This window comes from Uloborus diversus, chromosome 9 (assembly GCF_026930045.1).
Source record: "Uloborus diversus isolate 005 chromosome 9, Udiv.v.3.1, whole genome shotgun sequence".
Lineage (NCBI taxonomy): Eukaryota > Metazoa > Arthropoda > Arachnida > Araneae > Uloboridae > Uloborus > Uloborus diversus.
Window position 1 is genome coordinate 66,091,755 of NC_072739.1, and position 60,948 is coordinate 66,152,702.

The 60,948-nt window shown below is 35.8% G+C and overlaps 1 protein-coding gene across 1 annotated transcript; it reads left to right on the plus strand.

Moving 5' to 3' along the window:
- The first annotated feature begins 31,327 nt into the window (after positions 1–31,327).
- Positions 31,328–60,256, plus strand: LOC129230706 (lysozyme C, milk isozyme-like). The gene is made up of 6 exons (XM_054865125.1): positions 31,328–31,372; positions 34,913–35,030; positions 48,575–48,666; positions 50,548–50,617; positions 53,725–53,800; positions 59,947–60,256. Exons 1-6 carry the CDS (start codon positions 31,334–31,336, stop codon positions 60,254–60,256), a joined length of 705 nt encoding a protein of 234 aa, XP_054721100.1. The 5' UTR covers positions 31,328–31,333.
- Positions 60,257–60,948: the final 692 nt, after the last annotated feature.

The following is a 60,948-nucleotide window of genomic DNA, read 5'->3' on the forward strand; positions in this document are numbered from 1 at the left end:
ATTTTGAAATAAAAAGCCTAAACCTTCAAGTACTAGTATTAAAAAAGAAGTCTTAAAAACACAAACATTAAAAACATAAGAAAAAATGGATGAAACAATATCTTGAAAAATAAGGAAAGGACGAAATCACATAAAGGTGAGACAAACACTAAATTAAAAAGGAGAATATAATCTTCTGGAGGAAGGAGTACAAATTGCGATGGGGCGGGTCCCCCAGCAAGTCTTTCAAAGATGGATTAAAATGATTAAAATATTTAAAACGTATTTGATTAAAGTTTGGGCAGTTGCTTAAAATATGCAACGTTGCATTGATTTTATTTATGGGTGAACCTGGTATGACCAATGCGAAGACGAGTTAATAAATTTTGTTCCCTCCTGGTAAGTTGTAATGATTTGAAACCTTTAGACGACGGTTAGATGCTTTCGACTACAAAGAAAGTTTGCGGAAGAAACAAAAATTAATGTTGGAAAAGATTGAAAGCTGTAATGATAGGGATTTATTACTAGCAGCAAGAAAGCATGTAAATAATGCTAATAATATTTTAGATTTGTATTTGACCAAATCTAAACTTGCAATTGGTCAGCTTGATTCGAAATAACAAAGATGTTGAACAGCAATTCAGGTTCTTTTGTACAAAAAAAAAAGCAACGCAGAGATTTACAAAGCCTACTTATGAAGAAAGACTAAGATCGAAGATTCTTAAGCTATTGAAATCCTATAAATCGGGAGGATCATACTTATACAGTTTCATCTAACGATATTAATGTGCAATGTACTCCCAGACCAAATCACAGGAAGAAAATGTCCAAAACTTCCGCAAAATTCCTAGAAAACTTTGAACACCTGAAATTTTTTAAAGTGTGCAATACCAAGATGCGATAAAAGAATTGAAGTAGCGCCTGAAAAAATATATTCTGTTATTGACACAAATCCTGTAACATAAGAGGCAGCAAAAGAATTTGTAACATCTGATGATTGCCTCATTATACCAAGTGTCCTGGACTAATAAAAAAAATCTTGTGATACGTGGGCAAAGGGCACAGCTCCAACGAAAGACAATATGATTTGTTGTGATACGTGTAAAAAATGTTGCCATTGGAATTGTCAGCAATTAAAAACCCAGCCTGCCCAAAGGGACTGGTATTGTAGTGGATGCTCATACAAAGAATTAACATTTGTAAATTTCAATGTATGACAGTCAAGTATCTTTATACATAATAAGATGTCATCTCATTTAATGCTTATGGGACATTTTACAGAAAGCAGTATGATTTGAACTTTATATACTGTTTCATTAAAATATCACCAAAACTGAGGCTTTCCTGCGACACGTTTTAGCGTCTTATGCTGTTTTGTGGAAATCTGGCTGTCAATTCATTTTTACATTAATGTATTACATGCCATTGAATAATCTAAACTTATGAATGCAATCTTCTAGGTTAGTTGACCTCATTTTCGACATTCAGTAGTTTTTTTTGCAACAAACCATAGTATGTGAAGTTTTTTACTGTTTAAGTGTGATTATTACTGGGACTTCTCTTCCACATAAATTAACGTCCAATCCTAGGACATATGGTCCAATTCGTTTTATATTAACTGTTATTTTGTTTCATTAATACGTTGCAAGCCGTATTAGATGACTTCTCATTTCATGAAATTAATTTTTAATGCATTTTGTGTAATTTAAATTTGGAATGCAATCTTCTAGGCCAGTAACAAAATCTTCAAATTCGTGCAACAAGTAATGTTATCTGAAGTTTTTTCTTTCTTTCAAGTGTGATTATTATTAGAATTTCTCTGCAACACTAACATCCTGCTCGCTGTTTCGTGGATATGTGGAAGCGAATTTGTTTTATCTGATTTTTTTTTTCTTTTTTAATTGTTTCATTCAAATGTGATTATTACTGGGACTTCTCTGCTACATAAAATTCAATGGGGAATATGGTTGTGGGTTTTGCATGCAAATAGGAGAAAATGTGGAAAAAGGGACATGTTATTGTCCTGGTATGCGGCAGAACACCCTACTCTTCCACTTCGTTCCTTTTAGCTAACTGTAGACCTTGCTGAAGAAGCTACTGCTGATGGTACCCCCCAAATTATAATGTGAAAGGGCCCTCACAACTGATACGGCTTTACCCACAATTCAATTTAATTGAAAGTTTTGTGCCAGATTACATGCATGCTGTTCTTGGAGTGAGCAGACAAATTTTAGGCCTGTGGTTCAACATGTCAGGCCTAGAATATTCTATGAGTAAAACGTCTGTCTCATTGTGAAAGGAGAGAATATTGAAATTCCAACTGCCCCAGGAATGCAAAAGAGTGTTGCGCCTTCAAGATTTTTCACATTTGAAGGCTTCAGAGTTCAAAACATTTTTGCTGGTTTCATCTGTACTTTTACCCTAATTATTACATAGCAAAGTTTATTCCCATTGGCTTCTTTTTTCGTTCATGGTGTGGTTTTGTTGCTAGGCTATGATATCTCAAAGGATATGATAGCAGAAGCAGAAGTTTCATTGAAAAAAAATTGTTTTAATGGCGCTAGAAATATATGGGATCCAAGAGCACACATATAATGTTGATTTATTGCTGCATCTTCTACAAGCCGTCAGTTGCTAGGGTCAATTGTGGGCTCAATCCTGGGTGCAATATGAAGATGCTCTGGGGCACAAAAAAGATTTTTCATCGCGGTACCAAGGGTGGCAGCCAAATTTTGTCCTTTATCTACCATCCATATTGAAGTTATTTTTTTCTTCTGAAATAAACAGCTCAGATAATTATTCTTTCATTTTAAATTTACAAGAAGGTCATAAAATCAATCGAAATACCCTGAAAATATACAATTGTGCTTTAATTTAATTAGGAACTATAATCCATATAATCCTAAGGGTACACAAACTAACAATTTTATCACTCAAAGGTCTTAAAGAATCCAATGTGTCCTCAGTCATTTCGTACAAAAGAATGCCGCACTGTAGTAAGATTGTTGCCATCGCCGAAAATTTTTGCTTATGTATTACCCACATGGTGATTTTTCATGCTGAAATATATGTAATTAGAGAGATGTTGCACTGAGTTGTGTTAAGATGTGGGTTTCCTTTGCAGAAATATGTTAATTGATGAAAAAATAGGATCTGACAACATTGCAGCAGTCAGACCAAGAGATATAGTTTTAAAATACTTTTTTGCCTTCTCTAACATATAGATTACAGTTCAGAAATTGACTAAATATAACTTCAATGTTATATGATGTGCAAGATATGCCCCTGACTCCACAATTGAAAGTAAAATTTCAAATCTGAAAGAAATTTTTATAAGCTCTTTTATCAAAAATACGGTGGCTTTTCAGATTTGGGGGGGGGGGGAGGTCAGAGACATGGTATCTCACTCTGAAATTGAAGAACTTTGGTAAACCAACCACATCTCGCTGCAATTAAGCTAGCCGGTTTGCCTGTTTTTAAAAATGTCAGTTATACACTGGTGAACAATTGATGAGGACGAATCACAAAGAGCGTTAAAAGTAAGTGAAATTGGATACCAAGTGAAATAATCTAATGCAAGAATGCTGGAACACAACAATGACGATAATGTATCTGAAATGCGTTAGGACAAAACGGCCATTTCGTTCTGAATACATAGTATGAAAAAATGTAAATACCGTCCACAGGCATTCTTGTTGGTTGGTTTATTTTTAATGGCGCCAAAGCCCTGGGGCTATACGGCGCCAAACGAATTTTTAGCTTAAATTATTTACATAAATATAATATGTCAGGATATGATAAAAGTAAACGTGTTTTGAAGAGAAAGGTGTAAACACCAGAAATAAGTAATAAAAAACATGTAAACATCAAAAACATTTAAACAACGCACGGAACAATATGTTGACAAACAAAACCTTGAATAACGAGAAAAGGACAAAATCATATTTTGACGACACAAACACTAAATTAAAAAAAAGGATTCAATCACCTGGAGGAAGGAGTACAAATTGCGATGGGGTGGGTCCCCCAGTAACTCCTTCAAAGCTGGAATAAAATCATTTAATATTTAAAACGTATTTGATTAAGGTAGTTGTAATCATTTGAAACTTGTCGTCGAGGGCTGGATCGAATGCAATTTATTTTTCATTTCAAGATTCCAGGTCCACTGCGTGTTAAGACATTCAGATATTGCGTTTTTAGTGTCATCAACCAGGATATTTGCGGTTTTGGCAGCTAATCTGCGGCTTCATTGCCGGCAATGCCCACGTGACAATGGATTCAACAAAAGAATACATGAAAATTATTCTGTGCAATATTTTTGTATACAGTCGAGTCCCGACTTACGCGAGGGATGCGTTCCAAGACCCCTCGCGTAAGTCGAAATTTCGCGTTGTGGGAAAAGGTATGTATAAAAACTTTTATAAACTTATTCAATCATTTTAGACACAGGTAAACACCACCTCAAACAGTTAAAAACCATTTCTTAACTATACATTACTGTTTCTTACGTAAAAAACTGAATTTTTATTTGTATTAAAAAAAAACCGTTCTATTCAACATAAAATACTGCTATGATGCACATAATCAATGATCATTGGGAAAGAAAGACATAAAACAAACCAGTACAGTATGTACGTACAGTATGTAGTAGTAAAAAAAACTAATGCCCTGTAGATCCAGTAATGATATTTGTAACTTTAAAAATGTTAAAATGATGATTTATGCTGCGTGATCAAACCGTTATTCTAATATATTTTTAAATACAGTTGTTTCGCTAGTTCTTTTTATAACGTTTCCTTCTATGGCAATATCCCTCTTCCTGGTTTCTTTAATTTACAATAAAGCGCAGAATTTTTGGATTTTGCTTACATACTTACTCGGTGAACTTTTATGGGTTTTCGTGACTTTTAATTGTACGCATGGAAGATTCACTTATACCTAATTGTTGTGCTACCCTTCAACGCCTTTTTTTAGTTGAGCTTCATTTTTTTCTTTATTTGTCAGAAACTTTCTCTTTTTCTTTCTATCTTCACCAACTTTAGATGAAACAGCGCTCTTAATAGGTGTCATTATGTTTCGCTAACTTTCACATTTAGAATGAAAAAAATAAATGGAAAATATGAAGTAGTTATTTGTAGTATAAGAGATGTTCGGACTAGCACGGTGTGGGTACTTCCGCTCTCAGTGATGCTAAAGGGATGAAGGTCTATTCACGAAATCAATATTTAGTGTCACCGAAGCCCATTCTAATGCTCCGCCGCTCCTTCCCAAAAAAATTCATGTTGCAGGCGAACAATTTACGTCAGCAACAAAAAATTTATTACTCATGAAAAACTCGCGTTGTAGCCATTTCGCGTAAGTCGGATCGCGTTGTAGCGGGATCCGACTGTAAATGATATGACTGAATGACTATTGGTGTGGCTCAATCTTCGAGTCTGTGTATATCACCCACTTTTTGTGACGGATTGGGTTATTGATTGTAGAGATATAACAGGGGAAACTAGGGAGACTTGACCCAATTTTTGGTTTTTCGTTCCCCTCCCCCTTTTTTTTTTTTTTTTTTTTTTTGTAGAATAGTTAAAACGAAATACAAAATATACATAAATAGTTTGCTATTCTGCACGTTATTATGGCTGAAAGTAAAAGCATGATTCCAAGTAGAAATCGTACAAAAAAATTATATTCATCAAGTTTGCAAACGGGTCGTCTCTTAGAGCTAGGGAGATTTGACCCAACAGTTACGTTCATGATGGGGGTCATGTCTCCCTAAGAAGAATTAGAAATGCTTCAATGTTTCATTGAGCATCAATGCTTGCAAGGCATCTAATTTCCATTTTGGGTCATGTGCAAAGCGTGTGAAGGATGGTTTGTATTAATCCTTTACTTGTGTGTGTTAAATTGAAGAATCACCATCAAACCTATGAAGTTGAAAGTAAGCTTTATCCAGAGAAACGACAACTTACAATGAAATTAAATGTAAATTTTATCATTTCATTCGTGATAAGAATTTCTGTATTTCAGGTGTATTTAACTTAGGTGTTAATTCTTATTAATGAAATATGTAGTAACTAATATGAATAAGTACAAAAAGTAGACTAATTTGAACTCATATATATAAAATGGTCATGAATTACGGTATCAGTTCTTATTTAAAAAAAAAAAAAAATCAACACGTGAAATTTTGTCTGACCACTGTGAGGAAAAATATTTAATTTTTAATTTAAAACCTAAAATAAATTGTAATTCTAAAAAAGAAAACAAGGGAGTATAAGTGTCATATGCATTTCAAAATTATGCAATCAGAAGTTCAGATGGTTAGAGGAAAATAGTTATTTTTTTATTCTTAAAACTATTAATATAGTCGACGTTTGTTACAGTAACCCCTATCGTTCGAGTGGAGTTGTTTCTTGAGAAATAAGATGTTTATGTGAGAATCTAGTATGACCAATACGAAGCCGAGATATTATAACTTGTTCTCTTCTGGTGATCTTAGATGACTTGAAACCTTTCGTTTATGGCTAGATGGAGTACAATTTATTTTGCGTTTCTCCACTCCAGGTCCGCTGCCAAAAGGTGTCAAGACAGTTGTGAAGAGAATTTTTTAATTTCATCGAAAGGAACAGGATAATCGACATGGGCACTTGCAGCTGCCTCATTGTCCAGGGTTCCAGCAAAAGAGAATTCAAAATTATTTTACCTTAGACTATTGTGCAATGAATATGATTGAATGGGTGGCTATATTGTTGTTGCATTGAGTGATTGCTTCCACTGAACATATTGAGTCAGCAATATCACCCACTTCTTGTGATTTGATTGGGCTATTGCTTGTAAAGATATGGCTATGGCTTTTATTTCCGAAGTTAGAACTCTTTAGTCGTTCTGAGGTACTATGATCATTAATTATAGCAGCGAAGCCCACATGATCATTTGATTTTGATCAGTCGGTAAAAAGTTCTTGATATTGCGGATATTGTTTCTTAACTGCATTATATATTTGTCTATAAACAGCATCGGGTGAATTATCTTTTGGAAATTTATCAAACTCATGGAGAACAGAAAGATGATTTTCATTTCATGGTTTGATAAATTCTAGTGGGTTGTGTGTGTTGAAATCCGGAAGCTGAATTTCACAAAGCGCTTGTCGCATTCTGATCCCAAATGTTGGGATTATTGAAGGACGGCGCAGAAATAAATCAATATGTGATGGATGAAAAACATTTAGATGCAAAGGATGATTAGCATTTGGTTTTATTTTAAAATAAAAATTTAAAGAGAGTTTAATCTATCTATTGAGAAGTGTTGGTTTGTGAGTTAATATATAATGACTATTGATGGGAGAGGTACAAAAGGCAGATCTGCAGGGCCTGATTGTGAACTGGATCCAGGACTTTGAGAGCGCTTTTGATTGCGGAGTCATAAATTTGGCATCCATAATCAATTTTTGAGCGAATTAGAGCCTTGTATATTCAACAGAGACTCTGCATCCACACCCCAAGAAGTATTAGCTAAGACTTTAATATTCAATTTCAATAAACATTTCCTCTTTAGTTCTTGTATGTGAGGCAAAGGTTAAGTTTGTCTAGTATCAGACCAATGAATTTTCCTCGATCTTTAACAGTTGTGGTTTGATTATTGATGTGTAGAGAAGGGTCAGGATAAGGACCCTTTCTACGACAAAAGTGTATACAAAATGTTTTGTGAGGGGAGAAGGAAAAACCAGTTTCCTCCACCCATTGTGGAACTTCATTGATAGCTATCTGAAGTTGTCCTTCAATGATATTCGTGTTTGATGATGAGAAAGATATCTGAAAATCATCAACAAACATGGTACCTTTGACAGAAGGAGGAAGTTGTATTTAAAAATATATAAAATTTATGCTAATAATTCGAATGTAATTCAGTGGCTGCATTTGTATGTCATCCTTATTTTATGATATATTTTAAATGTCCAGATGATCTGCTCTTTTTTCTTCCTACATTTTTATATATTTGCAGATAAAATACAAAACGGAGTTGGCTTTTAAAAGATCCTGAATGATATTCGTGACTCAATGGAGGAGCTTGAAAGAACACATTTAGTCTCCTTTAAAGATTTGCATAACATTGCAAGAGATTTCAAAATTGAGCAGCCATATAAATTACGTCAAAGGGATCCAGTAAACATAGACTTCTGGGTTCAGTTGATGAACGCAAGTGGCATGTCTCCAGTGATTTTCTACAAGCGATAAGGAGAAGATGTTGTGCGTAATATTTTAGGGAAAGGTGATTTTATGTTTTGTTTGATAACAGAAAGCCAAAAACGCATAATGCAACAATTTGGATCTGGAAAAGTTTCCATTGACTGCACACATGGGATGAATCCTCACAACTTTCAGAACTGTATTAGTTGTTGACGACTATGGAGCAGGCTGTCCAGCTGCGTTTTGCTTTAGCAATTAACAGACACCAATGCATTAGCTCTTGTTTATACACTCCTTTAAAATAAAAAGTGGCATCACTAATGCAACTGTGTTCATGTCGGATGATGCACCTGCATTCAAGACAAGGGAAAGAAAAACGATCAAACAAAAGAAGTTATTTCTCCTCCTTTATTTAATCTATAATATCAAACAGTAAAGCCTAACATTGTCAGGAGACTAAAATTTTTGATCTGCTATGTGCAAAATATGGCATAACTAAAGACTAGTTATTTCAGTAGTTCGACAAAACTTCAGGAGGATTTAAGCGCCAAGATCAAAGAGTGAAAATTTAAAACTTAAGTTTTGAAACTTTAAAGATATATGATGTAAGAACTTAGAGATAGCAATTTAATTAGCGAAAATCATAAACAAATCTTGTACTGGGGTAGCTGCATTCGTTATGAAAAGAATGATGCAAAATGAAGAAATAGGCCAGAAAAATAGCAGAATATGAAGAGAAAATCAAGCGTTTTGCATCCACCTACAGTTTTATTCTTCAAAAGCGAAAGAGTATGTGCGGATCTCATTCGATTTAGCTCTACCACACCCATTTACGTTTCGGACATGATACAGCAGCATTCATGGAGCACCTGGTTTTTATACAGAAGCCTTTTAGTGCAATAGAAACAACTGCACAGGGAGGCAAAGATGCTAAAAACGTATGCTCATCCATGCTCGAAGAGACGAGGATTCGAAAGATGTTCAATTATGTAGATTTCAGCAAAATTTTGCAAAGTGATGATGATCTTCCTATTGCATCCGAAGATCTACTTTTTATGCTTGTGGCCCTAAACAGCTCATGGAGATTACCTACGGCTTTTTTCTAAGCATATAAATAGCTTTTCTGGAGAAGAAAGGGTTAATTTGGTGAAAGAAACTCTTATACGTGTGACAGAAACTGAAATAAAAATTGCCTCTCTGACATGTAACGGACCTAGTTGTCATTTAAGTCTGGGAGTTGAACTAACCGACCGGCTGCCATATTTTGTTCTTCCTGACACAAACATCAAAAGGAATGAAATTCTAGATGTGTGCAACATGATAAAGCTCCCGAGAAAAATTCGAAGTGTTGTCACGAACTTTATTCATGTGGACGGCAACATTATCTCATGAAAATACATTAAGAGCTTATTATGCATTCAAGAAAAGGAAGGATTAAGGGCCGCAAAGAAATTCAGACAGACTCATGCTTATTTCATAGCCATGAAAGTGAACTTGTCTACATTAGTTTTTAGCTCTAGTGTCAGCAATGCAATTGAAATTTGTGATAAAGCTTTAAAATTACAAAAAGTTTGAGGGTCTGATCCCACCGTCAAGTTTATCAAATATATCTACAGACTGATCTAATCTCACGTATCCCCTTGGGTAAGGGAATAAAGCTCCCATCAGAACGTAATGCTGATTTTCGGAAACTCTTCTCAGAAGAACGCTTATTCTTCTTGAACAATTTATAAGACCCCAGAGGAACTCTGATTTACAATACATACAGAAAAACAGCTGTCATAGAGTTTGTTGGTTTGAGTGTTTACTGGCAGAAGAGGCTTATACTGCGACAAACAATTGTTAAATAGTGGAAAGAAGACCGAAAAAAATTTCATTAAGCGAGCGATAAAAGCAAGATTTCAGAATTTCTAAAAAAAATTTTTTTTTAATGCCAAAACAAACACATAATGGGTTTAATATTGAAATAAAAATTTAGAGGAAGTTTAAGTAGCCTATTGTGAAGTGAGATAATATATGAAGGTGAAGGGTATTGAGAGGCGAGGTTTGAAAAGCACCTGAGCAGATGCGTAATGTCTGATTATACATTGGAATAAAAATGGAAGAGGTTACAGAGTATTACGATAGTTCTTTGTGTAGCTCTGTGAAGTACGTTTAAAAGCGATTGTATTCGAAGGTGGGAAGTTCTCTTCAAATCGATTTTAGATGCTTGCAGACCAAAATAAAAAACTTACAGGGTGTTTTCCGTTAGGTGGTTCCAAAGGGAACCTTTTCAAATCAGTTCTTAATGGTGTGTGTGTTAGAGATAACATTTAAAAACGCCAGGAGCGGGGGTGGATACTCTGGAATGAATTTCTGGTACTAAGTATGCCATTTTTACTAACTACATTTACTAAATACAATATTTTGATACTGCAAGAATGGTTGTGGTTCATGCTGTGGGTGCAGGAAATCAGGGTTGCAATGTTCTTCAGTTTGTGGCAGGGTTGGCAAGGTGCTGGACATTATGGTAAAAACCCTGGTTTTTACCGTCCTGTCCAAAACTCTTTTGTCCAAAACCATATTTTTGGAGAAATTCTATTTTGTGAGAAAACATCAGAAACAGAATAAAATGCATCAAAATGTTGTATGTTCGCATTGAATAAATGTTCAATATAACTTATTTATGCCGCTGATTTTAATCTAGTTATAAAAGCTGAATTCTTGATTTAAATTTGTATACAAGAGATTATTGTATTTATTTATTTATTTATTTTTTTTTCATAATGGTAACCAAATTTATTTATGCTTGTGCATGTGTGCAAATGAAAGCAGGGTTTGAAATAGAGCGCGGGACTGCGCGAAACGCGCACAAAATCGGTAAATCCCGTGCAATCCAAAGGTCCGTGCGGGATTTCCACCCCATAAATTCTTAAACTTGATAACGAACCCCTTACCAGGAAAGCGGAGAAAATAAAAAACATTTCAAAATCCATTTTCATTTTGGAAAGATTGAAAAAATTTAATAAAGCGTCCGTCAATTCAAAGAAATTCAAGTTACATCGACGAATTCCGATTCGCTGGCATCAACAATTCCGATTCGCTGGCATCAACAATTCCGATTCGCTGGCATCAACAATTCCGATCCGCCGACATCACACGATTCCGATCCGCCGGTCGAAATGCGATCCGAAAGCTGCTGGAAACGACAGTCAGTTTTCGAAAGGTATAGGCAATTTTTTACTTCAACTTTTTGATCGTCAGAAAAAAGTCTTTGTGCTGTAGAAATATTATTCTAAACAATGGGGACCGAACCAAATTCGGTAATTAGATCCAGAAAATGGTCTATTTAAAAAAATAATTGAGAGTATGTGTATGTTACTTAGTTGTAAAATATTTTATTAGAAATGAAATGAAATAATATTGCAATATTACTGAATAATTATTTAAAAATGTGTGTGTGTGGGGGGGGGGTTGATATTACACTAAAAAAATTATAATTTAAAAATGAATAAATAGAAAAATGAAATAAAAATGAATTATAAAAAAAATCTAAACAAATATTCAGGACTTATAAAAATTATCCCTCAAATTTAAAAAATCCCCCCCTGGAATCTGAAGTAAAGGGGGACATTCCCCCCTAGAAATTGAACCCTATTTCACACCCTGTGAAAGCAGGGTTGGCAGGGTTTTTACCATCCAGTTCAAAACCCTTGTGTCCAAAACTATTTTTTGAAAAACCATTCTGTGAGAAAATATCAGAAACAGAACAAAATGTGTCAAAATTTTGTTTTTTTTTCTGACTATTTATTATATTTATTTAATGTGAACATTCAAGCATAAATATATATATAGCTTATATATACAGCAGATTTTAATCTAGCTACGTAGAAATTAAATCATTACATACTTCAATTTGTATGAATGAGTTTCTCTTTTTTGTTTCCATAAACCAAATTTTTAGACATTTATGCATGTGTCGAAAGAAAGTGTTCAAAATATAGTGCAATAATGGACTTAAATGCAACAAATGACAATTTTCTGTAAATACACAATGTATTATATTGAAAATGTGAACTGAAAAAAGAATAGCACAAGTTTTAAAATATAAGTTGTGTTTAATCATTTATTTCTTGTTCTTTAATCCATGATTTAAAAAATAATTATCATTAAAACATCACGCAAAATTTATTTGCAAAAACCATTAAAAAAATGAAGCTTTTAAAAAAAATATTGTATATCTAATAATATTCCTTTGAGTTATAAATGTAACTGAAATTAGTTGTCTTGGTAGCAATGTGAATTTCCTTTCATGACTCTACCAACTGTTACAAAAGCAAGTTTTCATGGATCGAGTTATTGGTATTTTATTATAAGTAAAATGTTTTTTAAATGAACATTTTGGAGAAAAGTATTAACAAATACTCATTAAACCTCATTAATATTTATGCGTTACAAATATTGTAGTAAATACAAATTGATTAGATTACACCCCTTTAGCTTTAGCATAGTTTTAGACACTCCAAAACCCAACCCTGATTTGCGGTCAATGCAATGGGCAAGAATGCTTCACCAGATCAGAGTGATCTCAATGAAACATTTGATACCGAAATTTTCTTGAAGATCTGAAGACAAATTTTCTTCATGAAAAAGAAGAAAATTAAAGACTCATATTCGTCTCATTATTTTTGTGCGCCCTCTCCTACTTTTATTTAAAGTGTAATAAAACTTTTAAACAGTATCTCTTAACAAAAAATATGATATAAATTTCCTTAATTTTTTTTCCAACTTGAAGTGATGGTGCGCAACAGCCTCAGAAGGTTATACAGTGCTAAACGATTGTCAAAGAATAGAAAAAGATGTCAAAAAATGGAGTTTTGGTAAGGAGCAAAAGACGTAAAAATCTTAGAATTTTGAAAAAATTGTGGAAATAACCACACAGACTATGTCTTAAATTTTGATGGCAAGATCTGATTCACGTTGCTTTGAGCACAAAATTAAAACATTACTGTAGGTCTGGCAGTGAAGGGTAAACAAGAAAAACATCAAATCTTGTGATGTAGCAGCAAGGAACTGTGGTATCAATCTAATGGACAGATATATCTCGTTATTGAATTTGAACGCAATCAAAAAATTAGTCAATGCTTGTTTTTGCATATTTTCTAGACATTGCAACGTGTAATGCATGGATCCATTACACATGTCACTGTAAACAAAACCATGTTAGAAGAGAAGACTTTGCAATTGCTACCATTTAAGCTTGCAATTGCAGAAAGTTAACTGAACAAAGAAATCTCAAAGGCAGAGAATCTGCAGTTCAGAGAAAAGTTGTGCAAAAATTGTTCTTTTCCCTGGAAATGATGCAAGATGGCAAAGTCTGGCATCTCCCAGAGCATGTCAAATTGCAAGTTAAGATACATCAAATGCAACTTAGTTTTATAATTGCAGAACAGAAATTAATTCCTTGAACTTCATGAGAAATAAGTATTTTCATGTGTGTATAAATCCGAGGTACCCATCTGCGTACCACTTAATGAGCGTAGTTAAAATTTTTGAATTTAATTTTTTTTTGTTCATCTTTATTTTAGCTTTTTTTTTTTTTTTTTGATGTCATTTATGCAAGGCTAATTTAAAAATTAGGAAACAAAGCAGTATTTTAGATATAGATTTTAAAAGGTTAAAAAATGAATGAATGTGATTTAGTACATGTTTTCTTTTGTCTGGAACACTACACAAGAATTTAGTTGAATAAGATTGAGCCAAATGATGAGTAAAAAATATTGAAACTTTTTAAATGTATGTTAGTAATAAAAATGAATCTCTGAATGATACGTTTGCCACAATGGAATGACCCACATCTGTTTATTTTCTCACAAATATTGATTTTTTACTCTTATTTGAAAGCACCTAATTTAAGTAATATTGCTCATATCTGTAGAAAGATGTTCAAAATAAAAGTCATTTTATTTTCAGAATTCTTGTTTCACAAAATTTGAATAAGAAAAGAATGAAATGAAAATAAAAAGATTGGAAAATAATGCTAAGGTGAGAAAAGTAAAGTTTTGAACCCAGACATTAATAAATTTATAACAAGAATGCAGCAGATAACATGAACTGTGGCATCGATTTGATGAATTTCTAAAATGTCTGTAATGGTGGGTGGTTAGTGAGACAAAATTTCATACCAGAAGCAAAATATACAATATGTATTTTTAAAAAAATACTTCCGAACACTAACCAACCTTACATAACAGAAAAGTAAAGAAACAAAATGAATAAGTAGGAGACATTTCCGAATGCTGAAATCTGATAAATGCTAGCACAAAATTTATTTCAATGTTTTCGCACAATCAGAAAGCAACTGATTAAAGAGAAAACTTCAAATGCAACGCATAAGGCTATGTGGATAATTATAATTAGCATTCATACATAGTCATGAGAGACAAATAAATAGAAAGAAAAATCTTATAAAAACCGTAGTCGGTAAAAATCTTTTGTAAACAAAAGTGTAATGTTAGTTTGATGTTGCTAGAATAGACCAGTACTACCAGGACATTTTAAAAAAATATGTCGTCCAATTTTTTGGTGCTGCAAGCATTTTCCTTTGCTTTTACAGTCTTTAAGTCTCTAAATTTTAACAACGAAAATGAATGTAAACTAAAAAAACTCTTGGTAGTTACAAAATTGTATGATTTCACAAATTACAAAGATACCCAAGATAAAATCTCAAGACTTTTTCAACATTTACTTGATTTTCAGTAAAAATAAGTTAATTATGTAAAATTCGCAATTTCACTGAAAATTTGAACTCAGTGCTTCTTCAAAAACATTTATCACTGCAGGAGTGCTTTAAGGAATTCAATTATTTTAAAGTATATACTATACAGGAGCTGTAAGATAGGTACAACTTAAGTTTTTGAATTACCTCCGTTGCTAGAAATTGAAGATGTTATCCTATAAAATGAAAATGGAGCTTACTGAACCGACACGGAAAAATTTCTGACACAGCTATAACACATTTCGCTACAAAATACTTACGTCGCATTTGCTTGCCAATTTTACAAACATAATACTTAGCAAATTCCGCTGGTGGGTGGCTACCAACGAAAACACCCGTTGGTGGATCGAGCGCGAGCTTAAGAAGCACCAACATTCCCTGCAGAAGTCACGGAGTTGTTGAAAAAACTGGCTGGTAAAGTGGGAGGAGCCACATTTTTTCTTCCTTTTATTACCAGCATTTTTTCAATTTCCTAAATGGCGCTTTTGATCAGTACACTCCCGAAAATCCTCACATATTGACATTAATGATGCTATCTATATCTTTCATTTTTTGAGACCGCTGTTCAAAGCATATTTTTTCTTATCAAGAAATTAGAGTAATGAGTGATAAATACAAGTAACTATTCGCAACTCCAGCGCTCGAATACGCTACCTTGCGGAGATTTACAAAACTGCCGACAAAACTAAAACATTGCGTTCCATGTAATCATTTTGGGCAAAACAAATAGTTTGTTACGTGTATTTTTTTTTTATTTGCGTAATTCATCATTTGGAATCGTCATCCGCAACAGCGTAACATCAAAAATATCTGATATAAACTGTGAGTACACATTTTATTTATCTTGTTCTGAGTGAATTTGAATAAATATCAGTTTTTCAATTCGATGAAAAAAAAAACGAACTTAACAACATTGACTGGACACTTTTCCTTAACCTAATTCCACATAAATGATTTAAATAACCTTTGTTACTACAGTATCCTACTGAAATAGACAGTATGCAAATAAATTTTCTTGAAAATATTTATCGCAGAGCAGATTGAAAAATCCAGAAAGAACGTTAAGAATTTGAACAATAAAAAAAAATGTTCGCCAAAAATCTGTTTATAGGGTTATGGTTTTAAAATTGTGTGAAAGAATACTGTATCTTGACAAGATTTCGCATATCAGGTAAATCATTTCCATGACGAATGAATTAAATGTATGATTTCTTTTGATATCCAATCATATAGTCATAGAAAAAATTATCTAGCGTTAAACGTTACTCTTGACAGTCTGTCACGTATGTGCACTATGTGACAAAAATGTCAACAAATGCCGGAAATGTCACGAAACTGGACATAATATGTACTAATGTATAGAAAAAATGGTACAAAATGAAAATGCCGTTCGAAGCGAACCAAAAATTTATGAATTCCGAATTTAACATCGTGAAAATGGCTGCTTCAGAACAACTTACTGTGTGTTCTGCATAATTTTTTACTTTCGTAGTACTTTTTGATTTCTAATCTCTTTCTACATGGGTCAGAATAACCAAAAGACTTTGAAAAATCTTTTCAAATGAATAAAGAACAAAAAATCATACATGCGAACAAAAATATCTATCACTTCCTAAGTTTAGAAGCAATTTATATGTTACAGCGTGCGTTTGTTTTAGTTTTTTCATCGGCCATTAGACAGTGGCTGCAGCGCCCCCTATAGTTTGTTGGAGTTGCGAATTAGGTATCCCATCCAAAAGAAATTAGCGTAATATTTATACAGAAATATTCATTTTGTCGAATTCGTACTCATGTAAAGTTTTTGCGGCGTACGATGTCTTCTTTAGGGTAAATAGGGTTCTTTTATTCTTCTCGGTTTTAAAGAATGAACATACCACGTTCCTGTGTTCTCAAAAATTAGTAAAGCATTTTATGTTTGCTCGAACAAGGCAGATGTCCATTGGAGAAGTCATTTCTTCGGTCTAGGAAGATTGGGCGGCGAGCACTTTGGACGCCGGGAACTTTGGGCGCCGAGCACTTTGGACGCCGGGAACTTTGGGCGCCGAGCACTTTGGACGCCGGGAACTTTGGGCGCTGAGCACTTCAGGCGCCTGGAACTTTGGGCGCCGAGCATTTTGGGCGCCTAGCTAATTGTGCTCAATGTTCTGAGCACCCAATGTTCCCGGCGCCCAAAGTTCCCGGTGCCCAATCTGCGTCACCAAATCGACAGCGCCCAATCTGCGGCGCCAAATCTTCCCATTTCGGAGTTTAAGGGATGGCTTTACTCCCCCTGGTTTTGGGGGAGGGGGAAGGAATTTAATATAATAAGTTTTTGTTTGAAAATTTTAAATACATTTTAAATAAATTTAAAATAATATTTTAGGAAAATAAAAAAGAAATAATAAGCAAAGGACAAATTGCAATCAGTGGCAGACTGGTCCTGCGCGCCATTGGTCCGCGGGCCGGTGCATGGGTTGACCCGCCCCTGTTCGTCCTGATCACCCTCCCTCCTGTGCGCTCTCGAACATGTGCCCCTTCAAACCTGTGCCTCTTTGTTTTTTACTTTCTTCTATATCTAATATTATAGTGCATAGAAGGACTAGTATTCCAATCGGTCAATGATCGTATGTTACAAATATCGCCCTCCAAAAGAGGAAACCGCGAGAGGGCGCTCAAGTTCCCGCCGGTGTTGACATTTTGAATTTGGTATGCGAAAGTATGCCGTAACACTTGTTTTTATAGAGAATTGCTTGTAAATTGCTAGAAATAGTAAAAAGAAAAAGTGCGACTGGACATGCTTTGTTCCCGGATGTACGAGTAGCTATAGTGGTTAAAATATTTTCAGTTTCAATTATAGATGACTCTATCATTTGTTTCAAATGTCATGGCTACAATGAACTTCAAAAAGAAAATCACAGTTATTTAACTTTCATTTCTCAAATTCATTTTCATTATAAAAAAGGCGTATGGCTTCCAATCATAGGCGGCAATTAAAGCTCCTAGGGGGGGGGGAGCCAAAAAATTGAAAGAAAAAAAAATTCAGCAAAAAAAAATATAAAAAGTACAAAATTTTGTTTGGGTTTGTTTTGAGAGCAGATAAGTGGAAATTGATGAAAATCTAACAACTTAAACTCACCTTTTTCTCAAGGGTTTGATGATGTACACAATAACTTCTCTCAAAGAAACTTATACATGAATTACACTTACATTATTTATCCCGAAGTATTTTGAGATGTCACGAACACTTGAACAAACTTTTTGAAAATGACGTCCTAAAAACGCGATTTTAAGCGTAATTCAGACATCATCCGCACATTACGTTCGTTACGTAAAGCGGATAGACGTACGTTTTCTGAAAAGGAAGAAGCATTCATACACTGCGAATGCGAGTAAAGCACATGTTAGTACTCTCTCCGAATAGAGAGAGCGCGCTCATCTCGTGGAGATCAATGAAATGCGACTCCCAACTCTATGGACGTCAGATATCTAGCTTCTCGTCACGTTGACGGGTCCGTATAATACGGCTTGCTGTCATAGCAACGCCGACCAAAAACTGGTTTTAGGGAGAAAAAAGTGGAGCTCACGTGCCGTACGGACGACGTCTGAATGTTGCTTTAACCGTTGCTTGACGGACAACGTTATGAGAGAGAGTTCGAAAAGGATTTTCCCACCCCAAATCTTTTTCGAAACTGTTGCTCATTCTAAGCTCTTCATCACTGAAAAAAAAAAGGTTTTGAGGGTTTCTCTCAAAAATTTCTAAAAACGAAATTTGGAGGCACCTGTGATGACATTAGGTGATTTCGTGGATATAAGGTGTCCCTTCCTTAGAATATTTCTGAAATTGAAATTTCAAAAGCCCAACTTTAAGCTATTTTTAGCGACATTGGATGAGATGAGGGTTTAAAAGTTCGAAGTTGATGTCCTAAATACACATTTTAGACTATATTTAATCACGTTACAGGAAGGGTTAGGGTTTGACTACCCTCAGGAATTTGTTGGTATTGAAGTTTTAGAACCTCAATATTAGACTCAAAGATGAGATGTGGGGATGGAGTGGGCGTTATCCCTTGGAAATGTTTCGAGCCTACATTTTTGGGCTGATCGGTGACATTAAGGGATAGGAAGGTTCGGTTGCTCTTTTCGAAAATATCGCTTACAGCTGTCTTCGGTGGGTCTGAATTCTCCGGTCTAAAAACACATTTTAAAGCTATGTTTGGCAACGTTAGACAGCGAAAGGGGAGGAGGCTTGAAAATGTACCCCTTCCCACACAAAAAAAACCCCCGCTGTTTTTAAGCTATGTTAGGCCAGGTTAAGGGAGAAAGGAATGGTAAGTGGCTTTCCTAAAGAAAGTTTTCAAAATTAAAGCCTTGAAAATGCATTTTTTGCTTCGGAAGGAAGAAGCGTAAAGGTCGGGGAAATTTTTCTAATCAAAAGTTTTAGAAAATTAAATTTAGGGTCTCTTTGGTTTCTCCAAGGGAGTTATAACACCCTTTTTAGATTCGTGCTTGAGCAAATCAACTAATAGTGACAAACTCAGAAGTTGCTGCCCAAGATTACCCTTTCCCTCCCTTTGATACGGTACTGCTATATCACCAAATTTGTATGATTCTCTTTTTCACTGATCGAGGACCATAAGATAAAGATGCCCTTTAAATTCGATTAACCATACTGTAATTCATGAGAAGAAAAATATGTGCATCAAAAATCATTATTTTTTATGTTAATGTGAAAGGCTTTACTTAGAGATCATTTTACTGCTTAAAAAGCTTTTATTAAAATGAATGACTAAATGTGAAACTCATTGTTTGAAGGAACTTGTTAATATAAAACAGTAATACAAACAATTATTTTTTGAGTTATGAATAAATAATTTTATAAAATGAACATACAATTCATTCTGTCTCGCTAAAAATTTTGTAATCAATGACCAATCAAAGTAGTTGTTGAAACAGATTACGCTATCCGGAAAATGAACAAGAAATCACCCATCATTTGAGACCTCTTTCCACTTACTCTTGTTGTCACTGTCTTTTTAAAACACTGTTTTTTTTATTATTATTATTTAAATTAGGTGGTTTCCAAGGAATCTTCTTAAAATCAAGTGGTAGCTTCATCATGTAAAGAAAGGTTATGAATTTTATTTTTTCCTCAGCAATAGTTTACCAGGAGAACAGAAAAATAAAAATATAATATAAAAGCTTGGCCTTTTGACTTTACGCTACAACCTCCCTATCAGTCTGTAGCTTCAGATGAAGGAAGAGAAAAAGCAAACAATACTTTTCACAAGAAAAAGTCAAACCAGAACAATTGAGAATTGGTTGTACCAAAACCTTTCAATTCAAAGGTCTTTTTTTCTTCTCTTTTGCCTCCAGTAATAGATTAAAAGTATAATTTCTGTATTGAGAAAAAAGCGTTGAATTTTTTCGTATCAAAAGTGAAATTCCCCCCCGTGTCCGTTTACCTTGTCGTGGTGGGGGGGCTTGCGGTGTGGTGAGTTCGGGGCGAGCTCTTGGGAGGAGTAGTGAACCCCCAGTTGCTCAAACAGAATATCGGCGGGAGGGGATTTTTTTCCCTTCCTTCCCTCATCACACTTACCAAATGCGGACGAAAACCCCTAAGCCAAGGTGTGTCAACCGTGCCTATGGCTGCGTGGTACCGGGGGTAGTCGGTGCCTCAAACGGGAGGCTTCAGGGATAGCAGGCGAACCCTGTCGTACGCAGCCTTACCTCTGTGTAGGGGGGCTACACAGGGGCTAGACCCCACTTTTCCCCCTAGTTCTCTGGTTTTTTTATGGATATAAACACAAAGAACACTTCTCCCCCTTGTGGGGAGCGTCAGACTGAATCGCTTACATCTGCAAAATTCTTTATTATCAAAAGGAACGAAAATCTAACATTCACCGCTGTATCCCCATTCTTAATTAACAAGGCATTAATAAATCTTATCGGCGAGTTCCAATCAGTAAAAAAGCTACGCACTGGCGAACTATTAGTTGAAATCAAACATCCTAAACAAGTTCAACCTATTCTAGCTATCAAACAACTAGGCTCATATCTATGTACAGTTACAGCTCACTCAACTCTAAACTTTTCTCGGGGAGTTACTTCAGAGCCAGACCTTCTATTTACATCAGAGAAGGAAATTCTAGAAGAAATGAAAGACCAACACGTAAGTGGAGTGAAGAGGATCACTATTAAACGCAATGGCGAAATGCAGAATACTAAACATATTATTCTGACTTTTAGTACGCCTATCCTCCCTTCACGTGTCAAAGCTGGTTATCTCTCCTGCCCTGTTAGACCATATATTCCTAACCCGCTACGGTGCTTTAAGTGCCAGCGCTTTGGGCATTCCAGACTGTCATGCCGTAGTGCAGAAACTTGTGCCAGGTGCGCTGATCCCGGCCACGACAGCAATGAATGCAAAAAGGAATATAAATGTGTCAACTGCAAAGGAGATCACCCGTCCTACTCTAGAAAATGTCCAAACTGGCTCTCCGAAAAGGAAATACAAGTAATCAAAACCACTCAGAACATATCATATCCAGATGCCAGAAAAATTGTTCAGTCTCGTACGCCTTCAGCCGGACTTTCATATGCTGCAGCAGTTAGAAAAGCATTCAATTCTACCAGCACACAAACAGATCCTCAAATTATTAATACAATAACCAGCACTAAATCAACTAACTCTCCTAAATCAAAAAATAAACAACTCAATACCCCTAAGCCTCCACAAAAAAATAGTAACGAAACTAAAATATTAAGTACACAAATCCCGAGTTCAAGTTACCCATCTACAATAATTTTAAAAAAACCAACTGATCAAAAACAAAACAAAACTGTGGAAAAAAAGAAAATTATTCAAACGCGCGCAAAAATTGGGGTAGTCTCTAAACAGAGGCCCCCCAAATTTTATAATTTTAAAAAAGAGGACTTTTTACTTTCTAGCAAGAAAGTAAAATTAACAAAGTCCCAAATTGAAAAACTTCAACAACCTTCTCCCCAAGAGGAGGACGAGGATGTCGAATTCGAAGACCTTCCGCCATCCGACGATGAAGGATGGACGGACCATCCTCCTTCATGAGCTGCCCCCTCTTCTTTCGGCCGTTTCTCCTTCCTCTTTTCTCTATGGCCCTGAGCATTCTTTCTTGGAATTGTCAGAGTTACTCGCATAATGTCATGGACATCAAGGATCTTGTCGAATATTACCAACCGGCCATATTTTGTCTGCAAGAAACATTTCTGTCCCCTGCTGATAGACCGAGGTTGAAAGGTTTTGACATGTACCGCAAGGACTGCTTGTCAGGAGACCGTCGTTGTGGAGGAGTGGCATTGCTAATCAACAATGATTATGCATCTAGCCAGCTCAATACCAACACATCCCTGCAAGCAGTAGCTGCGCGCGTTCACCTTCACTCGCTGTTCACAGTTTGTTCTGTATATATCCCACCTTCCTATGACTTAAGAAGCGTGGAGTTGCAGACACTGGTTGATCAACTTCCTCCTCCATTTGTCATCTTGGGGGATTTCAATGGCCATAATTCTCTCTGGGGGAGTCCAGACTTCAACAGTAGAGGTTTAACAATAGAAAATTTTATTGAAGACAATGATCTCTGCATCCTTAATAACGGTGAAAATACTTATTTTCATCTTTCTACCCAATCTTACCATGCCATCGATCTCGTAATATGCTCACCTTCTTTTCTGCCACGTTGGGATTTTCAGGTGGAGGGTGGACTCTACTCCAGTGGCCACTTTCCAATCAGGATAACTTCTACTGGACGCTGCGGCCATCAGCAGCATCAGCAAGCTCGACTTCGCATTGATCGAGCTGATTGGGCAGCATTTACCCAGTTGGCAGAAATTAAATCAGAAGACGTGACTGATATTGATATCGATGTAGCGGTAAAGCGAGTAACCGACATCATCTTAAACGCAGCTAACGCTGCTATACCAAAAACCACTAAAGGCAGGATCAAGTATCCTAAGCCTTGGTGGAACCTTGATTGTCAGGAGGCTCATAAGAAACAAAAAAAGGCATGGAACACGTTTCGTCGTTATCCAACCACACAAAATCTCGTGGCACTTAAACGAGCTCGTGCTGAAGCTCGAAGGATTCGACGGAAGAGCCAGCGGGACTCGTGGCAGGCCTACGTCAGCACAATCACGACGTCCACCCCATCCAAGACTGTATGGGGTAAAATAAAAAAAATCGTTGGCAACTACAATACATCTTGTGCACCCATTCTGGAGAATAATGGTCGTATTTTATCCGATTACAAAGAGGTGGCTGACTGCATGGGGACTTATTTGACAGAAGTCTCCAGTGCAAATAACTATTGCTCAAAATTTTTAACCATCAAATCACGCAAAGAACAAAAAGTTCTAGATTTTAATTCCAACATTTTTAACCAATACAACACAAAATTCACCCTTCATGAACTAAATACTGCCTTAAAAAAATCAAAAAACACATCACCAGGTCCAGATCAAATTCAAAATAGCATGTTAAAAAATCTAAGCAGGTCTTCATTAGAAAATATTCTGCAGCTTTTTAACAGAATTTATTCTGAACATAGATTCCCAAAATCCTGGAGTGAAGCAATAGTTATCCCTATCCTTAAACCAAATAAACAATCTGATAAACCTGAGAGCTATAGACCTATAGCTCTCACTAGTTGCCTATGTAAAGTCATGGAACGGATGGTAAACGCCAGACTGATGCACATTCTGGAGTCACACCATCTCATATCCTCATATCAAAGTGGGTTTAGGCGTGGCAGATGCACAATAGACAATCTAATGCTTCTCGAAACATCAGTAAGAGAAGCATTTCTCAAACGAAAACATCTTGTCAGCGTATTTTTCGATATTGAAAAAGCATACGACCGTACCTGGAGGTATGGGATCCTCAAAACCCTTCATGAGTATGGGTTGCGAGGTAATTTACCCATCTTTCTCTCCAATTTTCTGAAACATCGTTCTTTTCGTGTACGCGTCAAGTCTGTTCTATCGGATACCTTCATTCAAGAAGAAGGAGTACCCCAGGGAAGTGTACTAAGCGTAACTCTATTCATTATAGCAATCAATAGCTTAATTGACCAATTGCCTCCCGCTGTAAAAGGTACCATATTTGTGGATGATTTTCAAATTTCTTTCTCATCAACAAACATGAGTATCATTGAAAGACAACTTCAAATTGCAATCAATAAAGTAACCCAATGGGCGGAAGAAAATGGCTTCACTTTCTCTGCTCAAAAAACATTCTGTATCCACTTCTGCCGTAAAAGAGGACTTCACCCTGATCCAAATCTTCTCCTCAATAATCAACCAATAGCTGTAAAAGATCAAGGAAAATTCCTTGGTCTCACATTTGATAATAAACTAAAATTTATACCGCATATACAAGATTTAAAAAAGAAATGTTCATTAAAATTAAATATCCTTAAAGTCTTAGCGAACACTTCTTGGGGTGCTAATACAGAGTCTCTGTTAAGAATATACAGGGCTCTGATACGCTCAAAACTTGATTATGGATGTCAAATTTATGGCTCTGCTGCAAAAACCTATCTGAAAAGTCTGGATCCAATACATAATCAGGCACTGCGCATCTGCACAGGAGCATTTCGAACTTCGCCTATCAACAGTCTTTATATCCTTGCACACGAACAATCTCTAAACAATAGACGCCTCAAACTTTCTTTAAATTTTTACTTTAAAACAAAACCCTGCACCAATCACCCACTACATCTCCACATTTTTAATCCATCTAATGTTGCTTTATTTCTACACCGGCCTTCGATGACCCCAACATTTGGGATCCGAATGCGTCTGGTACTCTCAGACCTGCAGCTATCAGATTTCAAAACCGTTAACACAATAAAACTAATTGAACCATGGTGCGAAGTCATACCTTCTATAATCAATGATTTCTCAAAATTCCCAAAACAAACTACCGCTAATACAGTTTATCAACAAGTCTTTCATGAGATCAAAAGCAAATATTCTGGATATAAACACATTTTCACTGACGGATCAAAAGCAAACGAACACGTCGGCTTTTCCACAATAATTAATGATCAAGTTACGGCAGAAAAATTAAACACATCTTGCTCGGTATTTACTGCAGAAATAAAAGCAATATTTTCATCTCTAGAATCAATAGCCCAATCTGTTCATAGAAAGTGGGTGATATTCACTGACTCAAAGAGTTCAGTGGAAGCCATCACTCATTGCGATAATAATAGCCATCCTATAGTCATCCAGTCATATCTTTTATACAAAAACCTTATGCAAAATAATTTTCGTGTTCTTTTTTGTTGGATCCCTGGTCATGTGGGCATTGCATGCAATGAAGCAGCCGATTCAGCTGCCAGAGCTGCAAGTATCCTGATTGATAATAGTGTCCCTTTCAATGATATTAAAAACGCCATCGTTGTAAGCCTCAACACGTATTGGCAGGGGACTTGGAATTCAGAAATCCAAAATAAACTGCATTCGATCCAGCCCTCCACTAGAGGTTTCGGATTATTAAATATCACCAGGAGAGAGCAAGTCTTATTAGCTCGACTTCGCATTGGACATACTAGATTCACACACAAATATCTCTTATGTCATGAACCAGCTCCAACATGCATTACATGTGATGTAAATCAGACAGTGTTGCACATTTTATGCAACTGCCCAAATTTTAATCTAATTCGTTATAAATATTTTAATAATTTTAACCCATCTTTGAAGGAGTTGCTGGGAGAGCCACCCCATCGAAATTTGTACTCCTTCCTCCAGGAGATTGGATTCTCCTTTTTAATTTAGTGTTTGTCTGGTCATTATGTGATTTCGTCCTTCCTTTGTTTCTCAAGATATTTTTTCGTCCATTTGGTCTTTATCTTTAAATTGTTTAAATGTTTTTATCGGCTGCACTTTTTTAATATTGACACTTGAAGTTCTATGCTTTCTCCTTCAAAATATGCTTCTATTTACTATATTCTTTAATAAAAAAATAAATAGCATATAATAAAATATCGTTTGGCGCAGTATAGCCCTCAAGGGCTCTTGCGCCATAAAAACCAACTCAACCAACCAACCAAAAGTGAAATTGCCGCCCAGAAAAAAGTGCCATCTGGGGCGGACACATCCGATCACAGGAAGTGGGTGAAAATTGAGTGGCAATAGTCCACCCGAACAGACAACAACGAAACCAAGTTAATCAAAACACGTTAATCGTCATATAAATAATAGCCGATGAACGAGTAACCCGCGTGTTTAAATAATGAAACTCGCAGGGAAAGGTTTTTATTGTGACAAGGCTGAACTCGATCCGGTAACTTAACTGTTTTACTGGTAAGACTGTCATTTCAGGAGAATGAAGAAACGAAAAAGGGGTCAACTATGAACGCTATCTACTGGAGTTTAGAGTAGGTCGACTGGAGTGAGGGTTAAAATTTCAACTATCAAAATATCATCAAACAGGCAGTTGCTTCGCTAAAATGTTGAAGAAGAGAAGTAATTTTCACCCGTCATACCTTGACGGCAGACTTTTTAGTAATAAATAATCAGGCAGATAGCCTTTTAAGTGATATTTCAATGCACGAAACTAAACACAGAAAAAGAAAATGAAAAAAATTTTTCATTTTTTTATTCAAAATACTGAAGTGAGTATAGTTTAAAAGGATTTTCTTAAAAACATATGCTATTACCCGCACGGAGATGCCCGAGCAAGGAATTTAAAGGAAGGTTCTTAAACAAATAAAAATCTGCCCCCTTCCCCCTCCTCCTGATGTAAAATTATCATTTTTCTTTACAAAAAATTCGTACACACCTTTAACGAAAAAAACTATAAAAATGTCTTTGAAATTTTAAACGATTCGCCAAAATATTAAAATATCCGTATTGCAAACACAGCAAAACGAAAAAGAAAATCAATTCACACACTTACAATTAGTTTTATCTATACTAATATTATAAAGAGAGAGAGGGCGGCTTTTTGTGTGTTTATATGTTCGAGGTAATCTCGGAAACCACTGCACCTATTTGAAAAATTCCTTCACTATATGAAAGGTGTTTTCTTACTGAGTGACATAGGCTATAATTCGAAAAAAATCCGATAAATAGTTCTTTTTGTATTCCAAATTAGGCCCAAATTTCACATAAATTTCCGAATATGGGAGTGAAAAACTACTTGCACATATTTAATATTATATATCGTTGAAAAGGATAGAATTTTCTGCGTTCTAAACAATTTGTTTCAATGCTCTAACTTAATTACGGCGGGAGTAATTTGCGTTTTTACCTGAACTTTTTTACGCTTAGCTGAAATTTAGGCACTACTTTCTTCATTAAATCTATCAATAAAAAGTGAAGGAATTGTCCCACAGTTTTCTTTTTAACACCATTGGAAATAGAAACATTTTTTACTCCAGATATATCTAGATCTATTGTCGAAAATCTTACCTTCTATCTTCAAAGGAAAAAAAGTTACAACCTTTTTTTAAATCAAATTCGAAAAACGTCATTTTGATTCAGGGTGTCAACCATTTTATTTTCGCGTTTCCACAGTTACGCTTTTTGAATCCATTGTTTCTTTCCCTTATTTTGCATTTAATTTCTTAAACTTATTTTATTTCGTGTTTCCATGGTTACGCTTTTAAAATCCACCTTTCACATTTTAATTTCTTAAAAGTATTTTAATATCTGTCGTCATTGTTTGGAAGGGTAGTTTTGCATGGTGTTTTTTTTTTCTTTCTTTATTTCTTTAAGCCTGATTGTTGAATATATGTCACTTGACTCAATTTTTATTCTCAAGGTAGACAGGGCAAAGCCGGGCAACGCAGCTCTTAATATATAAAGATTTTAAAACTTCTGTTAATGTGATTTTATACTTTTTTGTTTGTTTGGCGAAACATTTATTATTGCCAAAGAAAAAATATACGCTTCACTTGCAAAAGGGCTTGGTTCCGGTAGCGTGGTCGCTTGGCGCGTTAGGCGCTGAGCAGTTCAGTCTAGGATTATTGTTTTAAAGCAACCGTAAATGTAATTCATTGCTTTGGCGATTGGTTTGGAAAGAAAAGAAACTTTTGATTTGTTTTTATCCGAGTGAAATGTACGACATTTTCTTCTTTTTTTCTGACGATTTTTGTATGTTCCACGGGTTGTTGTTTTTTTTTTTTTTCTTTCTTTCTTTTTTTCGTTAGATGGATGGATTATGATAGCGGGGTTGATTGGCGAGTTTGACGATAAACAATAGAGTTGCGGTATTATTTTTACACTTGAAAGATATTATTTGATGTCTTTTTTTTTTTTTTTGTTTATTTGGCGAAATATTTTAAATTGCAGTAAAAATCGCTTCACTCGCTAAATAGACTTTTAAAGCAACTGTAAATGTAATTTAATGATTTGACGAAAAGTTTTTTATTCCGAAGAAACTTTAATTTTTTTTTTTTTTTTTTTTTTTGAAAAGGCGCGGACGCATTTTATACAAAGAAGAATGATCATTTCACATCAGAGGGGGAGGGGGCGTCAATTTTTTTTATTCAACGGACTTCCATTACATTTTTAACACGAGCATCGCTGTGCGGGTACTGCTTGTCTAAAATAAAAACAGTGAAACATCCATAAACTTTTTTAAAGAAAGTGTGTGAGTAGGCGTGTTTGTGTGTGTGAGAGAGAGCATGTGTATGTAGGACTAGAGGCACGGCCCCACCTAGTTGGGGTTAAAAAAACTATCTTAAATCTATACTAATATTATAAAGAAAGAGAGTGGAATTTTGTGTTTATATGTTCGAGGTAATCCCCGGAACCACTGCACCTATTTGAAAAATTTCTTCACTGTGTGAAAGGTGCATTCTTACTGAGTAACATAGGCTATAAATTATGCATATATGTCTTTATACTAATTTTTGTAAACTAATAAGTTCTCTTCGCTACCAGTTTGTTTCGTATTGTTTGATAAACGTGAAAATGAACCCCGATTGCAGAGCACTCGAAACGTCAGAATGGCTACAGGTTCTCCTTTAAACTGACGGATGGCCAAATGTGAAAGATAAAAATATTACGATGCCAGCAGAAGAACCCCCAAAACTTTTTCTTGTATTTGAGGCTGCTGAATATCGGGTTTGTAGCATTTCATTAGCCTAGAACATTGAAAATCGTTTAGAGTGACATAATGTTTACGCACCAAAATTTGATTAAATGAAATATAACTGCGATTCGCTTCGGGAAAATTAGTTTTTGAATTCAACTAGTGTAGATAGATAATAATAATCCGTGTTTCTGAAAGTTGTAGTTTTGCATGCATTCAATTAAGTACATTTAGTTTAGAAAATTATTAACTGAAAGAGCAATTGCACACAGTTGCCGTATTAGCAAAGTTAAGAGTTAAAACAACAACGAACAAAAAACAGTGGATAGGAAATAATTTGACAAAGAGGAAAAAATAAATAAAAATTATTTGCAGAACTATTCTTCATTATGACCGTATTTAAGCAGCATTTAAAAGCGATATAATAAACTAATATAGCACATAAATATCCTATCAAAAGGAAATTGCAATATATATATATATATATATATATATATATATATATATATATATATATATATATATATATATATATATATATATATATATATATATTATAATAATGGAGGCATATGAAAAAAGCAAGTTTCCCGATGAAAACGAGAACAACAGGTTAAAAGGCATCCCGAGCTTGACAAAGACTCACTTCTTAGTAGAATATGCAATGTTCATTCTATTAGCTTATCTGAATTCGGTCACATAAGAATTCATTTGGAATATTTTCGCGGTCCTACTTATTTACAACGTCGATTAATAGTTAAAGGTCCAGCCAACCTATCAAGCAGCATATAAAGTACTTGGTCATATATACGGCGATATACCTTGGAAACGAACCTTAGTTTATACATGTAACTTTCTGACTCCGCTCTTAAACTCAGATAACTGTTTACAACTATTTTAACTTTTATGTCACCTTTTAAACCCTATTCCTACATGGCAAACATTTAAAAAAGATCTCTTTTATGACATATTGCGAGGAGAGCGTCATCAGAAATATTATGTCGCTCAATGTCAAGCGAAATTAAAATTAAAGGCAAAATTTGTGACTTTTTTTCCCCCGGCATTGCAGGAACTTTTATTAGAGGTATAACAGCTGACCATTTCATATTTAAACAACTCTGAATATCTCCTTCAGAAAGACTCCGTATTTTTAACAAGAAAAACGGGCAATTGGGTGAATTTTTTTCATAGGGTTCTCCTCTCTGGAGTTCTCTTCATGCTTCTAAAATTAAAGGCGATAACCGAATAATTTTATTGCGCAAATTTAATTTGTCTAATCTGTTCAAAGGAATTCAACCCCAATGAAATTCAATATGGAAAAATATAATTTCGAGTATTGTTCTTACAGCACCAGCAGCATATCTGTCTGCATCCCCATGGTCTCCGTATATATATATATATATATATATATATATATATATATATATATATATATATATATATATATATATATATATATATATATATATATATATTCCAATTTAAGTGATTACAATATCCAATGAAAATTTCTTATGGCATTACCATCATCAAACGAACAATTATACGATATGTAGTGCAACGTTACATACGGGAAAATTGTATTAGGATTAGAATTATATGTTGGTCTGTTTTGATCTGGAAATGAGTTAAATCAAATTGTTTCAAACCTCGTAAAAGTGAAAAAAAAATATTTTTTACTATAAATTTTCAAATTAAATAGTACCTTTATAATATTTATTTAAGATAAATAGTTTTTTTTTAACCCAAACGAGGTCAGGCCGGCCCTCTAGTAGTAAATATGATGAATATGAATTTGATTTACCTTGTTAGCTCGATTTTGGCATTTTTAGAAGAAGACCTATATGTTCATCTATACTGTGAACTACAGTATTATAACTAACTTCATTGATGGACGAGGCAGGGGGCAGAAAATATTCATCCCGAGAATCGCCATCTCTTATTAAAGGAGTCTTCCCCCCCCCCCTAAGAGTAAGGGCGCACCCCCCTAAATATCGCAAAGACCCCCTTTCCAAAAAAAAACGTAAACAATACCCTTAAACAACCCCCTAAACATGTCAATGGCGGAATCTGCGCCCCCCCCCCCCTTAACAGAACACCCCTATCTTATTATGGCCCTCTAACTTCAGAACCGGTATGCACCGCTTCTGTCACATAGCGTAATATCCTAACTCCAGAACATAATAAGACTTTTGTTTTTCGTTTGTAGCTGTCATTTTCGGATGGCTCGATGGACTAAAACAGCCAACTCCGAAAACCTTGACCTTGGCCATGAAGTAGGTTAGCGGAACAAGATGTGTTCCACTTCTGAACACTAGTGCAGTAGGCATTAGGTAATAAGCAGGTAAGAAAGGAAAAATGCAACCGTGGAGGTGCAGCTCTCTCTCCTTGTTACTGGTAAGTGAACGCATTTTTTCTTATATTTTAGTCATTTACTTATTTTTTGATTTTGCGCACAGAAACTATTCAATTATTGTATTAAAAAGCAGTCCGTAAAACCCGGATTTTAAGTTTAAAAAATGTGGGTGTTATTATTTTTGCATAACAAATAATATACGAGAGCAAGTGACGAATGTTTCCTGTTAAAACATCGATGTTTTGACATCGCACGTAGTTTTCTAAATAGTGAATAGAATTTTGTTCTCTTCCGCACTTATTAGGTGCTTCTCCCATGTCCAAGTCAAATTGAAAAGATTAAAGAGTTGCGCTAGTGATACAACAATTTAATTTATTTTTTTAAGAGAGAGAGGAAAAAAAGAAAGAAAACAAACAAAAGGAGATTTAAAATATATGTTTTTTATATACAGTGGCCGCCGCATACATGAATCACGTTTGTTCTAATCAGTTTTGATTCCATGAAGGCTAATTTAAAAAAAAAAAAAAGGATTTCGTTCCGTTTTTGACAGTTTGATTCATTAAAGCGGTTGATTCAATTAACCAATGGTTCAATTAACCGGCTTCCACTGTAAATGCTACTGCAAGACTGGAATACGGTGAAAATCGGGTGTTTTTCGCCGCCTTATAAAATTTTCGCGATTCAAAGCCGACTTCAGTTTTGCATGGTACCTATGCCATGTAATCTTGCCTGCAACACTTTTTTTTTTTTTTGAAAAAATAACATTTACATAATGACTGTCGTTTGCTTAGCACCAGAAGGCTCAAAACATTTTTCGCACAGAAAAAAACAGTTCCATGCAATGGGGTCGTTTCCAAAATTTTAAAACTATTTTTTTTTTCTGAAAGAGCATGCTTAAAAACATGGAATCTGATCATTTTTTAAATAATTTCTTTAAGTTTAATATTTTTAAAAAATTACTTAAATCGGTGCTCTTCCATCGTTTAACGCTTCTGCCGATGACATCACAAATGATGAAATGCCATTCAGTGTTGCCATTCACGGTCCAAAATGTTTAATTCGCATCTTTACTCACGTGTATTGGCAGCGATAGGGTTGATAGCAAGCGTAGAGCGCAATTTTAATTCGCTGCTTGATTATCATAATGTGGAAACGTAGTAGAAAGATGCGACAAAGTTCATCATTTGTGACGTCATCAAAACCACGCCTTGTTTGAAAAATCGGACATTTTAAAAAATTAATTAAAAAAAAAAAAAACTGTTGGGGAAAATGAAAGTATTTCCTGGGTCCATGTTTTTTTTTTTTTTTTTTGCTCATTCTATCCATTTTGATGACTAAAAGTAGTACTTTTGACTGAAGGAAACCACCCCATTTCAAAACACGCGTTTTTTTTTCTTTTCTTACTTTCTTTTTTCCTTTTCAACTATGTGTTTAATAACGGTGTTTTGTTTAAAAGACTATTAAATCGCCCGTCAAGGTAAGATGGGTGAAAATTGCTTCAACATTTGAACGAAGCAATTGCCTGTTAGGTGATATTTTTTGACAGTTGAAATTTTAGCCCTTTTATTATTGTTGACCACTTTTTCGTTTCTTCATTCTCTTTAAATGACAGTTTTAACAGTAAAACAATAGTTACCGGATCCAGTCCAGTTTTGTTAAAATAAAGCATTTCCCTGCATATCAAACATTGCCAAAAAATATTAACAAATTCTCATGCTGTGGCGCGAGTTTCATTGTTGGTGACGTCACAGAACGTTACTCGATCAGTGAATTTGCTATTATATATATGAGCATAATTGGTTGACGTGAGAACATCCCTTGACAACACTTTCAAAGGCAGATGATAAGTCTTGCCCAACTTAAGATCAGTCTTTGAAGCTGTTCCATCTGGCCGGTTACTGTGATTAATATTAAGAACTGTAAAATATGTTCTGGACCCTTCCAAAAGAACCTATCATCGACCAACTTCGTTCTGTATCAAGAAAGACTGTTGCAAATTTCGAGTCAAACAGTCAAAAATTGGTTTCTAAAAAACAGATGGAAACTTCGCATTGATAAAATAACTAAGTAGATTCCGTGACCACATAGATAGCAAGAATTCTTAATTTGTAATTTTTCTTCCTTTTCCCTATTCACTCCTGAGTCCCCCGTATTACCTCACTATTTGTGGTTAAACTAGTTCAATGGAACCCTGAAGACAGCTCTGATTTTTTGATCCAGATCAGAAATCGAGCAATCCCCGGTCCTGCACTCCGAGAGGTATCGTTTCATTTAGACGACTTTGACCATGAGCATATTTAACGTCTTCCGGTCACCATTGATGAAGACGGTGGATCTACAACCGGCTAGGATCGAACCCGGAGCCCTTCCGTCACAAGTCCGATGCCTTATCGATCAGGCTACCGCGGTCCTCTTCCTTTTCCCTGCTGTCCAATGTGTTATATAGAAAAAATGTGATATGAGGTTGGGCCCTTGGAAAAAAAGAAAAAAAGGTTTGGGTACCACTACTTCAACTTGAGCATTATAAAATAAAAAGTTTTTTTCTACTGCGCAGTCGCATTCCATTTTAAGGAAGAGCAAGGGACCAGCAAAATCCCTTTGATATTTGCTGTAACAAAATTTTTACGAATGTTGTCGTTTTTCCGAAGTAAATTGAGTTGGGGATCTCCAAAGTGTTCGCTGTAACGGAGTTTTTAAGAAGGGATTTTGTTGGATTATTTCAAAACGAATAAAATACAAACAAAACGACCTAAAAATCAGAGAACCAGTATGCAGAGGATGCAAAAGATGTATTTACCGTCTTCGAGACGGAAGTCCTCAGAAAAGAAAACAAACAACAAACAAACAAAGCATCCAGCATCCAGCACACAACCTTTACCTACCAAACACTGGCAGTCATTTGAATTTTGATGACTTGAATTCAAATTGTGGTTTTCGCAACCAGGGCAGGATTTAGGGGAGGGCAGGCGAGGCCCGGGGCCTCCACAACAAAGGGGCCCCTACAGTAAAATTTTTGCAAAATATCATAATTTTCACGGGTCAGCAAAATTTTATGTTTTTTCTCCCCTAATTATAAGAATGATAATATAAAAAATAAATAGCAGTAACTTCGGGATGTATTTACTATTGAGGTGCTGATCGAAAATATCGGATATATACATATACAATATCAAAATATTCGGATATATATCAAAGTATCGGATATTTTCGAAAATATGATGATCTTTTCAAACCCTGATTAGGAGCCTCCCTCCTTCGTTGCCCCGGGGCCTCCACACTTCCAAATCCGGTCCTGTTCGCAACCACGGATTCCGATAGGACCTGACTCGTTGATGTTCTTATTTCTACAAAGGGCTCTGGAAAGCATCCAGCTCAATCAGGTCGAAAACTGCTGATAAAAAAAAAAAAAAAAAAAAAAAATCGCGGAAAAACAGCTTTTTTTTTGGTCTTTCGTATCAAATTTTAAAAAGTCGTTTCAGCTGGTTTTGATTCTGATCGCCTCAAATATATTGTGCTCAAGGAGGACACACAAACAGATATTTTGATTCATTTTATTTTAACAATTTTATCATTTATTTCAGGAGTTGGTCACAATACTTTTGCTAGTACTTTCGATTGATGCTAAAATTTATGACCGATGTGAATTAGGAAGAGAACTTTATGAGAAATACCATATTCCACTGGCAGACATTTCAAAGTGTAAGTTCTATTATATTTCATATTTATTGTTTCAATAGTTGATGTTCCTTTAATTTTATTTTTCCTACGCTTAAAATGCTAACTCCTCTGTTACACGAATCTCCGTGAGCATATCCCTCCTTCTGGGACGTGTCATCCATGTCCCCTAAAATCGACTTTATTTACGTCCAGCCTTCTCGACTCAACACAATCCTCTTTAACCAATGAAGAGGATCCAGTCCCTGGTCATTCATTTAAATTTTGACGTCTTGAATTCAAAATATATTTTTCGCAATTATGATTGCGATTAAGAGTCAATTGTAGAAACGAGAGACCCGACGAGTAGGGTTTTATCACAATTCGTGAATGCGGAAAACATAATTTGAATTCAAGACGTCAAAATTCAAATGAATGACAGTCCCTGGATGCTGGATGTTGTGTGCAGGATTTTTTTTTTTTTTTTGAGCAATCACGATTTCTAATTGTTTTCATTTGACCGTCCTTGATGTTTGGTTCCTTTTTCAACCCCACCGTTCTCTGCAGGCGCGACTCCTCTCGGTAGCAGCTGCTCCTGGTCGGTGGCGTCCACACACACATCCACACACGCGCCGTTACACACATACAAACACGCCAACGTACATACACACAGGTCTACGCACACACACAAGTCTATGCATACCTAACCACCCAAGAGGAGGGACAGGAACCGTTTCTAAAAACAAGCGAGTGGGGTAGTAACCAATGAGTAGGGTCCTGTCGCAACTCGTGATTGCGAAAAACATAATTTGAATTAAAAATTTCAAATTGCAAATGAATTTTTGAAATTCAAAAGTTTATTTATTTATTTATTTACTTTTTTTGTGCAATCGGAAAAACTTAATTTCCGAAATTTTTCCGTTTAAGCAACAGTTTCAAGGGCTTTTTTTTTTACGCTCCATTTCTACAGTATAAGCATATTCTTACACATAAAATGATTAAAATGTGCTTTTCAAGGCTTGACTAACTAAAATTGAGGCCCTAGGCCCACAATAATTTGGAGGCCCCCTGAAGACTCGGTAGCGGAATGCAGTGGCTGATTTACAAGTTTGAGGCTCGTCGAAATGCATTGTTTGGGAGCCTCTTTGTCTTTCACAGAGCTACGTAAATCATTTATCATGTGCATTTATGAATCCCCTTCAGGCCCCTCATAATTTTAACATGGTAAATTCACAACTGACAGAATGAATATAAGTTCTCTTTTTAAGGAAGTTTTTTTTTTCTATTAACAAGTCATTACTTTCTCATTATTATTTTACATTTTTGTATATTTTGAATGCAATGCATAATACTTCAAGCAATTTGGGGCCCATTAGGATGATGGGGTCCCAGGCCTAGTTGGCCTGTGCAGTAATCAGACCCTAGTTCTTTTTATTGATTTTAATTCTATTGATTTTTACTTCTTGTTGTAAACTTTTCGAAATTATAACATGCGCATGCATATTATTTTTTAAACCAAAGCATAAATGCACCAAATCGTTGCTTTCAAATCCCAGACTAGTTTTTAATGCGTCTGCTATTTGCCCGAGCTTGACAAGAAAACTACTCGCCAAGCAAAGGAAATACATAATACTTCAGAGCCGTAAAAATAATTTCTAGTAAGTAAAAAGTGTACTTGTCAAAGTAAAGTCATTCCCCCTCATGATAAATAATATTTCATAACACTGGTGGATGAAATAAGAAAAAAATTAAGAAAAGAACGGCAGCTGTGTTATACGTACGCGTTGAATGCATCGTTCTGATACTGTTACCCATTCTGTAAATAGTAATTATTTTTATGATTAATTTGTTGTAATTTGGCTATATTGGGCGATTATTCCATTATCTTCCATCTAAAATTGTCATAGTAACGTAACCTGTTAATAGTTTCTCGTAATGAATACACAGTCCCCTTACATTCGAATGAAGTATATGGTCCCTCCATTTCTGAACGATAAGATTTGAGAGTGGAGTAAAAATAAAATATGAGAAATTGGTAGAACAAGGTATTATTTTCTGGATAATTGTTTTAGACCGGGATCTGAAGGGGGTTGAGCATGCATGGAAAGGCTGACGCAATATTATTTCTGATTATTGTTACAGGCACGATGGTGATTATGAAACCACATGTCGTCGCCCCCCCCCCTGGGTAGTCGACAGCCCCGGGGGAGGGGGGAAGCCGTTTACTAAAACACTCATAACTCGCGAACTATTTGAGATAAAATACTGAAAAAGGTGGCAATCAACGCAACAAAACAAGGGCTTCATAAAAGCTATATATGATTATGGACCTATCTTAGTTGGTTTCTGAGTAAAATTCCATTTTTCGCAAACAAGCAAAATTTTTGAATAAAATGCGCAAAACAAACTTTTTTGACCAAAATAAAATTCCAAATCAAAAATGTTTGATTTTCTTTCAAATAAAGTCCTAAATATCATTATTCAGTTTGTTAAAACTATTTAAGTACTGTTAACGCGTTGAAAAACAAAATGACAGTAGCAAGCTCGAACATGATTTGCAGTATAGTTCAGGATCTGAAGGGGGGTTTTGAGCATGCAAGGAAGACCTGACGCAAAATTATTTCTGATTAATGTCACAGGCACTATAGTGATTATGAAACTACATGTCGTCGCCCCTCTGGGTGGTCTACAACCCCGGGGAAGGTGGGAAAGCAGTGGGGGAGCCGTTTGCTAAAACACTCATAACTCGCGAATTATTTGAAATAAAACACTAAAAAAAGTGGCAATCGACGCAACAGAACAAGGGCTTCATAAAAGCTAAATATGACTATGATCATATCTTTGTTAATTTCTGAGTAAAATTCTATTTTTCGTAAACAAGCAAAACTTTTGAATAAAATACGCATTTTTTTTTTTTTTTTTTCAAATTATCTAAAGTTTTTAACAGTTTAGGGAACCAATAAAATCTGGAATATCATTATCCAGTTTGTTTAATATTACTTAATTATTATCAAAGCGTTGAAAAGTGAAATAAAAGCAAGCTCAAAAAGCATTTGAGGTAATTCACAAAAAAAAAAAAAAAAAAAGTTTGCGGAATGTACCTTGAAGACTCGACATAAACCAAAGTAAATTTTGTGGCTCTCCTGTTTTGGCGGTTTTATTTCGTAATATTATCAAAACAATGTCCCAGTTAAGTAATTATTTAATTATTTAACCTTTAACGCATTATAGCTGTTTAGTATGGGTCACAATGGCACTTTTTAAAAAATTAAAGCATGCAAGTTTGCAAGTACGAAGTAATTACGGAAAGGATAAACTATCAGGATAACCCTTTTGCAGACTATACACCTGAGTTATGAAACATAGTGAGCGAGGCTATTGCCACATAAGCAGCATCAAAATTTCAGTGGAACGTTAAAGAAAATGTAAATAGTCTCTTATCTAGAGAAGTCCTGCAATGGTAATGCCTTCAATAGCAACTGCAAAACAGCAAAAGAAAACCAAAAAAAACATTTAACCTGGGAAACGTTAGCTCAAAAGTGATGTAAGTAAATCTAAAAATCATTCCCACACAATAAGCCCAATGCTAGGTTAGGTTCATCAGAATGGTTCACTGAAGCAAAGCAAGAGATCCTATTTCGTGAATGTAATTGAAAATGATACTTCTTGCAGCAAAACTCTAGAAGAAGCACCCTGTTTTAAGACCAAAGTTCAAGTTATCGATGGAATGACTCTGGTCCATAATGTCCCAAACACTACTTTCAAATGTAGCAAAGATTTTGCAGGTCTCCAAATAAAAAATAATAAAATTTCCTCTCTGTAGCGAGTGCAGGGCTTAGCTTGCCCCTTTCCGCTTTGGTTCGTTGAAGATTTGATAAACTCATCTGATTAATTTTAAGATCCTTTATTTACACATTTATTCTCTAATCTACTGTACAATATCTACACAATAATCAGCATAAATCATAACGCACAACATGAAACATCAACTACAGGTCAGAGCCAGCGCTCAACACCGCTGCTCTCTCTCAGACCTCAGTCACCTCTCTGAAACATCCCTTCTTCGCTCCTCCGCACCCGAGCACCAGGCTGAGGTAATCGTGCGACCAGGAGAGAGGGGTCGAAAAATGTCTCTGTTGGGGTGCCGGACACTACACTCTCCAATAGTCAAACTACACGAGTGGACCTTAAACACAATCGGTACTTCTCACTGTCGTTTTCATAACTTAAAAACCAGAAGTTCAGGAAAGTCTCCTTCTCTTATAAAAAAATCACTAGGTACCAAACCAGTGGTTACGTGTCATATCCATTCCTGAAAATAAAAAGAACCTTTAAAAGTACATTTCAGAGTATGTAATATGTAACATATCCGTTCCTGCATCCAATCAGCTTCTGGTGTCTGGTAACTCTGAAAACGAAAATGAATATTATTTTAAATCCGAGAGTCAAGTAATAAATTTCTCTGAAATGCCCGAGTCCAAGACGAAGCACACAACAGAATCTACACTGCTTGACAATTGCTAAGGAACAATTACGTTTTTTGGAATAGTTAAGAATATATAATGATTAGAGAAACAGAACGAAATATATAGTTAGTAGGGAGGATGTGCCCTTATTATAAGTACAAAATAATACAGATATTACTGCATCAATGAAGTAAAAACTTAAAATAAAAAAATAATCCTACTTAGATGATTTTCATACAACCATAAGAAAATGATCTAGGTTAGAATGATGGAGACATGAGTACCTTAAAATGATGTATGATTACCAGGGACACTAAAGCGCAATTTACATCTGTTTTCCATACTCCCCATTAATCATTGAGGAGTGCTTGGGGGATTTTTTCCTACTCCTCTCTCAATGCAGATTTGAGTTCTTGTACTGTTCTGGGAGGGACGGTTCTTCGCGCAACACGTCTGCAAGGAGCCTCCCAGGCAAGTTTAATTGGATTTAAGTCGGGAAAGTAAGCATGCCACTGCATACAGAGAATGTTTTCACTTTGTAGTGTTTCCGACACTTCAATGCTCCAGTGTGGCCGTGTATCGTCGTCCGTAAAGAGAAAGTCTGGATCTACAGCCCCCCTAAAAAGACGAACATGGTCCAGCATAACATCTCTGAAATACATTTGCGACTTATCGCTTTCTTATTCAAAAATGTGAAGCGGTGTTCTGCCATTGTGCTTGATGCCTACCCACACCATGACGTCTGGGCCGTACCGATTACGTTCGCAAACAAATTTTTGTGCATAACGTGTTCCACGCTCTCTCCACAGTAGTTGGTGACCAGAATCACTTGTCACACTGAAACGAGATTCGTCAGAGAACATCACTCTAGACCAATTTTGGCGATCCCGCCAACATGTTCCTTATACAAGCGTAATCTCACTCGACGATGGCGTGGTTAAACTTGGATGCAACGTAGGGGCTTTCGTGCACACAAACCGACATTATTTACTCGCCGTGAGATGGTTCTTGCAGAAACATGCGTACCGGTAGTGGTTGTTAGATTTGCAGCTATCTGTCCAGGAGTGAAATTTCTGTTCCTTTTTGCCACGTGGGCTACATAGCGATCCTCTGAAGGTGTGGTGCTCCTACCACGACCCCCGACATGCTTTTGCAAAACATTTCCACCTTCAGCGGCCTTCTTTAATCAGGAGATGGCACTTTGATGAACCCATTGCAGCAGCCACAGTGGTGACACTTTGACCTGCTTCTAGTCGTCCAATCGCTCGTTCACGATCGTAGATACTCAAATGATGTCTTGCTGACATTTTACTCTTAAGTATTTGAAGAACCAAACAGAATTTCAGAGAAAAACCTTTTTTAACATTCAGCACTATTTTTGTTAAAAACCAAACAGCGTGAATTTTCGTACGAATCCTGAGCGTGTATGCACTGTCTTTTATAGAGATAACGAGTCTTGGTGTACCACGCCATCTGAACTTGAATTCATTTCCATTGGCCAGGTAGTCGAGGTACAAATTTGCATAAATCACTTGTTCCTTAGCAATTGTCAAGCAGTGTATCTTCCTGCATATGATTCAGTGCAAAATAGGGGAAAAAGTAACTAATAGTTAATAGATCAGAAACTAATGAATTCTTATTGGCAATCTTTGTTGAAGGACAGAGGTTGCCATTTCATGTACTGGTGTTGTGAAAGGAAAAGAGCTTTAGGATGGCATCTATCTTCAGGAGCACTTACGGAAAAAACATCTAAAATTTTACAAGCTTTTGATGCATTTTCCGACTGCGATTCAACAAGTAAAACAGGAACAAAAAAGTATGCTTTCATTTTACCAAAAAAAGTCGGAAACTTTTTTGTACACTAGAGTTATGATTAAAACAATATCTGAGTGCTTCAGAATTTCAACTGTTAGAAGCTGTATTATAAAAAAAAAAAATTGTCAAGAAAATAGGTATTTCTTGCGAATGCAACCATTACACAATAATTTCTTATCATTTCCATCAGAAATAAATATAATATCAGCTCTCTACCATGCTCCTGCAATTCTTTCCAACATGTGCTAAGAAGTATTGCTTAACTGTACTATTGAACAGATTTCCCTCCACCTTAGCAGTGCCTTTAGATGTAACCAAGTTTGGGTTTCGCTTGGATCTTGGATGAAAATAAAACAATAAAGCCCCATACCTTATAGACCAAGAGCTGACCCCCCAAAACGCAATTTATCTCTTTTATGGCTTGTGGCTGGTTAAAATAATAAAAAAATGCAATTAAAAACTTTGGCTCTAATCCCCCCCACTAATTTTGGGTGGGTGGATGAAAGGTCAAAAAAAAAAAAAAAAAGAAAAATATTAAAGTGATGAGTTAAATGGCTAACAATTATGTAATAACATTAAATTAATAAGAAAAAACACGTAGTGAAATTCTCCCCCAGCTATGTTAGGGCGAACGTGGTGGCCCCCAGGGGTAAAGTATCGATTATTAAACTTAAAAAAAAATGGTCACTTTCGTAGGGGGGGGGGGAATTTTACAGGGTATTAGAATCATTATTTTGATTGCCAAAAAAAATCCCCCCCCCCAGTAACTATGGGTCAATTAGTCAAAAAAAAAATTTTTTTTGTTCCTCTTTATTTGGTCCAAGTCGAGTATTATTCGAACTTACGCATGCATGACTGTTTAAGTTGCAAAAAAAACCCCAAAGTTTGAACGTTTATTCGTTAAAAAAAACTCGTAGCAATTCCCCCCCCCCCCCCCACCTATGGTGGGGGTTGCTACGCGGTTTGCGGTTTTACAACGTGGTGCCCCCCCCCCCCCAGGGGTGAATTATCGATTGATTAAATAAAAAATGATCACTTTCGTGGAGGGAATTTTACAGAGTATACATTTAACTGTTTTAATTGTAAAACAAAATCTCCCCTCCTCAGCAATTATGAGTCTACTTATGAGTCTGCATTGCTCGGCGTTGCACGGTCAACCTTAAAAGTGTACGTGTATCCGGCGTTCCAAGCATTTTATACAATTATATAAATTTTCCCGTTTTCATTGCCTTTCTTATTGCTGCTCCACTCCTATTAGTCAAAGCGCAATGTTATATAGCCTTCTCAATAAATGGACTATTCAACACAAAATTAATTTTTCAGTTCAAACCCGTCGTCCCTGTAGACCAAGAGCTGAGCCCCCAAAACACGGTTTATCTGTTTTATGGCGGGTGGCCGGTTAAAATAATAAAAAAATGTAATTAAAAATTTTGGCTATAATCCCCCCTCCCCCTCCGCCCACTATTTTTGGGTCACACGCTGCATGGGTGGATGAAAGGTCAAAATAAAAGAAAAATATTAATATGATAAGTGAAATGGCTAAAAATTATATAATAACATTAAATTAATAAAAAAACTACGTAGCAAATCCCCCCTTCAGCTATGTTGGAGCGAATGTGGGAGCCCCCCCCCCCTCCCAGAAGTGAATATCGATTGTTAAAATTAAAAAAAGATCACTTTTGTGGGGTTGGGGAGGGGGAACTTTATAGGATATTTGTTTTATTATTCTGATTCCCAAAAAATCTCTCTCCCCCCCCCCAGTAACTATGGGTCAATTTGTCAAAAAATTTTTTTTTGTTTCTCTTGATTTGGTCCGGGTCGAGTACTATTCGAACTTTCCCATGACCTCTTAAATTGTAAAAAAAAAATGCAATTGTTTATTCGGTAAAAAAAAAACACGTAGAAAATTCCCCCCCCCCTGCTATGTTAGGGCAAACTTGTTGCCCCCCAGGAGTGAATTATCGATTGATTAAATTAAAAAAAAAGATTACTTTCGTAGAGAGAGGGGATTTTCTCAGAGTTTACATTTGATTGTAGCAGGAAAAATAATCCCTCCCCCCACAAAAAAAAAAAAAAGTTTTTAATTTAAATTAGAAATTTGGAAATATTTTTCAAAATGAAAGGAAGCAATTCAGCGTCCTTACATCTGCTTCTACCATTGTGTGCTCAGTATGAAAAGAAGGATACACGCCTGTGATGATTTTTTCTTGCTGTTTCGAGGGCAGTTTCGTCAGTGATCAACTGTAGCCAACAGAGTGAAGTCGTTATAGCTGTTGGTTTTTCTTTTCGGAGCACACTGTACCGCATCCTTAAACTGAAAACGTAAAAAAATCCTTTTTTCAAAAATATGTTTTGATGTTTTTATATTATGAGTGTTTTAAGGGGTAATTTTAAGTGTAGCCAGCCACCAGATAAAAGATTGAATGTTTTGACAGAAACTTTATTTGAAGGAATAAAAGTTTCAAAGATTCGAAAACACTGAAAACTGAAATTCCGTGATTTAGATTTTTCCGAGTTCTTAACAGAAGCAGATTTATATCATCGAGATTGCAGGAACATTTTTATCAAACTAGATAGACACTATCACAACCAATATGCTGAAGGTAAATAAATCTATCTGAATTACCAAATTATTATTTTAAAAATTCATTTAACGCATCGGATTAACGCATTAAAATTTACAAGTAAAAAAATCGTTATTGCAATTTTATCATAAAATCACTTTTGTTTGTGAAATAAACTCATAATTACTGGGGTAGGGGGAGATTTTTTTTTTTTTTTTCAATTAAAACAATTAAATGTATACTGTGTAAAATTCCCTCACGACAGTTATTCGTTTTTTTATTTAATCAATCGATAGTTCACCCCAGGGAGGCACCACATTGTAAAACCGCGCATCGTGTGGCAACCCCCCTCCCCCCACAAATAGATGGGGGAAATTTGCTATGAGTTTTTTTAACGAATAAACATTTCAACTTTGTGTTTTTTGCAATTTAAGCGATCAGGCTAAAGTTCGAATAGTACTCGACTCGGACCAAATAAAGAGGAACAAAAAAAAAGAAAATTTTTTTTTGACAAATTGATCCATAGTTACTGGAGAGGGGAGGGCGGGGGGTATTTTTTTTGCAATTAAAACAATTAAATGTATGCTTTGTAAAATTCTCTCCACGAAAGTGATCATTTACTTTTAATTAAATCAATCGATAATTCACCCCTAGGGGGGCTCCGCGTAGCAACCCCTCCATAGGTGTGGGGGGAGGGGGAATTGCTACGAGTTTTTTTTAATGAATAAACTTTCAAACTTTTTTTTTTTTTTTTTTTTTTTTTTTTTTTTTTTTTTTTTTGCAACTTAAACAGTCATGCGTAAATTCGAATAATACTCGACTTGGACCAAATAAAGAGGAACAAAAAATTTTTTTTTGACAAATTGACCCATAGTTACTGGGGGGGGGGGGATTTTTTTTTGGCAATCAAAATAATGAAACTAATACCCTGTAAAATTCCCCCCCCCACGAAAGTGATCATTTTTTTTTTAGTTTAATAATCGATACTTTACCTCTGGGGGGCACCACGTTCGCCCCAACATAGCTGGGGGAGAAATTCGCTACGTGTTTTTTCTTATTAATTTATTGTTATTATATAATTTTTAGCCATTTAACTCATCACTTTACTATTTTTCTTTTTTTTTTTGACCTTTCATCCACCCACGCAACCGTGTGACCCAAAATTAGTGGGGGGGGGGGGGATCACAGCCAAAGTTCTTCAATTACATTTTTTTATTATTTTAACCGGCCACCCGCCATAAAAGAGATAAATCGTGTTTTGGGGGGTCAGCTCTTGGTCTATTATGATGCAGCCAGTGTTACCAGAGGGTTTAATTCAACTCTGCGCAGGAAAGAACTGTAAATAATCTTGTAAATGTTTTATTAATAATTCATCTTGCTGTAAATACTGTGCTATTAAGACTAAAGCAAAAACCCATAAACTACAAAATACTCGGAAGAGAACGATTCAACAGAACAATTACAAGTCAACAAAAAAGAGTATGATCCAGCTTTCAGAATTTTTGATATATTAATGCTTTATGTATGCATATTCTGCAATTATTTTTCAATACGCAGAATTTTACTAATCTTATTTAATTAGTTTTTTTAGAACTCTAGTGTATAATTTTATATTTATATTCGTTTTCATAAAAGCTCAAAGATGCTTCTCATTTTTTATATTTATTTAGAATATATTATTTCTTGTATCATTGCTCTTTGTTGGGTAGATTATAAAAAACAATATCCGAAAAACAATACCCGCAATATTCTTTTATGCATATGAAAATATAAATTAATAGAAATAAATTAAAATTATATTTGAATTGAAACTACTGTGGGCCTGGTTCCCTAGTTCCTCTCAAATTTAAAGCAGTATATGACAAAATTAAAGCCATAATTGAATACTTTGCAATTAGAATAAGTTTTTAAACTGAAGAATGAATAGTTCGTCATAAAATTAATAAGGCTATTTTTTTCTCCTTAGCATACTGCCGTTTTATTCAATGCGCTAAGGCAGTGCATGCATTTTCTATTTCGCTTTTTAACGCTCACGTTGGTAATATTTAAGTAGTTTTAAACAAACTGAACGATGAAGTTTCAGATATTATTGATTCCCTAAACGGTTAAATAATTTTAAAAAAGAACTTATCTTTGGAAAAAAAGCTTTTCGTATTTTATTCAAAATTTTTGCATGGCTGCTAAAAAAGGAATTTTACTTATAAACCAACAAAGATAGAACTATAAACATATTTAGGTTTTTCAAGCCCTTGTTCTGTTGCATCTTTTGCCAAATTTTTAGTGATTTACCTCCTACGGTTCGCGAGTTATGAGTGTTTTAGTAAACGGCGTCCCCCTACTGCTTTCCCTCTCCCCCGGGGATGTCGACCGCCGAGGGGGGGGGGGACGACGACATGTGTTTTCATAATCATTATAGTGCCTGTAACAATAATAAGAAATAATTTTGCGTCAGGTCTTCCATGCATGCTCAAAACCCCCCTTCAGATCCTGAACTATACTACGAATAGTGTTCGAGCTTGCTACTTTCATTTTGTTTTTCAACGCGTTAACAGTATACTTAAATACGTGAAATACACCGCCAGCTCAGTCATTTCCAGCCGAGGATTGCAGTTTCGTGCTTATTAGCACTCATCAGCCCGGCATAGGAAAGTGACTGAGCTGGAGATGGAAAACCTCTTAAGGAAGCCAAGAGTGCCAAACAAACTGCTTTGCCTTCAAAATTCGAGTTGAACCGAACTATTGTTTCGGTCACTCGTCTGGTTTGCGCTAATTCTATATTAGCTACCAGTTTGTTTGGCACTCTTGGCTTCCTTAAGAGGTTTTCCATCTCCAGCTCAGTCACTTTCCTATGCCGGGCTGATGAGTGCTAATAAGCACGAAACTGCAATCCTCGGCTGGAAATGACTGAGCTGGCGGTGTATTTCACGTATTTCTGCCCTAGCCCTGGCTATAGAGCGGTAACTTACTGAAGTACTTAAAATGTTTTAACAAACAGAATAATGATATTTAAGACTTTATTTGAAAAAAAATATCAAACAATTTTGATTTGAAATTTATTTTGGTCAAGAAAAGTTTGTTTTGCGCATTTTATTCAAAAATTTTGTTGTTTGCGAAAAATGGAATTTTACTCAGAAACCAACAAAGATAGGTGTATAATCATATTTAGCTTTTATGAAGCCCTTGTTTTGTTGCGTCGATTGCCACTTTTTTCAGTGTTTTATCTCAAAAAGTTCGCGAGTTATGAGTGTTTTAGCAAACGGCTCCCCCACTGTTTTCCCCCCTCCCCCGGGGTTGTCGACCACCCAGGGGGGCGACGACATGTGGCTTCATAATCACCATCGTGCCTGTAACAATAATCAGAAATAATATTGCGTCAGCCTTTCCATGCATGCTCATGCTCAACCCCCCTCAGATCCTGGAGTATTTGCCGAGTATAAAACCGTGTGGCATGAAGTTAGTTTTGCTTGTGAATCGTATCAGCCGTGCGCTGGAGAGTATGTATTTAGCTCTGTGTGTATAAGCCTTTGCGCTGTGTTTTCGCCTATTTTGATGTGTGTGACCGTTGAGTTTACGGTGCTAATTGATATTTACCTATTTGCTATGGTTAATTTAGCAGTTGCTAACGATATTTCTTGTACATAGTTGTAAATAAATCTTCTGTATTTTCTCAAGAACTGTGTCGTCATTTAAAGAATTTCTTGAAGTGGCTGGACTCGTAACAATACTTTATTTCTTTTCGAGATAAAAAAAAACATTCGTTCATACCTGTGAAAAGTCACCGGACGCTTTTTCTTCTTAATTTATAAAGCAACAAGAATTTGCCTTCGCTAAAAAATAAATTTTTCCATATCAGTAAAGTACTGACAACCGTTTAGCGCTTCAGCCAATAGAAACATTGCTCAGTAGTTACGCTCAATTCGAAATCGCTAGGAGTCATTTATTAATTACGTAAGGGTCCTGAGGGGGAGGGGGGTTGGAAAAAATCTCTACATACAACTACTTGGGTGGGGGTAGGGGTCAGTACCATTCTTACGTAATATTTTCCAAGTCGGTATTTTAGATTATAAATCGCTCGGCCAAGTGGTTTGGCATCCTGTTTCATTTGTTTCTGGAAGGTAAAAAACGTGTAAGTGTGAGCTATTTTTTACTAGTTTTTCAAAGAATGAATAGTGTAAAATATAATAAAAGAATCGCACTGTGAATGGCATGTCTGATTTTAATTTGTCTAGTGTCATATACAAAAAATATTTGTCGAAAAAAATTCAGTCGAGATTCCTCTTAGTAAATATTTCTTTGCACAAAAAAGGTCCCCCCTCCAATAATAGTGAATTTAATAACATTCCAGGGATGTAAGATTCGTTATTATTGTGAAAAATGAAATGGAATCTTACGTAAGCTAGGGGAGGGGATAAAAATCTTACTTTCCCTTACATGGGCGGAGGGGGGTCAAAAATTGCCAAAATCGTCCTTACGTAATTAATGAATGGCCCCCTACCCATGTCACAAAATTTACCCAACTTTAGCCCCCCATTTAAAATCCCCCCCCCACCTCTAAGTTTATAAAGAGGTAAGGTTGAAACTGAAAACTAAGGGCAGAAAATTTTAAATGTCGGCGAAAAGTAAGTGAGAGACACCAATCACATGGCACTGTTGCGACTTCAGGAGAATAGTGTTACACTCTCTCTATGTCTATCTCTTCTCAATGAGTATACCAACACTGGCAAATTCTTTTTGTTTACAACAGGGCTTTGTATTATCCATTGGGAAAGTGCCTACGATACACATGCAATGAATAATGGAAGAAAAGAAAGTTCAATCGATTATGGAATGTTTCAGGTAAGTCTCAAACATTTTTGCGTAGTGTGTTGTTACGTGATCTAGCGTTTATGATAATGATCCAGCTACAAACAATAAGGATCTTTAGTCACAAGCACTCGTGGGTTGACAGACTTTTTCTCGCAAGTATGGTATGGCTCTCATAACAAAATCTTGAGAAAGTTCATTCCAAATTGAAGGAATTCTTATATTTAGTACAAGATTAATAACCACCGCATTATGTTATTGATAAAACTTGACCAGCTTTTCCCATCCCTGATTTAACAAATGGAATAGTTTAATCCGTCTTCCACCGCAGTTTTTCTCTTGTACCAGAGAGAGAAAGCGTTTTTCTCAAATTCGCGTTAACAATAACCGCCGATTTTTTGAACAGCAAGAAATAGAGCCCGTTATTTTCTGACTTTTATCCAAATATGTAAACGCTGGTCCACGAATTGTCCCCCCCCCCCCACCCCTCATTTGGACTATTTTTTGACATTAGAAAAATTAGAAATTCTGTCAAGAACATCCAGTATTTAAAAACAATTAAAAGCTATCTTATAAACTTTACAACGAGAAAATAAGTTCTTCCTATTACGCCATTACAGCGAAGGTAAACTTTCGTCTATAACATCTTAATCCATATCACCGTCCAAGAACACATGAAAACTCAAAATATTTGCGAAATTTTGATCTGTCGAGGCAGAAGAAAATGCAGACTTCAATTTGTTAAGTAGTTATTTTCAAGTGAAATCACACATTAAAAAAAAGCACAATTTATTGAAAAATGATTTACTATCTCTTTTTTTTTCCTTTCCAAAAATACGTGTGTGTGGGAGGGGGGGGGGCGACCCCACGTTACAGTAACGTAATAAATTGCTGCTAAAAATATGAAAAGGCATTTTTCAATACTGCACAGAACATAAGTAAATCAAAAAATAAGTTTTGACTTGCAACAAAACGTTAAAATGTGAGAGTCAATTTTTGGAAATAGCTTGTATTATCAAACTTTTTGATAGGTTAAAATATTACTTGATAGGTGGCACTAAAAGCAAAGTAAATATTTCAGCATTTCACTTTGCCCTTTAAACCCCTGCGTAGAAGTTACTTAGTTTATTTTGTAGTTTATAAAAATTTAATCAAAACCTCTCTCTCTCTCTCTCTCTCTCTTTTTTTTTTGAGCTTATTGCTTTCATTTGACTGTTTTGATGTCCTATGATTTTATTTTACCACCAGCACCCTCTGCAGCATCACCGTCGACCGGTCGCCACACGATGCTGCTCCTCTAGCGAAAACCGTCTCCAGGTTGCGTCAATATCCTACACTTACACGCATACATACACGCACGTACACACACACATACATACACCTACACACACAAACACACATACATACACCTACACACACAAACACACATACATACACCTACACACACATACATACACCTACACACACAAACACAAACACACATACATACACCTACACACAAACATATACACAAACACATACAGACACCTACACATATACACACTCCTACACACAATTACTCACACACTCATGCCTGCACACAGGCACAAACAAATATGCCTACACGCACTTACACATTCCCCCCACACACAAACACTCATACACACAACTACCCACACACTCATACCTGCACACAGACACAAAAACACATGCCTACGCACATACACATACCCCCTACACACAAACACACATACCCCCCACACACATAAACACACACGCCTACATACACACGCACACTCGTAGTAGCGAAAAACATAACTTGAATTCTAGAGGTCAAAATTCAAATTAATTTTTTTACTTTTTTTTACTGTAATATGACACTTAACCTATAACCTCAATAACTCTCTGTCAAAATTAATGCGTTTTTTCTCGCAGATAAACAATGATAAGTGGTGCAAAAGCTCCTTGAGACCAAGCCAAAACCGATGTCAGACATCATGTGAAAGTAAGTACATTTTGTTTTCAGTTCAAACAAAATTATCATTTAAGTTGTTTGATAAGTTTTGCGGAGTAAAATTAACTAATAAGGCTTTCCCCTGCTTGTATTACCAAGATTGGAGAAGCGCTACCCGCTTCACAAACAGAGAAAACAAGTAATAAAAGTCCCAGTTCGTCTCTAAGCTTGACCACGGACAGATGGTGGATGACTTTGAAGCTGAAACATTATTTGAACGATTTGTAATAGGTAGAATCAGACAGAAAGCGCAGAGTAGCAAGAGGCATGTTCTCACTGATCCTAGCTATTACAAAATAATAACAAACAACTTATTACAAATGCTTCAAGGTCATCCAGCATCTCTTCGTGGTCAAGCTTTAACATTAGTCACATAAGGTTCACCGCAAAATACCTTTTTTTTTTTTGTCTCGAACAAGCTCCAGTATGTCGCACATGTAAAGTCAATCAGTGTTTCTCGCTATTTGTCCAAATTTCAATCACATTCGTTTAAAATTAATTAATCATTTTCATCCATCTTTGAAGGAATTATTAGGGGACCCACCCCTACTCAAATTCGTCTTCTTCAGGAGACTGACTTTACGGCATTAGTTTGGTGTTTGTCTCGTTCTTGTTGTATTTGTTTCATTAGATTGTATATTTTCTTATCAGTGAAAATTATATCTTGCAGTTTTTTTGGTTTCGACCAGTTTTTCCAAATTGAAAACGTGGCTTATAATTTATATGTTTGTGTGTTTCAGCAATATATTTCAAAATTATAGGAGTTTTATGCATTTTCTTTTAAAGCACACATTTTTCCGTCACTCAATTCTATAAATATAACCGTTTGGAGCTGCATAGCCTATGAAGGCTCTTGTGCCGTTGAACACAATTGAACGAGAAGCAACCGACGATTAGAGCGATTCGCATTCCGGGGGAGCATCGTTCCCTGTCGATTTCGAACAGCGACGTGGAAGGAATCATAATCATATCCGATTCACCAATCTGATATCAAATTCATCACGGGACTAAGGTGCCGATTCAATTCTAACAGAATTCGATCGAATCGAATTAAATCAACTGCATCTACCAATTGCCCATCCAGAAGGAAATTTCTCACTACACTACAGGCAGATAGAATTCGATTAAACCGAACACAATCGAGTAGAATGAGGTCCTAAGTCGGAAAGTATAGTTAAGTTATTACATCGATCTATCTGGTATTTTGGTCCCAAAAGAGCTTTGTACAGTATCAAGCCATTTGGTTCAAGTATTTGCAACATGGCAAACATGCTATAATAGTGTTGCTGCGTCGTAAAAATAGCTGATGAAAAGTTGAGTAAAACGCAACTTAGAACAATTCTAGCGAGGTAAATGATTTTCTAATTCAAATAATATCTTCTCGGGAAATATTTGCTTTAAAGAACCTCATTTTCATTATTATATTATTTTAAATCTGAATTCATGAAATCAGCCTTCATAAATCTTATATTTCCTGGGTTTAGCTATTAATTTTAAACTTTTATTCTGGTAATTTGTTTCCAAATTCTTTCTAGCTGTTCAGAAAACCCCTCTTTTAGGAACTTTTCTGACCTTTTATTGCAAAAACTTGAGGCATTCACAGAGTTCGAGGGCTCGAATTTAATGATGTCCTCAAACGAATCGAGAGATTTCAGATTTGTACCCCCCCCCCCCTCTCCCCCCATAAGGGCTTATGGATGAAGTGATCCGACAAAGGGTTTTGTCGTATGTCTTTTCATGCATAAGCTCACTTCTTTTGCCCTGAAAAAGAGGCTCCTTGCAACTCCAAAACGTAGGCGGCCAGTGGCGTAGCCAAGGGGAATGGGGGGGGGGGGGTCCAGGAGATCCGGACCCCCTCTGAAATGACAAAGTGTAAATACATGATAGTGGAAAAAGTGTATTGTGTTAGTAAAAAAAAATGGAACCAGAAAAATATGCATATATGTTTATCTTGTACAATGTATAACATACAAAAAAAGATCTTGAAGGGAAAATTGATAAAGTAAAATGGGCAGGGAAAAGGAGGGACGAAATGAGGGAGCGCTGTAAGGCGTTGAGCTTTTTTGGAATGATTCTCAATTTTTCGCTAGTATGCAAGAATATTCCTCTCTTCAGTCTCCAAAACATTGTTTTCCCTTGTATCATTGAAGTAGAAGTAGATGCAAATTCTGTGAATATACCCGTTTAGAATTTATCAAAAGGCACTTCTCCTTTGTTTAGTTCCCTCCAAATTTCTTAGAATTTTGTCCCTGCGTGATGGGTTTCCTGGGGAAGTGGGGAATCTTTTTTGCACTAAATTTTGCTGTCTGTTTTAAATTCAAATGCATTCAAAATTATTACTTGTCAGAAAAAAAACAATTAAACAAAATTTTCATCTGTAAAATCTATTTTGCTTATTTGGAAGATCTCCATATAAATTTGTCAAATCCCCCCCCCCCCACTTGAAATAACTTCCTGGCTACGCCACTGATTGGACCCCCTCCAAAATGAAATCCTGGCTATGCCACTGTAGGTGGCTAGTGCACCAAAAAAAGTGGGAGGTCAAAAAAGTTGTGGGGCTTGGGGGAGAGGGGGGGCGTGACCCCTGAGGTTGATTTTTTTTTCTTTTATGGGAGTAAAATTGAGCTAAACTAGTTTTAATATAACTGATTAAATAACTTCTAAAAATTTGGAATATGGCATCAAAATTTAGGACGGATGGTCGCCGTAGACTTTCCTCTTCCATTTTAAAGTTCCATTCTTATGAAATAAGATAAGAAAAGTGCATTGATTTAAAATTTTTAGTTTTTACTTTCGTGAAACAAATTAATGATCAAATGAAAAATGAATTTTAAAAAAGAAGATTAAGTTTTAACTCTGAAAAGTGAGAGGGCAAGGGCCATTCACTTTTGAAAGTGAGGGGTCGGTTGCCCCCCCCCCCCTCCGTACAAGCCGCTTATGCTCCGAAATACGCGTATGCAGCCTTCCTGCTAATTTGGACCTAAAAACGCTACTTTATTTCTTTTCTCTGTCAAGCATAAAGGTATTTTTCAATTACAAATTCAAATGTTTGGATCACTCACCTGGATTATGTAATATTATGAAAATTTTATTTGCAGATTTTCTGGATGACGATATTTCCGATGACGTCAGATGCATTCAACTGATTTTACGAGAAAAAGGATTTAATGAATGGTAAAATCTCAGCCTAAGGCGTTTAGTATCAAAACTAGTTCAATCCATTAATTAGAATATATATATATACACTGGTATAAGAAATTAAGAGAATTTTTATTTTCGGTCTATTATCTCCAGAACTACTGGACCGATTTTAATGAAATTTGGTATGTACAAACATTCAAACCATACAAAACAAATAACCACCAAAAATTTAAAATACTCTCGCATGATCATAAAAAACACTCGTTAGAATCGAATAGTTTGAAACAGTGGTTGCAAAATTGAACAAAAAAATGGGTTCGTAGGTGGTATAGTCCCCTCTAACAGATATATAGGCCTTGCAGTCTGACTCGATACTTGAAATGAAGCAGTTTAGGGGATCCTAGGACAATTGCTTCCACTCGTTCATTAACGTTGTTCTCAGGCTATGGAGGGTCCCCAGCGGGGTGTTGCGAGTTGCGATTGCCCTACCGAGAGCGTCCCAGACATGCTCTATAGGGTTGGAGTCTAGAGATCTGCTTGGCTAATCCATCCAGGGAATATCCTCCCTTCCAGAAATTCGTCGACCAGAAGAGCTCTATATGGACTTGCGTTAACATCCATTAAAATTAGCTCAAGGCTAGCAGTGCCCCTCAAGAGGTGAGCAGAGGATTCCAAGACCACATCCCTATACTTCGCAACGGTCACAGAGCCTCTCTCAAAGACGTGGAGGGGGTGCGGCCATCTAACATGATGTCTGCTCAGACCGCCAAATCACCACCGCCATAATGGTCGGTTCATATAGAGCTCTTCTGGTCGACGAATTTCTGGAAGGGAGGATAATCACTGGATGGATTGGTCAAGCAGATCTCCAGATTCTAATCCAATTGAGCATGTCTGGGACGCGCTAGGGAGAGCAATCGCAACTCGCAACACCCCCTCCATAGCCTGAGAACAGCGTTGTTGAACGAAATGAAACAATTGTCCCAGGATCCCATAAACGACTTCAGTTCAGGTATGGAGTCACACTGCAAGGCTTATGTGTCTGTTAGAGGGACCATACCCCTACTAACCCTTTTTTTTTGTTCAATTTTGTAACCGCTGTTTCATACCATCCTACTCTAACGAGTGTTATTTGTGATCATGCTTGTGCATTTTAAATTTTGGGTGGTTATTTGTTTTGTATTATTTCACTGTATGTACATACCAAATTTCATTAAAATCCGTCCAGTAGTTCTGGAGCTAATAGACCAAATCTAAAAATTCTCTTAATTTCTTATACCAGTGTATATATATTACAAGAGACAAAAATAATTTCACTTAATTTTTCCGAAAGAATTAAATTTTTGTTTGAATAACTTTAGGAGTGGAACTTCATTTTTTTTAAAATTAGCATTTCTAACTTCAAGTGCATGTAGCGGGTCAACATTGCGTTTGCGATTATGTGTGTTCTCGTTTGTTTCTTGATTGTTATCGTGTGCCTGATCTACATGTAGATTGCTGAACGATAGTTCTGAATCAGTTTGTATACAGCCAAAAGTCAGAGCGCTCCAAACTTAACTGTTTTAGATTCCAAATTTTCGAATGATGAAGTACAAATATACGCATATCCGCACATTTAATAAAACATCATTTAAAAAAATGTAACATTACAATATTTCAATCAAATTTGCCGAATAATGAGACAAAATTGCCGAACAAGGAAATTGTTGAGAGGTCCCAGTAACCTCTCCCATCGAGCCGCTTTCTCGATAATCATCCGGACACTTCCAATGATCGAGTTTTTGCTCAAATTTCTCGAAAATACCGGACGGATTGCTCTGTAGCTTTCGACATGTAAAGAATATGCTTTACTCTTCTGTAAAATTCATTACCCATGCATCAACCAACAACAAATTGGTGAAGGAAAATAACTGTTTTGATCACTTTGCATCGCAGAAAAAGTAGGGAATAAGTTATAGATTTCATAAATCAGTTTTACTTGCTATTTAGTATATACAAGTAAAACTGATTGCCAGCATTGAGTCGAAAGCCCTAGAATCTAGATCGTAGCTTAAGTAGCGACACGTCCGCCATCTTGGGGCTAAATGCCGCTTTCTTCCTATGTCTGTTATAATGAAGTAGCGTGTTTTGCTTCTTGATTGTGGATTAACACGGAGTTAATAAGAAACCACAACCAAGAAGCAAAACACTCTACTTCACCATAGCAGACATAAGAAGAAAGCATAGCTCCAAGATGGCGGACATGTCGCTACTTATTCTGCGATTCAGAGCTTTAATTGAGCTTAGAACTTGCGAGCGAAAATTGGTATATTTAAAAGAAATGATTATATCCTCATGAATACAACTGATACTTTTATTAAAATCCAAGGAATATTTATAAAAAGCAAGTACTGTACAGCTTATTATTAACTTTCTACAAAGAAGGATGATCCAAAAATTCTTTGCTTCTTCGTTTGTGGTTGGTCTTCTAAATGAATGCATTATTGAACTTTGCTTGGAAAGTATGCGATCAATCATACTTTTTATAACAAAATTTGCAACACAATCCGTGAGCTAATTTTCTAGAAATTCGAAATTTTTGGAAGTTTCTTTCTTCAAGTAGCGCTACGTCTCAAATGTTCACCATTTCCAGACCTAGTGCAATTGGCATCCATTTTTTCATTCGGCGGCAGCTGAGTTCTTAGGAGGTGAATCTGCCTTAGGAATTTAATTTTATCGAGAGTATATTAAATCCAAAAAAAACATTCAAATGATCTTTTACATGTCACAGAATCATATGATGTGATTTTTTTACACCTTGAAAGTCCACGGACTGGAGCCGGATGTGAACCCACGTCCAAAGGTGTACGAGGCAAACGTCGAAACACTACATCATACTCAGCGAACAAATTGTGAGTGTCCGGATACTTTTGGCCATATACATATATAAGATGAATTTTTCAAATCACATACCCTCTTATATTTTTCTTTCATGTCAAAACGATGGGGTCGTTTACAAAATTTAAAAAGTATTTTTTTTTCTGAAAGAGCATGATTAAAAATATAAGATCTGGCCATTTTTTAAATAATTTGTTTTAGTTTAATATTTTTAAAAATACTTAAATCGGTGCACTTTCATTGTTTACGCTTCTGTCCTATGACGTCGCAAATGATGAAATGCCATTCAGTGTTGCCAGTCACAGAGCAAAATATTTAATTCGCATCTTTACTCACGTGTATTGGATACGATATGGTTGATAGCAAGTGTATAGCGCAATTTTAATTCGCTTCTTGATTATCATAACGTGGAAACGAGGTAGAAAGATGCACCAAAGAGCATCATTTGTGACGTCATCAAGACCACGCCTCGTTTGAAAAATCGGACATTTTAAAAAATTAATTTAAAAAAAAACTGTTGGAAAAATGAAAGTATTTTCTGAGTCCATGTTATTTATATTTTTTTTTTTTTTGCTTATTCTATCAATTTCAGTGACAAAAAGTACTACTTTTGACTGAAGGAAACAACCTCATTGTAAAAAAAGTTTTACATAATTTCAACAAAGGCAACTCGTACAGACTTGCGTCTGAGAGTGTGAACAAGCACTATGTTAGTGAGTACCCGGATCGAAACCGATCTTAGCTCTCGATCACGAGCATGTAAAGTCGGTTCGTTTCGAAGCACATGCCCCTACGCTGTGCTTCAAAAACAATAACCGTGCTACCGGAATTTTTTCCAATTTTTATCCTCTTCATGCCAGCACAACAACTCGACCCTTCATCCTAGATCCCCCCCGACCTAGAGGAGGAGTCCTCTCCTTGAATGGGTGACAAGACCATATGATGCGGTTCTTCTAAAGGGACAAATGGTGTGGGGGAATTTTCTCCAGGAAGACAGATGGGGGGAGCAATTGTGAGGGATGATCTGCTGGTTTCCCCGTAAGCGTTCATGTTAAGTTTTTTCGAACTGTTCAAAATTGAACAAAAAATAGTTCAAATCAAAAAGTAAAATATAGGAATGAGGTGGCCTCACCGAGATCTTTCGAACAAAAAAAAAAAAGAAAAATATGTGTTTGAATCAGACAATTCACTCAAAAGTTATTAGGGAGGGGGGGGGGGCAGACAGGACAGACATTTTCCCCCATCTAAATACTCTACTTTACAATTTTTCGATATTTATTCAATTATTTTTGACTTTTTTTTTGTAATATTTTCAAGATGCATTAAGCCTTCTTCCATGCTTTTTTCTTCTTTCTCTGACTTTTACTGGGAAAGTAGGCTAAAAATATAAAATAAATTTTACGAATCTATCAAGCTGAAAAATATGAACAGTAAAGTAGGTAATTAGCTTTAAATAGAAATTTTTGCTCTCCTGCAATATTTAAGTTTCACACATTGTACACAAAGATATAGTTTTTTTCAAGGTTAAGTAAAGTTTTTCATTTTAAACATATATTTTTTTATATATTTATTACATTTTATTATTTATTTAAAAATGTTCACCTGATAATGTGTTCGTTAATATTTTTTTAACTTGATATTTTATTTAAATTTATATGTAATTTTTTAAAGACCAGGGGGCTCGCTAACGCTCAGCAAACCCCGAAGATTGCTTCACAATCTTATTTGATTCGCACAGATTTAAATAGTCAATTTAAAAGAAACAGATTAAAAACATACTATGGAATGCACCTTCGGTACAAAAAGTATTTTCCCCCAGGTTTCAAAATAATTTATACCAACTTGCAAAGCGATGAGGACTAGGAGGGTCCTGAGCATTGCAAAACTGCACTTGTGTCATCACCGCACTTGAAAAGTCAGTTTCATATTCGTGGTCTTTAGCAATATATTTTACTCTTTAGCTCGGGGCTTGAATTGAGTTGAGCCTAAGATTCCGTTGAAATCAAAACCATTAAAACTTGTGAATAAGAAAGAAACAAACGAATCGGAAAGACGTAATGATGTAATGACATCAGTAATTTGAATGGAAATGAGATTTATCAAACTTGATTAAAACAGCTTGTAACTTTTTTTCCTTTGGCGATAGAAGCTTAGTTTTTCGATCATAGGTCGGGAGAGACCTGGAGTAAAATAAGCCGCTCTTTCCAGGGGTGGCAAAAAGAAAACTGAGGCTATTCCTTCACTTTTTATTGATAGATTTAATGAAGAAAGTAGTGCCTATATTTTAACTAAGCCTAAAAAACTTCGAGTTAAAAAAGCTAATAACTCCCGCCGTATTTAAGTTAGAGCATTGAAACAAATTGCGTAGAACGCGGACAATTCTACCCTTTCCAACGATACATAATATTAATATATGCAAGGAAATTTCACTCCTTTAATAGACAATTTATGCGAAATTTGAGCTTAAAAAATTAATTACAAAAAACTAATTTGAATTTTAAAAAACAAAACCCCAGGTGCAAACCACCGGGACTCGAAGTAATTTCGTACAAATTTTCAAGGCTGTAGGTGCTATGGGGTCTCCTGGATGCATTCCCGCCACACTTTCTTTCAAACTTTTCTTTGACTTAACTTTTTTTTAATATAAAGAGATAAATAGAAAAAAAAAAATTTTTTTTGAAGATAATTATAAATTTTACGCCAAGTGTGGGATATCTAAAAGTTTTTTGAATTTGAACAAATGTTTGTGTGGTCACATGTGGGGTGCATGGTAAAGGGCTTTATCGACAGAAATTTCAAGTATCTAAGAAAAGTTTTTTTTTTTTTTTTTCAATTTGGCCCAGCGTACAAGTACTGGTTTACATTTTCAGACACAAGACGGCACGGGTTGCTGTTGTTCAAAATACATAAAACATGTTTTCACAATTGTTTTGACATAAGAGGAAAAATATAAGAGCATGCTACTTGATTAAATCAACTTTCATTTTATGTGGGACACCCTTAGTGTGTATGCTTTTTATTTACTTACTTTTTGAAAAGTAGCGAAGTAGCGACTACGTTTCAAAAGTAGTTTGTAGTTGCTACATTTAAAAAAGTAGTTGTAGTTGTAGTTAATTGCATTTGTAACAAAGTAGCTGGCGTTCGCTACAAAAAAAAAAAAAAAAAAAAAAAAGAAAAAAATGTAGTTTTTCCAACCACTGGTTAAACCAATAATTTGCCAAATAATAAGCGTAAAAAAAGTTTTCATATACTGTTTTCCTTGAACAATACTAGGAGTAGAGATTAATTTTTTAATATTTCAGGATGTCCTATGGCCTTCGATGTAGAAGCAATACAGATGAATATTTTAAGAACTGTGACCTAACTTCAAGGGCACTGAATGTTGGGATGAAGGTCAAATTAGAGCCTCAACCAGCAGTGAGATTCAATGTCAAGCACGTACCAGATTATCCATACTTTGCAAAAGTCAGGGTAGGACTACTGACACAGCCAAAAGGCTTCAAGTTGAACACAGACATAAAAGAAACCAAGTTGAACTTTTTTACAAAACATTTGGGAGCCTACTACCGGATGAAACCTTTTTTCAGTCTTAAGCAATACGTTACAAGGTAAAAAAAAGTGATAAAATATGCTAGTGCCAAGCAAAAGAAGGATTCAACATGCCAAATTAGCAAATAATTTCAGTGGTTGCTGACTGAAGTAATTATGCATTCACACCAGATTTTGCAACCTCATAGACACTTGCCTTTTAATGAAAGATTAGAGTGTTCCTTTAGAAAATATTTTCTTATGCTATACTAGATTTTTTGTGTGTGGTTACTGGTCTGTAAGAACAAAAAGAAGCTTTAGCTATTTTGATTTTTAAGGTAGGAAAATAACTATGGCGTACATTCAGAGAGCACATAACCCAACTTTGTGTTCCAGCCTTGAGGTCCTTTTGGCTCAGCAGTCAAGTATTGGGTTACAATAACAAATTTCTGTGGTTCAAACCCTGTCACAGATGCGCTCCTGCACGTCCACATCTGTGCATCACATATTAGTGAAGCCGCTACTCAACAGATGGGGTCACGAAATACAGCAACGTGCCCCACAACTACAGCGGCTAGCTGCCACTGGAGTCTCGTCGTTTAATCCAGAACGCCAGGCTTCTCGGCTCCCCCAACAGACCTAAATGTCGCTCTCCTGTTTCCTTACTCCATTCTTGAGGGGGGGGGGGGTTACGTCGGGTACATTAAGAGAGTACAAAGTTTGCCCTCTGAACCTTGAGATTCTTTTGATTCAGGGGTTAAAGCACTGGGTTAGCA

Coding starts and splice junctions, on each gene's coding strand:
- LOC129230706 (XM_054865125.1), top strand. CDS start 31,334: ATGCAACCGTGGAGGTGCAGCTCTCTCTCCTTGTTACTG. Junction 50,618..53,724: donor ATGTCAGACATCATGTGAAA/GTAAGTACATTT, acceptor TTTTATTTGCAG/ATTTTCTGGATGACGATATT. Junction 53,801..59,946: donor GAAAAAGGATTTAATGAATG/GTAAAATCTCAG, acceptor TTAATATTTCAG/GATGTCCTATGGCCTTCGAT.